Below are 72,089 nucleotides of genomic sequence, written 5' to 3'. Positions count from 1 at the left end.
GCCTAAAACTTTTTTGGAAGGGATGTAATGTTTCAATATGCCCTCATTAAAGTTAATTTGACTGGCAAACCAGTTAAAGTCCTTCTTACATTACACAATAATAAAACTCATCATTTTTAAGAAGTAAAAAGTTTTGGATACATTTTTACTTCTTCCAACCATATATTAAAGTAGGAGTCAATGTAGATTTTGTCAAAAGTCTGGGTCAAGGCCTTAAAATATCTTGAAGGCTTTGAACTATATTGTTTTATAATCAAATGAATTCTCTTTGAATTTACAGACACAATATTGACGCGGTGAAGTTAATATATGGAGGATAGGAAACACTTGCTCCGGCCAATAAGTGTGAGCCCCTACTTCAGTGTGATGGGGTTTGGCTGACGTGTGGTTAATTTTCTAATTATTTTTAAATTGCAGAAAAATTAAATACAGTATATTTAAAAGGGCGACATATTATACACTGTAATGGACAAAGACAAAAATGAATAGGAGATAGCAAGACAACAAATTACATTTATTTCATTGATTTACAAAGTGACAGGGACACACAGGTCTTTGTGTCTTCATCGTGCCCAGGACTTTTTTGGCCAAGGGACCTTTTGGGCCCTCCCCCATGGCCCGGTTCCGGCACATCGGACCAGGTGTTTCCCACTGTCAGCAGCCCTGGCGACACGTGTTTTGTGAGTTTCTTCTGCCTGGTGGTCCATATTGCTCTTTTTGGTGAAAAGGTCTGGGATGGTAAACTGGGGTGCTGGGGTTTTTGGTTCAGTGTTTCCACTTTCGTCAGAACATGACCCCTGTAACGAGAATTTATTCCACAAATGTAAATATAAAAGCATAAAAGAACAAAATTATCTTTGATATAAGAAGTAAAATAATAAAAAATTTAACCACAGTCTGTGTGTTGCCATTAAAAGACTTCCCGGCATTCCTCTGCGTGGGTTTCACATAGCATCTCCTGTTTCTTCTTCTGGTTCTATTTCTCTTTTTTGGCATGGCAATCATGGCAATCTTTCTTTGTGGACCGAGGTTGTCTGGCCTTTTGCATAAAGATAAAAAAGTTTGAATCTGAACGACTACAGTAAATCATCAATAAAGGAAAGTGATAAAACATGTACCTTCTGATACCGGCTGAGTTAAAAATCTTCCCATTTCCTTTATAGTAGGGTTTTTCTTTGTGCTTCAATCCTTCTTTTATAGTCTGATTGGTTCAAGTGGACTTTTCACACACACATAATCCAGAGACTGATAATCCCTTTATTAGCGTTAGCAGCTTTAGGTCTGTCCATCTAGTCCTTCTAAAACATGTAATTTACTACCAGCAGGGCCTTATAAAACCTCAGGAACTACTTCTACATCCTTGACTTTACATTGGTGAAAGTTCTGGCTTTTCTTACTCACTTTCTCACCTTTTCCCTTAGCTTTGGAAGAAGATCACTCCACCTGTAGGAGTTTCCAGACAGCAACACTGCTTCTATTTTCATTAATGTAATACCGACTGCAACAGGCGTGTCTCTCTCTTAAAGTAACACAATGTGTGTGGTCCTTATATAGACACATTAGTGTGTTAATAAATGTTCATAATAAGGATTTGAATTTAAATGAGCAGACTCAATCTTGGGAATCTGATAAAGCATGAAAGGTTCTAAGATGCCGGATAAGATTGCAAACCCTTATCCATTTGTTTGTTACCATGACAACGCCATTGATCTGAAGCTCAATGCTGATGCTGTCATGTAAATAGTTTTCTAATCAGCAATAAATATAACAATTTCTGATCACCCATATAAATTGCATGCTTAAAATAGCATACCGGTTAAAGCCCCGCCCATTTCAAGACAACCCGACCCACTTCCGGGTTAAATCCTGTCCACTTCCGGGTTAAATTCTGCACACCTCCGGGTTAGGCCCCGCCCAGTCCGAGTACAGATACAGATACGGATACAGATAATTCATGTGGTACACAGATACAGATACAGATAATGCTGTACTCGCTCATCCCTAGTCATAACCATTGCATTGTTGTGGGGCATTTATGACATCCATAACAGTCCAATCAGATACCTGAAAATCTTTTCCAGCAGTGTTGAACAGGCAGCGTTTGCAGTTGCAGAGCTGTGGATGGAATTGCAGATGGAAATGTCCCAATCCCTAAAATCTGCTGAACCCACTGTAAGCCTGAAACTTGCGCATCAGTGTTGAAGGGCATCAATATTGTGTCAAAATTCAGAGCCCTTTGTGCTGCACAGAACTGCAAAATTGGGCCAAATTTGCTCTCACTCCCTCTACCCCTTTTCCGCATCAAAGAAAGGCTGTATGTACGTTTTGTGGGTAAATGCAGCCCAGCAGCCATTTCCACAGCAAGGATCTGGAAACATTTCCCTGAACTTGGACAGGAACATGTTGTGCCACTGGAGGTCTTTTGAACCACATGGACAGACTCAGTTGTTGGACTTTTAACTAGGAACACCCCTGAAGATGAATTCAGACTCATCAAGCCCATCTCAACCACAGTTCTGGCTAAGTAAGTCGGTGACATCAACGGTTTTGATGCAGGTTTCTCAACACTACTTTGCTCATCTTTGACACTGGACTTGACTCGTTCCAATATACTCTCTAACGGAAAGAATGAGGGCATCTTAACATCCCATGCTTCAAATTGTTTTGTATAGAAGGAAGCCATGTTGCCTAATAGTACTTCCTTGCTGGTTGAAGTATTTGACAAATTCCTAGGACCACCCCTTTGCCAATCTGCAAAATTATGCCTAAAATTCGTCTTTTTCAGCCGAATCAATTATTTGTTCAACTTGGTCTTTGAGTACTTTTACATCATCTCTTCCTCCCCCGTGCTTTTTTACCCAGTACTCAATGTCATGCAACATATGATTCCTGCAAAAGACAAGGCTAATGTAAGGAAACGTCCTCTTCAAGGCCCCAACAATTCCCTTCTGTGATGGGCACTCTTTTGAATTTTTTCATTCCAATCCCAAGTTTGCCCAGAATGTCCTGTAAGAACAGTTCATGGTGCTGCATGAATTTGTGTTTATACAGCATGAACCCAACAGTGAACACAGGGTCATTAACAAGCGATGTGTTCCTCATTGCGAGCACAGAAACATAGAAGTCACCCATCTGAAATGTGGTGTCATAACTCAGCATTTGACGGTAGCTGAATTTGGTTGCTTTGTACAAATTGGTGCATGCTAAATCGATCATTTCTGGCATCCCTGCAAAAACATGGAAGTTGGTGTGCAAGCTCATGGAGACTAAACATTTCATCATGTGAGATTCTGTCTTTACTTCTGCCAGCATACACAGGGTTTTGGACCTGTTTGAGGTTACGTGGGTTATTCACAGGCATGTGCTTCACATTACCACTGGAGGCACTAGAAAAGGCGGATCGGTAGATGTTTTGAAGGATTTATGAAAATACCTCTTTTTTTTTAGACAGAATGAACATCCAATGTGACTTTGCATAAGCATGCTTCTTTGACACATAGATGGACACATCTCCCAAATAATGGATCAGATACAAATTTAACAAATTAATATTTTCACCTTGCTGCAGCAGACAGTAAACATTTTTTCTGAATACAGACAAACCCTTGTTAAACTGCACTGTCCTAATTTGAAAGTACCGCTTCAACATTCTACCACCGTATTTTTTGATGTTATGGTAGTTTGACCCTTTCTGCTTCCATGACATTTTGTCAAAACAAAAGTCCATGTCTGATTTACCTCCCTTCAAACTCCAATTTAAAGTACACATCAACCGCCTTGGGATCCAGGGGAGGCTCGTGCAAAATACGGTTTTTGACTTTGTGCTTCTCAGCATCGCACAGAATGGCCTCCATTTCACCCAACGTAAATTCAGACCCTTTCTGCATGATAAAGTAGGCTTTAACTGAATTATATAGGCCTTATAATATACTAGGCTATTCTATAAAATAAGCTGCTATAAAATATTGATTAAATAGCCTTTAAAAAGGCTGTTGAATGTAAAGTTAAATTTAATAGGAAGGCTACTGAATAAACTGAAGCTCCACGGTACTGTGAATTGTACAAGTGAAGGTCTGTGCTGCTGACAGTGTGTTAAGATGTTCCTAGAGTCCGTTATTCGAGTTTCAAATAACAATACACATTTGAATTGGCCCATCAGGAGTGACTAACGGCATGATAGATAGGCGGAGCCAGCACTTTCTACGACTCTGGGCGGAGCTATATTCAGTTAAGTTTTTTCTTACAATATCCCTTAATGGAGCAGACATTAATGTCAGCTAACGTCCATAGGACGTTGGGTTAGATTTTTTGACAGTTTTCACCGGTTATGACGAGCAATAGGTGAGAGAAGTATGGTGATAATTGTTGTTGTTTAGGTACATTAAACCACTTTAAACTTTTTCCTTACAATATCCCTTAATGAAGCAGACACGCTTAGGTAACGTCCATAATAATTGGACTTGGGTTAGCTTTTTTTGACAGCTTTCAGTGGTTATGTAGAGCAATGTGTAAGAGTAATATGGTGATAACTGATTGTTGGTTAGGTACATTAAAGCACGTTGAGCTTCTTCCTTACCAGGCTCTGTGGAGCAGAAACGCTTAATGTTCATAATGATAGGACTTGGGTCCATTTTTGACAGTTTTCAGTGGTTATGAAAAGCAATATTGGAGAGAAATTGGTATCATGATTGTTTAGGTACATTAAAACCATGTTAAGCCTTCTCACCATTGACACCAATGAAGAAAGAATGTTAAGGAGATAACTTCTATAACGGAAAATGTCCTTGTTGGGACACTTTCTGGCTAACGTTCTATCAACATCTGTGTCAAATACGATATAAAATAATATAGACTGTTTTCAGTAATTTAATGGTTGTAAACTAAAGTATAAGTTCTTACTAGGGATGAGCCGATGTACTCAGCTGAAACAAGTATCCGGTACGGCTAAAGCACTTTTGCAGAGTACAAGTTTTATACGAGTAATGCGAGTCAATATCTGTACATATCTGTTATCTGGATTGAGTGAAAGTCAACAATGACTGTGTCTGCGTTCTGTGATAGGCTAGGTCCCAGGCCCTCCCCTACACTATTCTGTGATAGGCTAGTCACAGTACTAGTCCTAGCGTCCCTCCCCTACACTATTCTGTGATAGGCTAGTCACAGTACTAGTCCCAGCGCCCCTCCCCTACACTATTCTGGATAGGCTAGTCCCAGCGCCCCCCTACACACACAGATTACTTCTGTGTTGTGTGTCCGACCGGCTCTGCTCACACCACACACACACACACACACACACTCAGAACACGGAGAAATGAACAGCTCTCTCTCTCCCTCTCTTCTCAGGTCCGCGGGGCTTTTCCGTTAACATTTAGGGTTTCTTCAGCTGCAGGTTTGTTTATACTTCGGTTCAAACTAGTACCTAGTAACCAGGAGACTTCTGGTAATGTGGGGTTGTTCAGACATAGTGTTGGTAGAATGCGACTCGAAATTCTTGCTGTATTTTATAAAAAACATAAAGGCAATTGCAGTATAAATAAATAATATTACAAATTAAGATTAAACACACGAACACATTCCACCCCCACCCCCCTTCTTCTCTGTATCTCTTACTCACTTGCAGACACACAGACACACACACTCACACATACCTGGTGTGAAATAAAAAAAGAACCAAAAAAAAATGATCACACTGATCATAGAAAAATTAAAAGTAAAAAAAAGAAATTTATATTATTGAGTATGAAAACTCTTGTTCATTACATTTTACTTAATAATTGCAACCACATTGTTGTATTGTGTTGCAAAACTTCTTCTGTATAGTTGCTTTAGGGGTGATCGAGTATCCGGCTGAAACGAGTATCCGGTACGGATAAAGCACTTTTGCCGAGTACAAAATTACACGAGTAATATGAGGCAATATCCGTGCTCGGATTGAATACAACTCCTCAACTGGCCGCGCAGCGTTCTGTGATAGTCACAGCGCCCCCCCCGCCTACAAACACGCTCGGCTCTATCACAACACACACACAGAACATGGAAATGCGCTCTCTTTCTCTCCTCTCTCTCTCTCTCTCTCGCTCTCTCTCTCTTTTCTCTTTTGCTGGCTCGCTCTATCTCTCTCGCTCGCTCCCGCTACTTCAGTCAATTCGGTCCGCGGATCGTTCCGTTAACGTTTAGGGTTTCTTCAGGTTTGTTTTTAACGTCGGTTTTAGTACTTACAGACATAGTAACCAGTAGATTTCTGGTGAACGTGGGTTTCAGACGTGCTGCTTGGTTTAGATGCAACTCCCGTTGCGTCTCTGCCATCGGAGATTTTTTTTTTTTTTACTGTCAGCTGCCCCCCGCCCCCTCTCTCTCTGTGTCTCTCTCTTACTCACACACACACACACACCTGGTGTGAAAAAAAAAAATGAAAAAATAAAAAAGAACCAAAAACCAAAAAATCACACTGATCATACAAAAATAAAAAGTTAAAAAATAAAGTTATATTGAGTATGAAAACTCTTGTTCATTACATTTTTTCATAATTGCGACCCATGTGTTGTATTCACTGTTGTAAAACATTCTGTATTAGTTTGTTTGTTACCATGACAACACCATTGATCTGAAGCTCAATGCTGTCATGTAATAGTTTTTCAAATCAGCAATAAATATAAAATTTTGATCAACTCATATCAATTGCATGCTTAAATAAAATACCGGTTAAAGCCCCGCACATTCAAGAGAACCTGACCCACTTCCTGGTTAAATATGACCACTTCCGGTTTAGCCCCGCCCACTCGAGTACGGATCCGGATACAGATAATTCATGTGGTATACAGATACAGATACAGATAATGCTGTACTCGCTCATCCCTAGTTTGTTTGTTACCATGACAACACCACTGGTCTGAAGCTCAATGCTGATGCTGTCATGTAAATAGTTTTCTAATCAGCAATAAATAACAATTCCTGATCAAACTTATCAATTGCATGCTTAAAATAACATACCGGTTAAAGCCCCGCCCATTTCAAGACAACCAGATTGACCGGGTTAAATCTGCCCACTTCCAGGTTAGGCCCCGCCCAGTCCGAGTACGGCTCGGATACAGATAATGTGGTAAACTGATACAGATACAGATAATGCTGTACTCGCTCCCTAGTAAGTACCTTGCTGTACTCCTGAAACGATGAAGCTTGCGGTTTCCGTCAACCGAGACGGCAAGCATTGCTAGAGTGCAGGCAGGACAGCTAAATTGCTCCTTGCAAAAGGCATCAACTTCATATTGAACAGCAGCCCATTCAAAAAAGCTTTTCTGAAAGCTGTCAGATGAGAGCTTCCAGTCTATTAAAAAACAACAACAGCGCAAAACAATTAGAAAAAGAACTTCTAATATATAAAACATAAAAAATGTAGGATGCTGCAGAATAAGAGAGAATAATGACACGGCCAAGCGAACAGTCCGCTTCTCAAGCATTCGTAGAAATGCCTGACAGGACATTCCGGGTGATGCCATCTTCATGCTCTCAAAAGTAAAAAATAAGTCTTCCTCATAAACTGTTGCAAAATTGAGGGTGGCGGGCCGGTAGCCACTTTGTATAAGGTCATCCACTTCTGCAGTCCAAGTAGCCTGGCATCCTCGCAGCTTAGCTCTGGCATGTTGAGATCATACCGCCCTAAAAAGTAACATTTACCTCCACTGTAATGTTATGACTGCCAAGGTTAGGATTCCATGTTGTATACGTCATATATAAGCTCGCTGAGTTGGCGCTGATGTTCACATTTCTTTAAGATATTACATTATTGTGGCTGTTGAATATTAATCTTTTTTTTTAACTGGACAAAAGGAAATCTTTCACATAATTACCATTCATTGTGACCAAAGCAACTGACTTTCCTTGGATGACCCTCAATGCCTCAGGTGGACAGCGACAGATTTGGACAGGCATCTCAATAGGCAAAAGCCGCACTAAAAAATATACACAAACGGGTTTGGATAATTCATCATTAACGACAGTTAGACATACAGTATACACACTCACACAAAAAAGTCCATAACTTACCACAGTGTGTAACAGCATTATCCACAACGCAACTGGTTGGAGGCAATGCTGAAAGAATCCAGCACACATGGCATCCCGGTTCTGAAGGATGTAGGTTTTGTTGTGCCGGCTGATGAAGAGGAATGGACATGGTAAGCAGTCCCTGCATCTGACACTTGCACAGTTGATCCCACATTGACTGCAGATTTTGTTGCCACGTTACCCTGGCCAGCATGCTATTTACAAGGTAAGGTCTCTATACCCTCTATCTCTCAAAAAGAGAGCGTTACAAGTGCTCCAATCCAAAGAAGCCAGAGGAGCTCCCTGGTCTACTGCAGCTTCTTGTATCTCAGTCAGAGACACTCAAGGAGTACTGTAGATCTTGCACACAAGACATCTGTTACAATTGTAAAAGAATAAAAAAAAAATACACAAAGTTTCACAATTGTTTTGCTCATTGTTTCTTTCATTTGCATAAAAAAAAGGAAAATTCTTAATTAAGGGACAATCATACATCATAAAACTTTTCTGAGACTTTTTATTTAACAGTTCATGTAATGTTATATATTGAATTACATACCAGCAGAGATGGTCTTTGAAGCAGTCTCTGCAGCAGAGTTAGGGCCATGATCAGCAGTGTTGCAGGGAGGATTAGGCGTGGATCATCACCAACAGTCCCACAAAAAACTCACATCAACATTGATAACATTAAAAATGTCATAATTGCACCATGGCTAGTGCCTAGGCTGGTTCACAACTGCATTTAGTTGCAAAATCCAATTACTGTTGGTTATCTGCCTATCCAGCAATATATAGACAATGGCAGCAAACACAAATGCTCATTGTAGAAGCAAATTCAAAAAATAAGTGAGCTATTAACAACTAATAAATAAACCATTTCAAGGTCGACATCTTGTAAGAGATTATACTGCCCATCCATAGCAAGTTCTAAACAATATTGTTCCAGCTGCACAATGAAGCTTTTGTCAGCTTATTTTATAGGTTGTACTGTATTAGTATGTAATAGTTAACCTTAATGTAGGCTATCTATTTCAATTAAGATCCAAGGCGCAAAGATTTGAACTGAATGTATCCTTGATATTCAGTTTTAAATGCCTAAACACTCTGAAAATATCATGAATGAAAAAAAAATATTGACCTTTTTCTGTCTGATTCCTGTGTGACCTTGGCCTTGCAAGGAGTACATTCCCATCACTGTCTCTCTTTCTCCATCTGACTTTTGACGCGGATGTCCTAGCTGGTAGTGCTGCCTTCTCTTTCTGCAGCTCAGCAAGCAGGTCATCAGCATTTTGGAGGTCATCAGTAAGTTTTCTTTAAGCAGGTAATCGTTCAGATCTGAAAGAAAGGTTTAGACAACAACTTATTGATCTAACTAGGTCGCTGTGGGGATAATTGTACCTATTTATTTTACTTTCCAAGTTGAAAATGTGTGCAGAGGCGTTGAGTGGAGAAGCAAGAGCATCGCAGGGATGTCATCATTAAGAAGTCAAAGTTGAAAGCGCAGCTTGAAGTTGGGGTTTGTCATTTCTGCAAATGAGAAATAAATATATAAGGATTATTTCCACTGTGATATTTAAATGAGGCATTAATTGTTAACGACAGCTCACGGTTTTACTGAACCAGAAAAGTACACAGCAGCATTAAGAAACATCAGCTCCATTCATTTACTCAGAAAAACATCTAACTTAAATCTAAAGAAAGAATAAAGTTGATTTGAAACACAAAAAATATACAGTTTGAACAATTGCAAAAAGCCTAATTTAAACAAATTGTCATTTATCTGTGGCTGGAATTGTAATTACTATCCTTTATAAAAAAGTAATTAAACAATTCCATAAGCCACCATGCCAACTTAGAGAAAATTATCTTAATTAAGCAAAGAAAAAAAACTTACTAAGAAGTAGTAACTGATTTATTACACTGTTTGATTTTAAATCTACTAACAAATATTAGACTGCATTTTGTAACTGTCTAAACAACATATTTACTGTGTTTCTCTGCCACTACTTCACCAACACATCTGGCCAATATTTTAGTAAATCTACTGTTATTGCTAATTACAACAACCACATGTTGAGATGGAATAAGATAGACAATAGCAGTGGGAAAACTTCTCAGCCTATATCAAGTTCATTCTACTGTAGACAGTTCAGGAATAGCACAACAGTAAAGTCAAAATAGTTAATCTGCTGTTAGAGTATTTTCGATCAAAGTTAGGGATGGCTTTTCAAAGTTAGTGCTTAGGTGAGAACGTGATTGTACCCGTTATGAGCATATATGTGGCAATAGGCTAGGCATAAAGAAACAATTGATTTGCTAACAGCAGCTAACGTTACCTTTCCGCTAACGTTACTGTAGGTTTCACTTGTGGGAGCTAGTCTTTTTATTAACGCTTTACATCATTCATCGTCCCATTAGACCGCTAGCCTGCACGTTGAAGGGTTTGAACAACAACTTATTGACCTAACTAGGTCGCTGTGGGGATAATTGTACCTATTTATTTTACTTACCAAGTTGAAAATGCGTGCACATCTGAGCGTCGCAGGGACGTCATCATTGCTTCTCGAATATTGTTAGGGAGTAGTAGTTAGTCACATAGTTTTCAGATTTATCTATCATATAATCAAGAATATAATAAAACTAAAGGGAGACTTGGCATACAGCCCGATCCGGTTGGGGAGAGTTCTAGCCCGACCGGGCTGGAGCTCTCTTTACCTTGTCTCTCTTGGTTTTGCTGTAATAATAGTTTTAGACAGCTGGGGACTTATTTTGATACACTGAGCTCCTCTCTCCTCTATCTTCCATCTTTTCATTTATGTGCATCCATGTCCCAGAAATGCTTGTTACTAACCTAGCTCTGGGGAGTCATTCCCCGGAGTCCGTATGTTCTTTTTTCCCCAGCATGTTCCCTTGGATCAGGGATGCTCCAAAATCAGGGTAGCAGCTGTCGCCATGGTCCCGCTACACGTTCTGTGATGCCATGTTCAACTGCTACACTGCAGTGCCCTGCTACGTCCTGCTACGTCCTGCTGTGCCTTGTAATGCCGCACAGCGTCCTGCTATGCCATGAACTACTACAAAGAACTGCTACAAACTACTATTTTTTTCTATTTTTGTTATTGCCACTCTTCATTCTAACCCCAACCGGCCCGTCAGACACCGCCTACCAAGAGTCTGGGTCTGTCCGAGGTTTCTGCCTAAAAGGAAGTTTTTCCTCGCCACTGTCGCACTGTTGCTTGCTCTGGAGGAAACTACTAGAACTGTTGGGTCCTTGTAAATTCTAGAGTGTGGTCTATCTGTATAGTGTCTTGAGATAACTCTTGTTATGAATTGATACTATAAATAAAATTGAATTGATTGAATTGAATTCTTGGCTCAGCCATTGGTCGCGCCTAGAAAGGTCAGCGGCAACTAAGTCAAAGCTGAAAGCGCCGCGCTCTGCAGCAATTCCAAGCGGTGCGCGACGCCAAGGATGCCGCTCCGTCTAGTTGGGCGGCACCACTATAATAATAAATAATGGCAAATTCGTTTCTTAAACATTTAAACATTTACACCAGATATAAATGAAACTATGCAAAGTTATACATGATTGTATTATTAATTAATCGACTGTTGTATCACAGTGTATAATGCCTATATCTCGTCAGTGTGACGCCATATCCGAAAAAAACTTCTGGCAAAAACCTTATTTATAGAGCAACGTTAAAAAAACGTCTGTTAAAAATGGAGGAGCTGTTATTTTGACTCTCTCTATGTTTAAATGTTATATACATATCATTTATTATGCCATTTTGTTATTCCTATTGTGGGCCAGTCATCACCGAGATCGTGGTGCCCTGTCGTCTATATTTTACGAGGACGGGGCTCCATTAAAGTCTATGGGACTTCCCTGCACGTTAGATTATTACTTCAAGGGGTGTCCATTTCGTTGCATGGTTACGCCAAGGGCTCCTGACCAAGCGTCCACATGTTACGACTTTGGAGTGAGAACGTGTTGCAACAGTTAAACACACATCTCCATGCAGGAAACGTGCGTTTCAGGCTCTTCTGAAGTTTTTGTGATGTTTTAACCTTGTTGCTGTCATTTCAACACTTTTACATTGGTTTCTTAACAGTAGCTGCTATACCCACATCTCCATGCATGAAAAGTGCGTTTTGGTCTCTTCTGAGCTTTTTGTGATGTGTGAACCTTGTTACTGTCATGTCAACAGTTTTACAGTAGTTTCTTTGCAGAACTTCCTTTACATACTGTATATATCTATGTAGGAAAGATGCGTTCTGGCGTCTTTTTTATGACGTGTAAAGCTTGTTTCTGTCATTTCTATACACATATCTCCTTGCAGGAAAGATGCGCTTGGGCCTCTACAAAGTTTCGTATGATGTGTAAACCTAGTCACTCTCACTTTAACAGTTTTACAGTAGTGTCTATACACATCTCTGTGCAGGAAAGTTGCGTTTGGGCCTCTACTTTCTTTCCTTGTGTTATTGGATTTCGGAAAATACAGATATTTTTTCTTAACTTTTTATGGTGTTTTTGCCCTTTGTTTTTGCGTTTGGAGAGGCATCTCAACAGACTGTAGGTTGAACGCTGATTGGTCATTGTTACATTGCCACCGTCTGTCTATTGCTTTCCAAGCAAGACAGCCGTGATTGGATTTCATGAGGGCGAATTTTTTAATTATTACAGTGTAATTTAAAATCTGCTTAAAATAAACATGTATTTAGCACGTTCGTTTTGTCCATATGTGCTTTTGTTGTGTTCCGCAAGTGGTAGGCCAGGTCTTGTTAGAAAAAACTAACTCACATGTTGACAAAGACAAATAGAGGCTTAAGGTCCAATTGAGAATCAACAAAAGGTTTAATGAAACAGTATGATGAAGATATGACAAAGACGATAAGACACAAAAAACAACAACGCTACAGCTGACAGTGATCTGACAACATGCCCCTCTTGGAATCATTGTACATTTCAGTATTATATTCCCTGCACCTGGGGGCGGTTCCTTTTCACCTAGTGTACCATTGTCATTGGTCCGTCGTTGGCATGGTAACATGTTGAGGGCATCTCAGTGGCTGTCTTTGCTGCTTGAGAAAAGTATGTGTCACGCCTCTAACATGCATGTTGGGGGTTCCTCCCAGACACAGATCAAAAGTTATGTAAATTAGAAACTCTCACAAAAATACAATTAATGAACATTCTATTGTCTTAGCATAGTCTTAGATACTTGGGGGTTGGAGGGAGGTTACTTCCTCTTGTGAAGAAAAAGGCTTCTTTCTATTTCTATGTTAAATGCCAGAATTAACGTGATAACAACTTTTAAAAGATTGGGTTTGTGTTAAGTCGTGGAATGCTAATTAAGGCTATCAGAATCGGATCAATCTGGCTGCAGAATACAAGCAGCCAGATTAAACATAAATACATTGTTTACAGAACATTGTTTTTAACTTTCTAAAATAGTAAAAATAAAATAAGTTTCAGCTGCTACAATGAGTATTTTGGCTCTGTCAAACTCCGCCTGTTTCTTTTTAATTTGGGGCACTGTCCGACATCTGAGGCCGCGGCATTAACTGGGTCTCCAACATGTTTTCACTCTATAGCTTTTTTTGGCATTAGTAATGCCCACACTGTGCTGGCCAAAAGTATTTCCTCATTTCCACCCCTCAAACAAGAATTACAAGGTGACACTGAGTAAAAGCCCTGGCATGAAGCCACGCCGCATTTAAAGTCAATTGTGATTTATAAAGGGAATCTGCTATAGAACGTGCATGCCCACCATTTCATAAACCCAAATATTTTTGTGCGTACTCACATCCAAGGTTTTGTCTGCACGCCACTTCGGACGCAATATTGCCGCACAGTTTTATAAATGAGGCCCCAGGTCCAGCTCGCAGTCTGTGTTCCAGTTTAACCCAAAGGTGTTGATGGGGTTGCGGTCAGGGCTCTGTTCCAAAATGGGAAAAGAATTTCTTTATAGACTTGGTTTTATGTGAAATGTATGCCTGTGAAAAAAGATATTTTGCAAGTTGGCAACACACTATTGTCTTAGAGATACTTTCATGCTGGAGCATAAGCTTTCCTTCACCTGGAAGAAAGGCTCAAACCAGAAAAAAACAGACCCAAAAGGACTTGTCTGGAAGATTAGGTCCACATACTTTTGGCCATATAGTGTTAAAATAACCTTGTGGTATGTCTAAGCTGGATTTCTTCACATTATACAGCCCAAATCTTTTCATTATCTTTTAGTTAACCACTGAATGTCAAACAAATACTTCACACTGCCCCATCACATTTTCCAAGTTTAATAGTTAAAGAATGAAAAAACACTGAAATATTTTTGTCGTCACATATTTGGCACAAAATCCCCCACAATCCCCTCTAATAAGCAAAGTCACAGAGGCACTTTCATGATAAGCAGGCCGCCTGTAAAGACACTGAGAAATCTGGATATCAGAAACATCCATACAAAAACAGAACTTCACCAACCATTCAGCCTCCCAGAAACCGCATGGAAGCTAGAAAAAACAGTTAACCAGAAGTGTGCACCTCTCAAGTGTCTTGAGTGCAGGGGGGCCGGTCCAGAGGTTAATCTGAGCTAAAACAGTATTGACTTTCCTCTGAGGGACTCAACATGGACAGTCCAGAATCATGTTTTAATGTTTTCTTTTATTTAGACAAACCCAAATAAAAGGCACATAAAACATTGCACATAATTATTCTCAATGGACATACATTTAAAAAAATGTAGGAATGTTTTACCTTTCTGCTAATCAGAAAGCCTAGCCTTTTTATATACAAAATTACCATGTTAATGTTCTAATACAAAAAGATTTATAAAAGTTTTTTTTTTTTCTTGCATGTGTCTGTCATAACTAACGTGTCCTCTGAACTAAATTATTTTGTACAAAGATATACATTCATTTGCCTTCACATCTGCCAAATTCATCACAAACTTCACAATCTTCCAAATCATTATTTGGCCAAATGTTTTTCACATTAGTTTGGAGTCTAATTAAAAAAATAAACCACATGGTTAAATGTCACTGATATATTTACATGACCTTGACCCAAGTAAAGATCTCAATTCATGTTTCAATGTTGTTCTTGAAGTAGAATAACTTCACAATCATTAGGTTCAAAAAATTAAAAAAAAAAAGCTTTTTACAGCATATTTTGGTTGCCAGACCTGTGGGGCCCTTGGCCGTCTGAACTGATGAAGGCTTCCCTCACAAAACCATTCCATCACACAGCACACCTAGAAGAGGAAGCATTAACATGTGGAAAAGTCTTGCAAAGTATTTCAGGCACACTTGTTCACGGCTAATGGAGAAGGACAAATGACACTACACACTTCCTTTCATCCTACTTTTTTTTAGTGTTTTGTTTTCATGAAAAAATCACTAGCCTTCTAATAATAGTTGTTGAACTCAAACCTACACTGGACAAGCTCATTCATTCACATGCAACAATGGAAAAAATCAAATCAAATAAAGATTCATGATGCCATTCCACACTAGAACATTTCCTTTGATGGACAGGGTTTGCATGCATACAATGAAATTCAGGGGCCCCTAAGTACCACTCTTCTGTAGTGTACACATCCTAGATTGCTGCAAGTGTTTCAGAGTTCCTGCACTGAAAAAGGCCTGCAACTACAAACAGGCTTCTACAAACTAATTCACTCATGTTAAAGACAAAGTCCGCCAGGGAACTGTAGGACATTCTGTGAGCCTGCCTGTTGAGGCCAAGATCACATAAGAGACTTGTCATGTTCACTCTTTTTTCAGTCACGGTCCATGAGCTTGGTCGCAACAAGCACACATCTTGAAACTATTTAGGTGGAATTCTGCACCTAGGCCGATGGCCTTTCAGATCAGGAAGAAACACCGTCTTTAGACATGGTTGATGAGATGCAACAACCTTCAACCTTTGTTAGAAGCATACTAAAAATATTGCACTCAGCAATCCAAAATATAGATGCCTGTTCAGCTGTGACACATGTAGTGTATATATAGTGACAGACCTTCAGCAATGGTAAAACTGACCATGGAAATGAAGGTAGGTGGTCCTTTCTACTGATACTGCATTCAAGATCATCTCAAACTGCTGAACAGGATCAGAATACTCTGAACGAGAAAATGATCGAGCAATGGTCGAAGTATCTGGTCCTCTGTGGGTTAAGGCATGAAAGGAAGACTATCATCTGCTACGATGTTAAGGTCTGTTCTGGCATTTAGGTGTCCCTCGTCATTTATGTCAGCTGAAAATGAACGCACAGGTACAGTGCATCAATGTATTTATTTGTGCCACATCCCTACAAGACTATTGTGGGATACAACTAGTACACCTGATTTGAGCAAGATATAAAGCCTCCTTTGTGATCACAGCCTCAATTTTTCAGTAAAGATGAACTGCCAGGAAGAAAAAAACAATAACTAAAAACACTGAGCTATGCAAGAGAGATCTAAAGCAAAAATTCAGCTTAAAAAGGATAAAGCGGGAGTTCTTTCTCTTTATAATAACTGATCATTTTCATGAAGAAATCGCAACTAACAGTGAGTTATCCTGTAAGGTTTGATCTGTGTAGCTACAGACTGATATTGTAACACTGTGCCACAGAACCATAATTGCTAAAAACTAATAAAATACAAATAAGAACCATACTGCTGCACTGCTGACGTACTCATTCAATGAAAATAACATGGTGTTTATACTCAAATAATACTGTGGCTTCACTTTGTCTCTGAGAGTAGCACCATGTGGGACCGATGACATGCACCGGCGGTTTGACAATCTGAAGGGAATAAGTGTTTGTGTCAATGAAGCACGGTAACCAATTCAACGGGATGGCCTTAATGGCCCTTAATGTGTTTGCAAGAGTATTTGGTCAACAATGGAATTTTATTGTATTGGAGGCATAGTTGTGATATCAAGTCGTAGCTACACAGATGACACTTGTTGGTAGAATAAAATGGTGTTTTTTGGCATTTTATTAGGATGTGTCCTGATTATGCAAAAAACTGACACAAGCCTTATCCTTTAATTAGTCTCTGCTCATTTTCTCTCTTTTGCGGAATGGACAGCCACATCAGCGGTAATATAGTTCTAGCATTGCTGGCCTATGGTAAGAAGAGAGATGCTCCCTCTCCCACAGGTAAAGGCAATATATATAGTGTTTCATATTTACAAATAAATGGTCAGTGTGTAAATTGTTGAACATGGTGAAAGACTATTCTCAGTAACCTTCCTGAGTTTGACTGACAGTGATGGGATTCTATACCTGCTAAAGTAAACCATCTAACCAACTGAATATACCACAAGTTAAAGGATCTGAACACCTACACAGGTGTTTATAGTTAATGTAGCTGAGTGGACCTTTTCCAGGACTGTGTGGGTGTGGATAGACTGAGTGATTGACATCTTCCTGAGTCCACTGTTAGTGCTGTTGCACCTGTTAGGGCAGGCCAAATGACCCCTTTGTCATCCTTATAGGTAGAAAGAATTTGTGTCCCAATAAGTTCCCATCAAGCGTCAGTCCACTGTAAACCTGAAGAGTCTAATCAGCCAGAATAACTGAAAACACCTGTGTGGGTGTTCAGAGGCTTTAAATTTGGTACTTTTTTTGTAGTACAGTCTCACGAGCCACTGGGTGGCTCTCTTGACCTCTATAGTTAAGTCCTCAGTAATCAAAATTTTAAATTATTTGACCTTCAATAATACTGCCATTTTAGGGCAAATTGTAAGTGACATGCTTTTAGTACAAGTCCTTGTCTGTTTGCGGTAATGTCCTGATATAAATACATACAAAATTCCCCGAAACAGATGTCACAGATAAACTTCTGAAGGGAGGGGGGTTGATGGATCTAAACAGCATCTCTGCACCATTGGTGAAATCCACAATCTCACTCACCCCGAAATGGAAGCTTTGTTTTTTTTGTAACTGAACTTTTAAATACATAAACTATCAAATACTGATAAGTCCACTAAAATAATAGAGAAAAAAAAAAAACAGAAACAAAATTTGCCTTAAGAGGAAGCATTTAAGAACAACTCCAGCAATATGCTTTCATTTAAGGAGCTGATAAACAAAGCCTAAGGTAAAGCAAGGTATCATGTATCTCCCATGTTTAAAGCCAGATGCATACTTAAAGATATCCTCTAAGTGGTCACCTTGAAAGAATCCTGGAAAAAGGTTTGCCTCTCTACAGCATATAAGTTTAATGCCAACACTGCTGCAATGACCTGGCTCAACCTCAACTATTTGCCATTATAAAAAACTACACAAGTTTAAAAAAGCCGTAGACAAGGGATAAATAAAAGGGAGACAATGTAGCAGCTGATATTGTAATAACTGCCCAATAATTTTAAACCAAAAGGAAATAAAATACTCATTTGGTTTGAAAGTGTAATGAAACCTGTTCATGTGATGAACTGCCAATAATGCAAATAATTATATAATCATTATCACATATTTAAATAATGCAAAATGAAACATTGCAATAGTGTAATGGGTATTGTTGGCTTCTAATGAAAGATCAGTCAGGGGTCACAGGGGTCAGACTGCCCCACCTGAGGCGCCGGTTTTATAACTTTGTTTAAAAAAAAAAAAAAAGGAGAATTAAGTTTTCTATGATGTTTTAAATGCTGTTTTAAGGTTTTCCCTTATCTTTTAAAATATAGCATTTGGGAGAAAACACTAAAAAATCTTTGGCATAAAATGGTCATTATTTACAGAGATTAATATCTATCTGCACAAAACATCACCATTCAAACATCTACCTCCAACCGCATCATCAAGAAATTATCTGAAGTGTTCCGTAGCATGTGACGACATTCAGGTAAATCGGGCCGTGGAGGTAACAAATATAGATTATTCAAGCGTGAAAGTTTATTCTTCACCTTGGAGATGGTCGGGTAAATAATCTGAACTTCAGGACCATCTTCTAGCTTTTTCAGAGCTTTCAACTACATATCATGGTCTTGATCAGTAGATGGAGAAACCCAACTAGTAGGAATGAAAAAGATTTATCAAAAGCTGTGACTAACGTATTAGATTAACTATACAGCTGGGAGAAACACCATATATTAGGTTTGATCAATATGATGATATATAGTTCAAGATGGTAACAAGTTAATGTCCGTGGAAATCTTGCCTCATTGTTTACACTGATCTCTCTATTTTGGTGTACTAGGCCAGTGTGGGTAATGTTGCAAATATATGTAGGTTATGGTAATATTTGATTTACAAGATTATTTGCATCAATGTGATGAAGTACTTTAATTTGTTAGACAATTAATTCACTGGGTTTGCCAAAACAGATTCTCCCATGTAGTATCAATAAAAAATGTTAATATATTTCTAGTAATGTTCTATATTACAACATCTAAAATAATAATAAAAAACATGCTATGATAGACAAGTGTATCCATGTTTCCCATCCCTAAAATAGACAATTCATCTGACAGATTCTGCTGTGGAGGACAGCAAACTTTATCTCCCATGTTATTTAGGCTAATACACTGTAACTGGTGACTTTAAGCAAACAATTGTTTTCATTATGACTAATGGTATTTGAAATATTTTTGTTCTATAAATACAAATAAACTTCAAAATTAAACAAATTATGTGGTAAATCACTCATGCAAGTAGCATTTATTGGTTACTATCCATTTGGTTGAATAAGTTACCACCTTCAGGTATAATACACTATCAACCCATCAAAAGGCCATTTCACTAAGATATGACAGACTCATCCATTATTAGGCAGTTAAAACATTATCGGCTCTTAAATAGGCTAAAAAAAAAAGCTCTACCAAGGAGGGGAGGAAGGCAGAACTTGGGATAGAAAAGGCATGCTCTCCATGGATCTCATGGCAATATTGAGTGGCCCAGTGATATTCATGGGCATGGGAGTGGTGATAGCCACTGGGTGGGCGATATTCATGTGTGCCGTTGTAGGGATGTTGACGGAGGCCAGGTTCACAGGGCCAGTGATGGTGACAGGGTGCTGCAGGTTGATCGGTGACGTTATATTGACCGTGCTGGTGGCGATGTTCATCTGAGCAGCAATGGTGACAGGATTGCTGGCAATGCCACCGCGGTTAACAGCCGAGGTGATGGCTGCAGAGTTTGTGACAGGCGTTGTAGTGGCTGAGTTGTTGTGCACATTGTTGCCATCTGTGTTAAAAAAAAAAGACAAGAGTAAATTTAGGGCTGGTCAACCTTGTATAAATATACTACCACTCCAAAACAGGGAAAGTCAACAGCCCCCTCAGCTCCTTGGCTGTTAAGCTGGGTCACTGAAAATGTCAATACATCATTAATACATTATGTCAACTGTGGTAGTATTGTTGAAGAAACCTACCTTTGTGAGAGTTGTCAATTAGGACTTGGAAGGAGTTATTTAAAATCTCTCCTACAGTCAACTCACCTGAGGGGTAAATTCAAAAAGCAGGATCAATAGACTAACCAGCTAACTGGCCATTTGTTTTAACTCAAAACTTTCATTTTAAACAGTAATACATTATGAAGGACATCTTGAGCTCTGTGTATGCCTAAGGCTGGACGCACATTACACTCCAGGACTCCCAGGGTCAGTATCAACATGTCTCACCCATGCTGTACGCTCACTGCTGGGTAACTTTGACCCAATCTCAACTGGGATATCCTAATTTTTTTGTCAATTATGTTTATTGTTATAGTTGGTAAATTTGAAGAGTGAGTGGATGAACAAGCCAATTTATCAATCTGTAATGTAGGGCTGGGCAATATATCGACATTATATCAATATATGTGGCTAGACATCGTCTTACATTTTGTATATCGTAATATCCTGATATGACATGTATTGTTTATTCCTGTTTTTAAAGGCTGCATTACAGTAGAGTGATGTAATTTTCTGAACACACCAGACTGTTCTAGCCGTTCTATTTGCATTTACCCACATAGTTATTATATCAACATAACTGATATTTATCAAAAATCTTATTGGGTGCGTATTCTGTGAAAGCACCAATTTTCAACCCTACAATATTGCCACAATATCGGGATATTTGATTTTCTCCATATCGCCCAGCTCTACTGTAAGGTGTTACAAAGTCAGGACAGAAATTACATTTGGTAATGCAAGATGACCTATGATAGATTAGATAGTGTGCATCCAGCTTTAGTGTTATGGTCCAGTTTGTGGATAATTTAAATGTTCTACTGATCCTGCTTCATGAAATTTAACCTTATATTAGCAAAGTTCTATGTCTTCGTAAAAGAAGAACCTTAATTACACCAGTCCTTACATAATACCAGAAAATACATAATTCTGTACTCAAGTGTGTAGAAAAACTGGCCACGTATATTGCAGGTTTAATTCAGTGTTTATGGGTTTCTGCTACAAGCTACTGGATTACCTTTTCGTGGCCCTGAGTGGTTCCACTGCCAGTCACTTATGCCTATTTAGAAATACAGACACATATGGGGTTACAATAGCACAGGGCAGCAGTGCCATTACCTAGGAGTCAGCTTCAACAGTTGGCATGATTGTGTGTATGTGCCATGATAATGGGGGGTTAAATGCAGTGTTTCCTCTATGTTGATGGTGGCCCGCCACTGTAAAATGTCTGCCGCAATGGTATAGGGCACACGCACAACAGGGTTTCCGCAACGCCATTCCTTCAGCTGTCTATGAAAAGATTAAAAGCATGTTTAAATGTGCCCTGCCACACGTATTTTATTACTTTGTGGTAATGTCTGAAGTTCTACCGTGGACTTAACATTTTTTTTGTGGAAAAAAGGTCTTAGTTATCTTGTTTTAACCATTCTAGTGTGGTACAGAAAGCCTGCAAGAAGACTCAGCTCGATTTATGCCAGTTCTCATTAATATTCATGAAGCTAATCTGCTTCACTCAGATTGGCTAAGAGCTAGCCAATGACAGTCTATCAGTATCCTTTACCCAGCATAACAGGGCACGCTCACGAATAGTAATGAGCACAGGCAACATGACATCAGGGCTGATTTCTCTGCTCACAGTTGGGCTCGAAAGTTTGGGCACCCCAGGTAAAAAATTATATTAATGTGCATAAAGAAGCAAAGAAAAAAATGGAAAAATCTCCAAAAGGCATCAAATGACAGGTTAGACATTCGTATAATATGTCACAAAAAGATTTTATTTTCATCATTTACACTTTCAAAATAATAGAAAACAAAAAAAATGGCGTCTGCAATAGTTTGGGCACCCTGCAGAGTTTATAGCATGCACCGTCCCATTTGGAAAGCTGAGACCTGACTGTGTCATGGATTGTTCTCAATCATCGTCTGGAAAGACCAGGTGATGTCAGTCTTAAGGTTTTAAATGCCCAGACTCATCTGACCTTGCCCCAACAATCAGCACCATGGCTTCTTCTAAGCAGTCTAGAAAACTGAAAATAGTTGACGCTCACAAAGCAGGAGAAGGCTATAAGAAGATAGCAAAGCGTTTTCAGATGCCAATATCCTCTGTTTGGAATGTAATTAAGAAATGGCAGTCATCAGGAACAATGGAAGTTAAAGCAAGATCTGGAAGACCAAAAAAAATAGACAGAACAGCTCGCAGGATTGTGAGAAAAGCAAGTCCAAACCCACGTTTGACTGCACGATCCATCCAGAAAGACCTGGCAGACACTGGAGTTGTGGTACACCATTCCACTATAAAAGAGATACTTGTACAAATATGTTCTTCATGGAAGAGTCATCACAAGAAAACCTCTTCTTTGTCCTTACCACAAAAATCAGCGTTCGAAGTTTGCAAATGAACAAATAGACAAGCCTGATAAATTGTGGAAACAAGTTTTGTGGGCCGATGAGGTTAAAGTATAAATTTTTGGCCCAAATGAGCAAAGGTATGTTTGGAGAAGAAAGAGCACAGAATTTAATGAAAAGCCAAACCTCAGCCTAACTGTCAAGCATGGGGGGGGCTATCCATCATGCTTTGGGGTTGTATTGCAGCCAGTGGCACCGGGAACATTTCACGAGTAGAAGGAAAGATGGATTCAATAAAATTTCAGCAAATTTTGGACGCTAACTTGTTACCATCTGTGAAAAAGCTGAGCTTCTACAAATGGATAATGATCCAAAACACACCTCAAAATCCACAGTGGATTACATCAAGAGGTGTAAACTGAAGGTTTTGCCATGGCCTTCACAATCTCCTGACCTCAACATAATTAAAAATCTATGGATAGACCTTAAAAGAGCAGTGTGTGACAGATCTCTAAGAACTGGAGGACTTTGTAAGGACGAATGGGCGCAGATACTTTAAAGAATTGAAAGACTCCAAGAAGCGTTTCCAAGCTGTGATATTTGCCAAAGGGGGCAGTACAAGGTATTAACTCTGCAGGGTGCCCCAACTTTTGCAGGCGTCATTTTTTGGTTTTCTGTTATTTTGAAAGTGTAAATTATGGAAATAAAATCTAACTTTTTGTGACATATTATATGAATGTCTAATCTGTCATTTGATGCCTTTTCCTGGCTTCTTTATGCACATTAATGCATTTTTTTAAACCTGGGGTACCCAAACCTTCGAGCCCCACTGCATTTCTTTTCAATGGCTAGAGTTGATGGAGGAGGTACCAGTTCATTTTTACATTCACAACATAAACACATATGGACCTAACATATTTAAAAAAATACAAGTAAAAACCTTTGGCACCTTTAAGGCTTAAGCATGGAATTACTACAAAATAAAAACTAAAACTTCAGTAGACAAAACATTTAATTAAAACTTGTGTGACAAATACATATGTCAAAATCTAACCTTTGTCTAGCTGCTTTGTCTAGGAAGTGATTAGCAAACTCTGAGTAACAAACTCAGATTTATATGTATATTTTTAAAATCAAGATGGGAAATGTACATTAAAAAATCATTGCATCGAGATGCATATTCGGTTTAGAATCAATTAGTTGGCCTTTGAATCAGAAGTGAATCGTGCCAAGAGATTCCCACCCCTAATGTCAAGACATACAAAAAAAGCTCATTGGAGGCATAGACTAAATCCAAAAAGAAGTCCGCCATTTTTAATTAAGACTTCGAAATTGGTGTGATTTTGGCCATTTTCACATGTCGTACTTTAACAAACTCCTTCTAGAGATTTCATCCGATTGACTTCAAATTTTGTCTGTACCATCTTAACACCTTAGAGATGAAAAGTTACTGAAAGAAAAAGTTTTGGTCATAGGGCATGGCCGTGGGGGGGATGCCATTTGTCTGTTTTGCCATCGAAACAGGAAGTGTGTGTAAATTCAGTGTACATTGTCCAATTGGCTTGAAACTTTTCAGGCACGTTAAAGTGTTTCTGCAGTCTAAACTGTACAAGTTACACAAGTGAAATTTTCAAGGATGGTTTGGTAACAATTTGGTAACATCTTTATAAGAATGGGTGTTTATGGAAATACTAACGTCATTATGTCAAAGGCAAAGGAATCAGAAAGAACTGAGGAACAGGGAGACCAGGGACACTCAGATGTAGCGTCTCAGGTAAGTGTGTTGAGCTTAGTTCATATTTTTGGAGATGTGTGGCTGTTAGGGTTAGCAGATGAGCTTTACCAGTGGCTCACTAATTTACATCAAGATCAGCTAATTTAAGAAGTGTACAAAGGCATTGTATTTCTTTTATATGGGGATCATTTTTCAAAACAAGTCATTTACATTTTTATGGCTTGATTGTAAACAAAATGAAAAAGAAGTTCTAAAAAATATTTTGGTCAATTTAGTCAGCTTTTTCATTGAATTAAGAGAAACATTGAAAAGAAGGATAACTGTACAGTCTCCTTGCTACACTGATTGACAGTATTAAGGCTTTACTCTGTGTACACATGTCCTCTACAAGTATAATTGTGGCTGTATTATTTGTGACCCCTTCAAAAAACCTAAAATTCTGAAAGTTTGTGTTTAACCTTCATGTTGTCCTTGGGTCAAATTTACCCGTTTTCAGTAAATTTTTTAATGCTATTTGTCACAAAAAAATGGGCCGTCAAAATAAGACATTGAAAAAATATCAAAAACCTTTGGAAAAAACACCAAAAACATAGAAAAAAGGCACCCACAACATTGAAAAAGTGACATAAATTTTGGAAAAAGTAATAATATTGTTGAATAAAAGTGACCATGGTTGACGGGAAGACAACACAAGGGTTAAGGGAAGATGGTTAAAATTAATGGGAAGATGGATAGAGCCAAATACAGGACCATTCTGGAAAAAACCCTGATGGAGTCTGCAAAAGACCTGAGACTGGGATGGAGATTTGTCTTCCAACAAGACAATGATCCAAAACATAAAGCAAAATCTACAATGGAATGGTTCACAAATAAACATATCCAGGTGTTAGTATGGCCAAGTCAAAGTCCAGACCTGAATCCAATCAACCTATGGGAACCACATTTTGATTCACCACTTTCACTAATATGAGCAACTTCAAATTTACAGGGTAGACGTATGTAGGGGGGTCATGGACCTTACATACCAACTATTACACATGTGGACCACTAGGTGGCGCTATAAAAACGTTAAAGGTCTTTTTGCCTATAACTCCCACATCAGCGTTTTCTGCAGCACTTTACCGTTAAGGCAGCCACCTAAGCAAGACACGCCTGTCGCCTTACCTACGTCAAAAAAATAAGTATATGAGCGATTTCTTCCTATCCTTTTTTTCTCCCTTTCATTCCAAACCACACAGTCAACAACCTGCAGATGGAGGTGGTGGAGACAGGATGTACACACCGCTGTGGACTTGTCAGTCTTGCAAGCGGTTTCAGGAAAGTGGCTCCACGTGTCTGACAATGCACAGAACATTAACCGGTACGAGCCTGCAGCTATCCAAGGAAATGAAATGCGGAAAGTGTGTCAGAGCCTCCCAGACTGTGAACTAAAACTCTAACACTTCGTTGTGCTTTCTTTTGGAAGGCTGGCTACCAAAAATCACCACTTACTAAGTAATTAATTAGCCTGAGGTACACTCTAGCTAACAGAAGTGAACAGTAAACAGAAGTGACCTGGCGTCTGGTGTGTGCGCCAGTGTGTGTTGGCCCGCCCCCCCGTGAAGCTCCGACATGCAGACAACAGAGGAACAGAAGAAAGTAGCTTCACCTTCATCAAAATGAAGACTGAAAAACAGAACTATTTTGGTTTACTTACATTTACTTGCCATTTATTACATGGCTTGGTTGAATTCTAATGTAGAATGATGTCTGATATTTTCTTGATAACAGCTGCTAAGTACAACGCAACATTGTCATAGACACAGTTCTGTTCAATCTGGGGGACAGCTATCAATCAATCTGCTGAAAGAAGTCTGGATAATTTATCAGCAAGTGGCGTCCAAACGTAAACCAGAGCTGCCAACTTTTCCCAAAACCTTGAAGTGTGATTTGGTGGGGCCAACCCATATATTTGCCGCGTACAAAGCAATTTCTTTGGCTCGTTCAGCATCATTATCCTTCAGGGTTTAAAATGGGATTTGTTATTTGCAGGGGGATGGGGGGCTCTCCCTAGGGGGGTCTGGGGGTATGCCCTTCCAGGAATTTGGTTTATGAAAAATAAACTGTTAAATTGCACTTTCTGGAGAGTTTTGTGCAAAAAAAAATGGAGAAATCAAGTCTTACATGATATGTGCAAAACTCTAGGGTTCAGAGCCTTTGCATTGTTGTAATATCAACAGGTTTTAGGGCATTTAGCATTTACATTAATGTTAATCAGTCATCACTTGATTACACATTTTATTACCTTCTTATGATATAAGAAGTGACCCAGACAATGTGCCAAACATAATGAACCACATGAAGAGACAGTAGCATATGTCAGTAGCAACAGCTGAGAAGATTTGGGTCTGTGGTGAACAGGTCCAGGGGTTCCTGGTGTAGGGACCAGGGACCCAAAGTTAAATTAGTGTTGGTCAACCAAAGGGATCAACTAAAACCACGGAAATTCTAAAGAATAAGAACCACTGATTTACATACATTCTAATCCTTTAACCTGTGTGCCACTTCCTGTATTTACTTTTTTGGGAAAATAAAGACTATTTGTTCATTTTATGAAACATTGAATGAATTATTTACAGTTACACTTAGAGATGCACAGAGGTTAGAGAAGCACAATAGGGGCCCAACGTTGCAGTATCTGCCCCCCCCCCCCGGTGCTGGCACAAACATCTGGACAGTTCATAGCTGGCCTGGCAACCTAGGCATAGGTTTTGTTTCCAGATTTTGTGACGAGATATATAATTTTGAGTATTACACAGTGAATGTTTTTGCTATAACTATTTCTACCCATTTCTACATCAAGTTATGCTGGAAACAATTGAAAATATCGAAAAATAAGGCCCTCAGGTGTTTTGTTGGGGAATGTGCACTTATTCATGTGAATCATACATCAATTCATTTGAATGAATTTATAAACCCCTTTCTACTCATGTTTACAACTTTGTGCACATTAAAAATATAACTGCTCCCATCTCTGTTGTCCAAGATTTGGAGAGTTGTAATATAGTCTGCTGCGCATGTTATTGCTCCGCTGATATGGTAGTATCTGACTCGTCGACGGACACAGAGGACCATTTGGGTCTCTGACAAAGTTTAGAGGTGGCTGTAAGCTGCTCTTCATCGGAGGTCTAGGCACGGATGCAACGCGTCACTGCCTACAGCAAGTCCACTAAAATAAACTGATGTTGCTACACTACCAGCTGCGCTGCTCACCTCTATTTTTACAGAGGGAAGTGGACACGAAGCGACGGACGGGTCTGTAATACTCAGAGCACATACCTGAAGTTGGGGAAATGCACCTGGGATGGCTCGTGATGAAATGTTCTCAAGTTGCGACAATTTGAAAATTCTACAGACAGGGAGCCCTCTTGAACCCCCTCATCTTCTCTGAAAGCTCAACTAATCTATTGCGAGTGGCTCAACAGGTAGATCTATAGGTAAACTCATCTTTCAGAAATTTGACCGACCGGATTGACACTTCCGCGTGAGAAATCAGGGGTTTGGCGTGTGAGCGTTTAAAACCAGTCAAGTGCGTGTGTCTCACGGCCAATGCATCAGAGTTGGCAGCCCTGCGTTAACACAGTGACGCTAATGTGTTAGCTTAGCTAGCTACATTGCAACATGTTTACCATCAACTTACAGGTGTGTCAACATGCAGCGGCTGTGCAAAAAGTGAACGAAATTAATGAGGACATAAATGTCAATGTCAAAAAGATTTCCAAGGAAGCCATTCATTGTGTCTCACTTCACCGTCAACAGAAATGTTCAGGTTAATGTGAATTAGAGCAGCCAATAGCTCACTACAACGCATCAGCTAATGTTGTGTCAATTCCTGCAGTAATTAAAACAGCAGCAGGGTAATTTATCCACCAAGGCAGCACTCTATAAAATAAACGGCTACTACCACAGCCCGTAAGGTGGTGTTGAGTAATAGACAAATGGTTGCACAGGCTGATTCAAAACCCTTCCGCTTTGTGTCGGGGTCCTGATCACCCTGTCAGGGTTGTATTCGCTATAACAACCGCCTCACTCTACATTATCCCTTACGTGGCAGATAGCCACATAGATATACAGTAGATTGATATAGATATAATTTATTTTATCCCCCCTTGGAAGGGTTTGCATCCATCATATAACAAGAATTGTAGCTTTCCAAAGATGCATGGCATTAGTAACTTAAACATAGGATTTATGTAAATAGCATGATGTGTACAAAAGCTAAGGGGTTAGAGGATGTTCTGTATTTATATAGCGCTTTTCCAGTCTTAACAACTACTCAAAGCGCTTTTACATCTACAGGAAACATTCACACACATTCATACACTGTGGCCGGGGCTGCCGTACAAGGTGCCACCTGCTCATCAGATAAACATTCATACACATTCACACTCCGATGCGCAGCACCGGGGGCAACTCGGGGTTCAGTGTCTTGCCCAAGGACACTTCGACAATGACTGCAGGGGCGGGGATCGAACAGGCAACCGCGGGGATCGAACAGGCAACCGCTCTACCACTGAGCCACGTTATTGCTCTGCAGGAGCAGTGTGTAGGATTTAGTGGCAGTAAGCTGGAAGGTTGCAGATTGCAACCAACTGAATACACCCAACCCCTCCCTTTCCAAGCATGTACCAGAACTTACAGGGGCCTCTGGTCAAATTGCAAAAGGCCCTCTCTAGAGCCAGTGTTTTGGTTTGTGGGCCGCTGTAGAAACATTGTGGTGCAACATGGACTCTTGGTGTAGAAACGGGCTCATTCCAAGCTAAAAGAAACACAATTCTCAGTTTCAGGTGATACACTAATAAAAACATTAGGAACAATTAGGAATCTTAAATTCCAATTCTGTCAATAGATTCCCTTTATCCTACAAACTGGTCCTTTAATATGGGCTATAATTTTGACTCAGGATAGGATTATATACTTTCAAAGGATAATTAACCAGAGACACCAGCTAAATATCAAAACTGAAAGCTTATAATTAGGGCAGGCTCAGGTTTGCATCCATATCCTATAAGTGCATGTTACTCTGGAATCCTTTTGCTTTCTTGCCTTGCAGATTTCCTTGGATTGTGGTGGCACCTGGATCAAGTGTGCAGCTTCTGCAGTTGTCTTGCTTAACGTCCCACTACGCCCTGCACAGCTACTTCAGTACATATCTATGGCTTACTTCTTTAATGAAACATTTAAGTATTGCCAGAAATGCTTATGTTACTTAGTGAAAAAAGACTATATGCAAGTGGTTAGTGCAAAAGAAATTATGCATAAGATTCAGGTCATCATGCCCTCAACCGTTTTTGAGAAGCGTGCTCAAGAAAAACAAAACAAAGGTGAAGATACAGTTTTACTCCACAAACGGCCAAAACCCAGTTTTTTTCAAGCAGCAAAACCACATCACAACTTTAAAGCTGATGATGTATATCAGTTTGGGTACTGACTGCGGGAACAACTGACTTCTTTGGCTGCACTTCAGGAAGGTAGCGGTGGTAGTGTGTGGCTCAGTTCCACTGTACATTAAATCCCCGCTAGATGAGTGGAGCATTGATAGAAACCATCAGTATCAACTTGCCTGATGATTATGTTTTAAACTTGAAAAGTAGACAAAGTAGTGAGAAGCTTTTAGATGGGTAAAAGGAGGCTATGGCTTACCTTTATTGTTACATGGGTTGCTGAAGCTGGCCTGACCATGCGTCTTGAGATGACTTGTGATGTAGGCAGCGCTTAGCATTTTGCCACAGATGTTGCAGGTCACTTTGCCTTCATGCCTGATCATGTGGGAGCGAAGGCGGTCTTTGGTAGCAAAGGCAGAGGTACAGGCCTAAGACAGAAAAGCAGTGAATATTGTTTTATTCTTTTAATTTATTTCTATTTTGAATAGTAACACAGAAGACAAAGTCATGACTCTTACCGTTACTTGGCACTTAAATGGCCTCTCTGAGGAATGGACATGCTTGACATGACAGCTTAGGTGATCAGGTCTACAAGGTGAAATGAAGACAAGGAAGAAAAAGGAAATACTTCAGCTTTGGCTTTAGTAGTAACATTTTATTGATGCAAAAGATTAAGGCTGTGTAATATGCCAGAAAAATTTATCAACTTTTGATTTCCGGTTTCACTTACAAGACTTGATTTTATGCAAACCGGTTGAATCAGCATGTGTCACTATGACACCTGGCAAATAAAAAGGTATATTAGCAACCTGTGCTGATGCCATCACGGCACTAAATCCATTGGTCACAAGTGTGGTTACACATATCAAAACTCCATGCAGACAGCATTTGCTACAATATAATGGTGAGGCAAAAACGGTCAGGGTGCGTTTAACGGTACACTTCCTCTGAGACAGACAGGCACAGCAGCATTCTCTATTCCCTAGTGATGGACTGACAGACTAAAGGTTGTAGGCAAGTTAAGGCAACTTTATTGCTCTAGCACATTTCAGCAACAAGGCAACTCAAAACGCTTTAGGTAAAACAAAAAAGCAATTAAAAACAGTCACAACAGAAAAAAAACAGGCAAAAATAGAAAAATATACACAATACAAGAATAAAAGTAACATTGTAGCAGTGTTTCCCATACATAGGTTCTACTTGGGTGTCCCCCAAGGTAGATTTATACCGGCCTAGGTAGATGAAATCCAAATTACCTTTCTTTTCCAATCAATGTTTTTTTGTTGTTTTTTTACAGCGCATACAGAACAGCGGCCTTCAGCCCCTCCCCTTTGCCTCAGAGGCTACGCTAGTAGTAGTAGCAGGCTGCTGGTGTTGTTGTGGCTTTCCAAATTAACTGTACTAATAAACTGGAGAAACATTTATCAGAATCTGGTTGTTCACCCTCTCCGCAGCAGTCTCCTCCACTCCATATTTTTATAACAAGATCAATGTTCTCTTTGTCTCCGTACCCTTATTCATTAACTGTACTTATGGACTGCAGGAATTGAACCAACAACCTTCCACTTGGCAGGCAACCGCTCTACCACTGAGCCACAGCCACGCGTGGTCCTATTCTGCCTTTTAGAAACACCACCTTCAACTTTTAGTGATTGTGGCAATGAGGCCACCATGAAAGACAATTCATATAGAATGAAGTGCCTACTCAGCCTCCTGAAAGATTGTGAAATAATAGCCTTCAAAAATTCACCATCGAATTTGAAGAAACATATCAAATATAATACACAAATGGCACAGCAGCTTGAGATATCAGTATGTGCTAGCTAACTAGCTACCAGCGGTTCATGACATGCTGCAGTGTTGTACATTCCTGTCCTTGTACTGCTGCTACAACCAAAATAATTGGGAGTGTCCTTAGGCTAAACATTTGAAACTATATAGACAATACGATATTTAAACTTTTGACTGCTTTCTTTAATAACTACATGACACAATATTTGTACTTTTACTTTCAGTACTTGAGTTGTACATTTTAAAATAAACTACTTGCAATACTTAAGTACAAAAAATGTTGAATACCTTAGTACTTCCAGTTAAGTGTGGTGCTTAAAGAGCACTTCAACTTCTACTCAAGTCACTTTTTTGATAGAGCACTTATACTTTTACTCAAGTCTGGGTCTGTAGTAGAGTTGGGCAGTATCCGAAATTTGATACCGTCAGACCCAAACTTAAGTAGAGTGGGCAGAAATGCAACGCTACCAAGCCATGGCCAAGAGATGTGTAGTGGAATTTTTCGAGAGGTACACGTCAGGTTAAGGCATTGGTTCCGTGTCTCCAGGTACCTATGTACGTAGTCACAGCATTGATTTAATGCAGAAGTTGTAAGGCGGAAAAAAAACTTTAGATTAATTAACTGTACTGTCCCGCAGTACTTGTCCTGGTAGGCTATTTGCAGTATATTTAACGTTTTTGACCCAATTATTTTGCAGTGAAATGACACTTGTCTGTCGGCTATGACAGCGCTGCATCAGCACTTTTACTCTTTAACACAAAAGGCACGTCCACTTTAATATATACTGTATATTTTAACATATCTGTGGTCAAGCTCAGTGTCTCGCTGTGTTGTATAGTCCATGCATGAGTGTGTGGAGTGATGGCGCTGTATATTAACAGGTTTTTATAACCTCAGCCCTCCATAATAACAATGGGCCTCATATCCTGAGCAATAAAGTCCAAAATTCCTTCTGTGATATTATTTTTGCATTTGGATGATAGAGGCACAGTAAAAAGATACAGTGGTTCCATGTGGGTGCGCCGATGGTTATAAAACGATTATTAGACTATGAAATATGCCAATTCTGAGACGTTCATATAGCCTACTCAAAACAGAGGGCAACCTAACACAGACAAATTAGCTTACCGTTTTTAAGTGATATTCCATGTATGTAGTAGAGCTGCGATATGCAAACTGTTGCTTGCAAACTTTGCATTCAACTTTTTTCCGTTTTCTATTTTTGTAAAATGCTGCCACACTGCCGATGTCTTCGACATGATAGAGGAGGACTGACTGTAAACTAATGTAAACCAAACACTCACAATTAAATAAATATCAGCAAACCACTAAACCAAGTTCTTTCTAGTTCTTTCTTCATTCTCTCCCCAGCGGGTTGGGCTAATCCAAAAAAGTGAAAACAAGGGGGGTGTTCTGAAGACAGGCTGTTACCTGTGAAACAGGGATGCTCTGACAACACCCTCATTAGCAATTAGCATTTTGGTTGAGCCAGAACGTACCAACCAATAAAACAACTAGTTGACTGGGAGATTACAGCCCTAGTCTCTCCATCTCTCTCTTACTCACTCTTTCACACACTATCACGAGATGACAACCACATATAAGCATTTTTAGGCATTTAATAAATTATATTTAATATATAATCCTTGTCTCCTACAGCGCATACAGTCCAACTTTACACTTCATAATGTTTTGTATCCATAACATTTTTGTATTATCGTACGAACTAGCAGTAAAAGCAGTAGCCTATATAAGTCAATCCTACATTTTTCACATCGGAGTAAAACATGCTCCTTGGGGGAAAAGCGTGACCATAGGCCCTGTTCATAGGCCTACTGATTAAAAAAAACTGGCTTTGGGGGTCTTTTGTAGTCTATCCAGGCCCATGTCCCAGATGTGGAGGGCCCCTTATTGGAATACTGAATACAATGATGTTCCATTATATGTTGCATTTTAAATTGTTACCTGCACACCAGAATTTTGTGATTTCCTTGTAACAAATATAGCCATTTTTACCATGAATTGATGAATAAAAAAACATTATTAGGATCTCCAAAACACAGATTAAAACACTTTAAAGAACAAATAAAGATCTATAACAAACAAAATCAAAGCTGAAAGCCGCATTGGACAGGCCCTTGCACCTTCGTCGTCGGGGTTATTGGCGGACGTGCATTTGCGCGGCACTCAGGCACTGCAAATCGTCACCAATGAAAAGGGAACTTTCTAGTGTAAAAGAAACAGGTCATTAGTTCTAAAAAGAGCCGTGGCTACAGCGTATGGGGCGAGTCAAACCATCAACAATCAAAAAGGAACTCTGCTGTGTTCAATGATATCTCACACAAGACTCTACCTTAAACGGTTCAAAAGCCATAAACGGGGCGTGGCCTGAGTAAATGGACATGGTTAAAGTATAGGGGGCGGATCACGACCACACATAAATTGCATATAAATTGGATGATGTTTGTCATATTCGGCAATTTCTTTAAAAATATTAAAAACATGGGGATACCCAAAATATCAGGCCGTTTTTCACCTGATATTTTGGGTATCTCATCCCTAACATTCAAAGGGTCTGTCCTGTCATGTGTGTTATTTTGTGTGTTTAATAGGTCACAATAAACATCCTGAAATAATTTGGAGAGGTCTGCTGTTTTCTAGCACAAGTTACATAAGGGGTACCCAAAATATCAGGCCGTTTTTCACCAGATATTTTGGGTATGCCCTATGTAACTTTTGCTAGACAACAGCAGACTTTTCCAAATTTTGTCAGGTTGTTTATTGTGATTAGTAAACACAAAATAACACCCATGATGACAGGACAGACACACAAAATATCAGGTGAAAAACGGTCTTATATTTTGAGTACCTCCTATGTAACTCATATGGTAGACAGGTGAAAAAAGTGTTTAATTGAAAAGCCTGTTAAACTAAATTAAAACAGAAATCCCGTTAGAGGACAGGGAGGATATGCCTATCAGTCCATAATATTAATCGACACTATAAACAATTCACACGTCACCTTAATGTAACAGACAAATACTACACGTATTTTTGTAGTTAACTGAGACCTATGTTACGATGGAAAACCCTGTCGAGTCTTCCACGTCGCTATTTGTTCCATTTAAGAGGTAAATTCAAAATGCAGCAGTTAAACAATTCGAAGGGCAGCAGAAACTCCGCTCTGTGTGCATGTGCGCTCCCGCGGCCAGGGGATACAAATCCTGGCGGGGATAAGTACATTGGCACGACACCTGTCTCTGTCTGATGAAGAGCACGCGAGGGAGGCCGATGCGTTGATGGTAAAACAACAATATAAATATTTAAGGATTAAGAGTTTAAATAAAACCCTAAAAAGCAATCTGCTTTTGTATAAAGTTAAGTCAGATTAAATGAATTTATTATTATTATTTATCTTACGGTATATCAAAAAGAATATTGAGCAAAATTTAATTTAAATATTGTCGATGTGGCCCTCCAGCAGTGCTCGGGTTACTCATGCGGCCCCCGGTAAAAATTAATTGCCCACCCCTGCCCTGTGACAACAAGTTTTTCATTTAATAACTTTTCATCTTTAAAGATGGTACAGACCGAATTTGAAGTTGATCGGATGAAATCTCTAGACATGGTGGACCAGGGTGGCTACAGGTATTAACAAGTTAAATTTAAGACTTTTTAAGACTTTTTAATACCAATTCTAAATGAAATTTAAGACCAAATTTACGATGGAAATACAAAGTGGAAATATACAGTAATCTTTCCAAGTAAACACAAAATTAACAGTATGGTAAAATAACAATAATCTGTTGAGTTTAAGAACATTGAGTTAATGTGTGTAATCTAAAAGCATAACACAAAAAAGTAATTGCTGTCCTAATTTATATTATTACAATATTTTCAGAACATTTGGGTCCCTTGAACAAATAGTTATAACATCAAGTGAAATAACATCAAGTGAATATTTAAAAAAAACACTGTTCCTTTTGAACAAAACAAATAATTAAATGCCAATTTCCAGCTGCTTTTAAAATGCAAAGATTCATATATGATTTGTGCCTAACAGACAGAGAGAGAGAGAGAGAGAGAGACTCAGATGGATGGGTTGCAGTTTGTGGAGGACTCATCATGGAGAGAGAGTAGACAGCAGTGTGTATGAGTATTTTGCGGTGTGGGAATGTGTGTGTGTGTGTGTATCTATCTATAGGTGTGTTTTCAGGTCTCCATGTGACCAATTTTTGTTCAAGTTTTGATGTCTACTCCTGAGCTTTTGTGAATATACTTGGAAAATAATTAATATACTATAATAAACAAAACAGTGACTTTGCACTTGAGAAAGCCTTCCCAAAAGAGTGTCCTTACCAATTTATAACGATACACGCACATACAAGTCCAGCTGTTTGCTTTTGGTTGTCTGGCTCAATGTCTCGTCGAACATAATTACAAACGCACCGCATTTTTGGACTTCTGTGATGAGGTCTTTTTTTACATATGGCGCCAATCCAAATTTAGCCACGTATCTGGTCTTGTCTTTTCCAGAGGTAAATGACTGTACAAGCCTTGAATCTGGAAGCATTGCTTGGAACACTTCTTCAGTCCCGTCATTTGACCTGTATGAATTGTGTCTTGTCACGGTCCTCAGCCCGGAGTGTTGGGGTAGAGCCACAAACTGCTCGTAGGTCAGCTGGCATTGTTGCTGTAGATTTCCCGCATAACATCTAGCGTTGTAGCGTTGACATCATTGCTAGCGGTGGAGAAGAAACTAGCGATGGCGGGGTGCTGGCGTGCCTTTACGTAGGCTAGTCTCTGTGTTTTTTGCTTTGTACATGCGATTCCACCGCTCTGATCCCCATTAGCCCAAGTTTGAAAATCTTCCGCCAAATAACGCAGTTCGCTTCATAAGCATTTTCAGGCACCGACCTTAACCAAGGATACTCGTTGTTTTCAAGCCACTTGTCACTGAACTTGCATTTCCCCGTGTTTCTAGACGGCTATCAACAATTGCTGTATCACCTGCATGCTGCGAAATTACGAATCCCGCGAAATAACAAATCTCACTGACTACGGCCACGTCAACACCCGCCCACGAAGCAGCTTGATTGGTTGGAGTGGTTGAGGTTAGGATAGCCGATTGGTCAGGGGATAGGACATGTACAAATGGGGTTATGTTACCGCGACAACGCAGCGCAAAGCCTACCGGAAAAAAATATTCAACAACAGATTGCCTGCATTTTCGCCGTGACATGACACAAACATATTTAAGACCTACCCGATCTGAATTTAAGACAATTTAATGCTTTTTAAGGCCTTAATTTTAGGAAACGTGATTTAAGACTTTTTAAGACTTTTTAAGGACCCGCGGCCACCCTGTGGACTTCCTGTTGGGTTTATGGTATGGCTCCAATGGCGTTTTTGTACCTCTTAACATGCTTCATATGTGTACCAAGTTTCGTTAGTCTACGTTAAACATATTGCAGGGGCTCAATTGTTTTTTTATTTTGTAGGGAGCAAGCCATTTTTGTGCGCCTATTCCCTAAACCCATACCAATTACAAACCATTTGCTGAGTTCAACAATACCTCACACAAGACTCCACATCAAACAGTCAATAGTTATTAAAAAAAAAAAAAAAAGGGAGCAACTAATGCATAGGGGGTACTAGCGAGCAATTTTTGTGCACCTAAGTCATAATACATAATACATACATTTTCACCAGACTTGTGTGACCGTCAATTTCGGTGAGTTTTTGAGTATGTTAAGCCCCTCAAAAAGGCAATTAATTTGCCGGGAAAATAATTTCTTCAGTTTCTATAGGTTTCTAATTGTAAATTAGGCGAGCTATGAAAAATATTTTTTTATTTTTAGGACATACCACTCAGCCCTTTTTCAACTTGTATCATTTGATATGGTAGGCATTTTAAATTTCATCAAATACAATTAAACAAATATGTCAACATACCTGGAGAAGCCCTTGCCACAGACAGAGCAAATGTAAGGCTTGTGAACTCCACCATCATGGGAGCGGACATGGTATGTCATGCGATCCTTCCTCTTGAACCTCTGCTGGCAGATGGGGCACTCAAACGGCTTCTCATCAGAGTGTGACAGCTTGTGGCGGTTGAGGTGGTACACATCTCTGAAGGCCTTACCACACATGTCGCAACCATGATTCTTTTTCACTGGTTTGGGTGGCTTCTTAGGGACGCTCTGTTGGTGTTGCATTGGGGTCATGATGCTGGTGCCTGTGGATGTTGATGTTGTGGCTGTAGTCAGGATACCAGCAACTGTAGTAATGTATGAAGGATTTCCACTATTCTCACGTGGTACAGTGGATATGAGTGGCACCATGGTGGGGGCTGTTTGTGTCTTCTTAGGCCGCGAAACCATCTTAATACCAGTATGGCAGGACTCGTGCCGTCGGAGGTGGTAGCTGTCCCGGAAAGCCTTGTTGCAGTAGCCACAGATAAAGGGGGTCTTTGATTTGGGCTCCTTTTTGACTACGGCAACTGGAGGCCCTCCACCTCCTCCTCCCCCAGTCCCACTAGCCACATTGTCTTTAAGAAGTTCTGCAGCACTGACAGGGGGTTTCTGGTCCAGGGGAATGGGCAGCACCGGTTTCTGATCAGGAGGCTCTGTTCCAGAACTGAGCAAAGGCAAGAGGCTGTTTCCGGCTACTTGGTGCTGGTGATGTAGAGCCTCATTGGCCTGCTGTAAAGAGAAAGTAGAATGATGTTAATAAACATCAGTGAACCATATATGACATAGTGATGGCCACATGAAAACCTTGTGAACCATTTTATTTAATGAGATGGCACTTTTGGCTTAGAGAAAAAAGGTTAAAAGAATGACAATTCAGTGTAATTTCAAAACACTGTCAAACAGAGAGAGCCATCTAATGGGCCCAGAGAAATAAAGAAAAGGGTTTACAAAGCTTAATGCAGCTTTATTAGGCCATTACTAATGGAAAGGACCAACATAATGGGAAAGGGGAAGAGTTTCTGCTCCACATTTATATCTTGGTTTCAACAAAATTTTCTCTCAAGATCTAAAACACAATGTCACTTTCAGTGTTTCCCATTCATTGATTTATTTGTGGTAGGCTGCCACAATATCAACATATTTATTTTCTATTTTTTTTACTTTTTAAAATGGGTCAAATTGTATTTCACTTTAGAGCTGCGCATAGCACACTGATTAGCTTGTCTCTCTTTGTTTACATTCATACCCGTCTGAATAGCCATGTGGCAGCGTTGTCTCCCTGCACACGTTGACTGCTTGGCCGCCGTATGCCTCTGGCGTTACCGTGTATCTACAAAAAAAGACTTTCACAAATTTACCAGGAACTTCCAAATGTAAATCTGTTTCTTTCTGCCATTGGTTTTCACATAGAGCCTAACATTACGCTGCCAATGGTGACATTAACACACACATTTTCTGAGGAGGCTGAAGAAGTTTGGCTTGTTGCCTAAGATCCTCAGCAATTTCTACAGCTGAGTTGTTGAGAGCATCTTGACCAGCTGCATCAGTGTGTGGTACGGCAGAACTACTGCTATGAACCACAAACGCAGAGAGTTGTGAAGACTGCAGGGATGATTACCAGGACTCCACTGACCTCTTTGCAGAGCATCTACCACCGCTGCCTACATACTTAAGGACGCCACCCATCCCCAGGACAGATTGTTCCTACCTCTAACCTCAGGCCGGAGGTACAGAAGTGTTAAGGAAGAATTCCAGTCAATTTCAACAGGTAGCTGTTGTTTGTTTTTAGGGGTCCAAGCCCGAGGATGCGTACAACTTTTTCTAACTTCTCCCAGACCGTGCAATGGATCTGCACCAAACTTGGCACATAGCATCTCCAGACCGACCTGACAAAAAGTTGTATCAAGATTTTTTATAGACTAAAAATTTTGCATATTACGCGCAAACAAATTTGTGTAGCTAACTATGAAAACACCGACTTTGCCATATCTCGGCCAAAGTAAATGCTGTCAAAGCCAAACTTTAGATTATTTCTTGGTATGACCCTCTGAGGCTCTAAAACAAATTTCACAAAGATTGGCCACTAGCTGGCGCTACAAATACAAACCGTTTATATCTCATGAACCGCTCATCCGATGGGACCATCTAGGCCCACTCCTGAGGCGCCCCTTAGAGTGGGGTATTAATTGGTTCAAGTGGGCGTGGCCTATGGGCCCACGTTTGGATTAACCACTTCCACTAAAGTGAATTACTTGGAATTAACAGGGTAGATGTACAATGGGTAGGTGACCTGAGTTACTGAATATTACACATGTGGACCACTAGGTGGCGGCGCAATTTTACATTTCTACATTGGACATTAAAAATCTTTAAATCCCTGTGTTCCCTCTATCAAGCCGAGTCTTGTGGGCCATGCCCATTTTTGTTCACAACTATTTTCGCAATAACGCTACAAGTGCAAAACCAACAACAAGTTGTATAAAGAATTTTTGCTACATTAACGTATGCGCATTTGACGCCCAAACAAATTTTCTGTAGCAAGCTACCAACCACATATATCATATTTTTTTCAGTGTATTGCATGAGCTAGAGTGGGTGATGTCCTCAACTAGAGTGTGAAGCTTCGAAATCATCTTAGTTCCTTCTCTATAACTTGCTCACACAGCAACAATTGGTACTTGTCATACATGATTTATGTTAAAACGTATGCATTCTTGTCTAGTGCTCATTTATGCAATATGAGTTATACATTTGGCTCGGTGAGCTTCCAAATAAGATTTCCAAATCTTCCTCCATTTTCTGCCCCTGTTAAACATCCTCCACATTTGAGAGCAAAACGCAGAGCAAACCACTTTTTTGAATCGGTGATATGCCCATCCAGATTTCCTCCACCTACGGTAAACCTTAACCTTTTTCCGAGTCGACTATTAAACAAACAAATTTAACAAAAACGGCACTGGGGAGATGGCTTCGAAACGCTGAAACCAAAATCAAGGTAAGAAATAAATAACTAAGGCTAACATAAACAGGATAGCTAGCTAACTGTTAGCAATCTCACAATGTGACTTTTTGTCCAAAGACAGTGTTATGGAGAGTGACACACAAGACTAGAAAAAGGCGTTCAGGTAGTGTGTCGTTAGGATGGCTACAGTAAATCATAGGCTCCTGTTATCTTAACGATGATCAACGTAATGGCTCAATATCTAAATGATTTTGACAAAGTGCATGAGGTTGTTATAATTTTGTTGGCCTGCGGCAGCACAATTCTTTTAGATGACAAGAGTTACATTTTGAAAGATGCCCCAGCAATGCCCACGTTACGCACGCACACACACACACACACACACACACACACACACACACACACACACACACACACACACACACACACACACACACACACACACACACACACACACACACACACACACACACACACACACACACGAGGTGTTACAACACGCAGCACATGCACGCACCTGACTGGGAAAGATAGCACTACACTCATTACTGTTGGCTACAATAAAACCTAAAAGTAAATATATATCAATACCATTCACCTGTCTACAGGCAAATCCATAGGAAGTGATATATTTCAATCTGATCTGTCTAGGCCGTCCGCTCTCGTCCACCGTGCTGTTTACACAAACACAGAACTACTCTAAATAGCGAATAATAACAAACAAGCTAAAACAAAAAATGTTATTTTGTAGTCTGTTTTTTAGTTTGCTACAAACCTTGAAATTTGGACAAATAATTGGAAACTTAAGTGCTGGCAGAACCATCCTCTCCGCTGGAGCGTCTATAGATGTATTATAAGACCAAAACAAACCAACGTGGCTAGGCTACTTAATATGCACGTTTGGACAGACCTGCCCCCACAGCTAAAAAAAAAATTCTAAAAGGAAATACTAAACCATACTAAAATCCATACAGAAAAGTTAAATGTTATTATTAAACTCACCACTGTGCGCACAGCATGTCTCTTCCTAACTCCCATTAATTCACATAACATAACACTAAGGCAAACTCTAGAATGTAGTTTAAAACGTGTACAGCCAACTTAACATGTTAGGTTTTATTTAGCAACCTATAATTCCAGTTAAAGAGAACGGGCATGGAGACGAAGAACGTGAACAGGCTCGGTTATCAACGATAAGTTCCAGTTAAAGGTTAGCTCCGGTTAGTTCCAGTCAACCTAGTCAGCTCAAGAGGAAGAGACTGGAAACAACCCGATTGAGTGATGACGTCTGTGGCGCTTTACAGTTTATCAGTACAGTTTATATCCCATGGGAAGCCACAACACTACAAGCAGCATGCTACTAACAGCCTCTGAGCCTGAGGTATATCATTGACACTGTCACGCATGCTGTACTTTAGGGGGGAGGGGCTGGAGGCCGCTGGTCTGTGTGCACTATAAAAATACATAATTGATTGGGGGAAAAAAAAATTTTTTTGATTTTATCTACCTGGACGCCCAAGTAGACCTTATGTATGGAAAACACCATTGTTACCTGTTAGTAACGGTGTTACGATTTTGAATTTCAAATACAAAAATGGAATCGTCAATGTTGCCACGCCCCCATGTCACGTCCAGTCGGCTTTCCAAGAGGAAAAAAAACACACGTATAGTCTGCTCGAGGTAGCCTATTTCTGGATTGATTCTACCACCATTGCAATGGAGGCGCTAATGGGCTAGATTACTACACACACACACACAGTAGTACAACAGAGCAGAGCACATACCAATCGCACTAAGCTTGAAGAAAGTGCTGCCGGCACAAATGAGGTAAAAAAACAAAACAGGAGTGAGTCGGTTTGTTCTGCTGGTTCAGTGACAAAACTTGGGTCAATTAACCGTCTCTTTGGTCAGTTTGTCAACACTAGTGTTGAGTGCTACACCGAGTCAACCTACAGCCAGTAAAAAGATAGCATGGAAACTGGAGAGACCTATTGACAGAACTTGAATCCCCTCCTCTTTCACTGAAGTCGCCAGTGTGGAAGTATTTTTGATTTCCAGTGAGTTATGTTGACAACGTTTGCCACAGTTTGCACGTGTGTATGTACCATATTCTTTCACTGGCAGCACGACTAACATGCCAGTTAGAAAATAGTTTGACACTTTTGTTCAGAGAAGACTGTGGACATGGCTGTTTTGTTTGTTATGAACTTGAATGTCATCTCCTGTGAGGAAGACTGCAATTACAAAAAAAACTAGATGGCAGATTATTGTCCTTAAGTTGCCGGTTGACTGATGATAAGTTATTGTTAAATTATTTATTAATAAAATGTTTTAAATTTGACAATGTAAAGTCATTGCAAACAAAAGGTCAGATATTATATTGCATAGAAGTCTAGTCCAAATATTGCACCGCAACCTGTGCTTTAAATAGGGCTCGGCATCGTTCAAAATCTTTCGATCTGGTGCCAATTTTAATACCTCAGTTTTGATGCCGGTTCCTAATGATACTATTATCGATACCATATGTTTTAAAATCCATTTCAACATCAACAAAAATACATTATAACACAAAACGTTTATTTTTAATTGTGAATCAAAAGTTATCAAAATTACTGTGTACAGGCTAATAATAACTAAAATGCAACAGAATGTAAAAAAAGACTTTAGTGCAAACTGCAAAATGACAAACATTTAACAATAAACTTGGTGACTGTCCTGTAGTCAACAGTCAACACTGGAGAATTTAATTGAAAGTAATCAAACCGAGACATTAGGATCAAAATTGTGATCGAATTGAGGATTTGGAGAATGTTGATATACCCCTACTAGTTAGATAATGCTAGCCTGCTTAATGGTAAGTTACAATTAAAACTATCTAACAAGACAGCAGCCGAGTTTTGCATTTACAGTGAGCGAGCTGATGATAACGTTAAGAGTAAAAACTCTGCAACAGTCAAAAATATCACTGACGACTACTTACCTTGACTTAATTCTCTTCATCTACTATGGGACATAAGGCTGCAAAAATATCTCTTCATCGCAAGTAATCCATGGCAACATTCTGTGCACATCCCCATGACATGCATATTGTCCAGCAACTCCTCCAACTTTTAGAAACACCAGCTAGCAGGGCAGCTTGTAACTTTTTGGGGGCCCTGTGTAAAACTTGTTTTGCATAGGAAAAACCACCCGTTATTGTTTTCCACTAAGCCTTTGTGTCCTTTCATCTTTTCAAATGAATTGAATAAAAATATAAAAGAATGATCATATAATATTTTTATGTTTTATGTTAAAGTTCATTTTGAATTATTCTTAGTAAGGATAATGTATAGTACAAAGAATTTGAATTTGGGTCAGTCTACCTTTATTTTTTAGGACGGCTTAGATGGTGTTTCGGGACAGTTCCAAGAGGATGGTGAAAAAAGTTAATTAAGAGCCCTGTTGGTTCTATCTGAAAAAAAAACAACAGTAGAGAGAAACAGACCTAACTTAACATACTTGCTTGTTGGGAGTTCCAGGTAAAGTCATAGAAGCCATTACCATAGCCGTGTGGTGGGGCCAGGTTTTGGAACAGCGGGTCCCGATAGCCTTTGGGGGGTGTCAACATTTTCAAAGTGGTTTGATATTAAGCCAAAGGCGGCGCAGTTTGTTTGCTTTGAGACTAACTTTGCCATACAGCATCTTCTTGTGATTACGGCTCTAAATAAATCCCAAAAAGAGTAATCGAGGAAAACAATTGTGCACATTACACAATATTTCCACTATATACATTCGGCTCGCCGCTGAAAGAGCTATTGTTGCTGCTCCTTCAGTATTTTAAAAAAAGTCATGAAGTTGTAATAACACTAGTGCATAGCTGCTGCTTCACAAGTCCGTTCTCTACCGCCATTTCTCCCACAGTATCACACCAGGTACATGAAAAACAAATTTAAGAGGAAGGTAGCAAACGTGGCTAGGGTGACATCAAGCATCTTAGAGGCAATCAGGAAGTCTCCCATGATTCTTCAGCCCTATTGATCCTCTCATGAACCAGCGCACTGAGACCTGACATTTCATGGCTCAAGGTCTTATGCTTTCCACCCATAGACCGTAACGGTCTATGCTTCCACCTGATGAAATAACACGGCAAAAAAATTGACCAATCAGAATTTGGGCCGAGCCAGAACGTATCAACCAATAAATCGACTAGTCAACTGGGAGATTACAGCCCTACACTTTACAGCATTTTCCTCGCCAATATACAGTCTTTAGCAAACACAATGGATGATCATCAGCTGCAGATCAACACTCTTATATGCATTATAGACTGTAACATCATGATTTTCACAGAAACATGATAACAGCGCTTTGCAACAGCATCTGTGAATGAGTGTGACGCTACAAAAGTGAGACGTGTAGATGGCATTACCTTCCAATGCGGTAACTAATCACTCACGGACCCTCTCACATACATTGGCCAACTCTGGCAGACTCATTCTCTCCTTTTGTAAGATGCTTTTTAGAAACCATTGCAAATGATTACATGTACGCCTAAATAACGCTCTTTCCCTCAAACCTTGGGCTGCACGATTATGGCCAAAATAATCATTACAATTATTTTTGATCAATATTGAGATCACGATTAATTTCCCAATTATTTGTTGATTTTAACAAAAACTAATTTCATTGTCACATAAGCTATTCATAACTGGTTTCACATCAATATTGTGCTACATTCCTCTAATGTTGAAGTTGTATGTTGTACATAAATACAGCTGCAACATATGTAAATTAAAATTATTTGTTAATTATCTGAAATTAGTCTAATAGCCTAGGATATATTAAAACAAACAACTAATGGAAATAGCTAGGGAGAGAGGGGGAGTGCGGTCGACGTATGCTAGGCTAGGCAAAGTGGATGCTGATTCATTATGAATTGGTACAGCCCAGGTCGAATGGTGGGTCAGAGGAGTTATACATGTGTGTATGAAATGTCTGTATCATCACTGGGTCTGGGTCATATCTCTCGCCCAGATCAAGCAGGCTCCGTCTCACACGCTATTACTCTACAAACTGAAGTTAGTTAGTCATTTAATAACTTCTTCTGTGTTTTTCGCTGTGGCCGCAATAGCAGAGTTACCAGCGGAAACACTGGTACAAATACAGATTTGCCTGTCATGCTTTACAATATACAGCTGCGTTAATAACAATTAAAACTGTGGACAAATGTCAGAAGTGTGGATCGGCGCTGTCGACGCTGTGTCTCTTTTTCCGGGGAGCCGAGTGTGAGTTAATGGGGGCGGAGCTGCCCAGAGAGTAAGAGGAGAGAACCCGGAGAAAAAAAAGAGCGTTCTATGAACAGAATGACGCATTTAAAATATCGCTTGATTACGCAAATTTGATCGTGGGAAGCTAAAATCGCAATCGTGATTACATTTTGATTAATTGTGCAGCCCTACTCAAACCCCTTATTCACCTCCTAACCCAGACAGCAAAAACTGCTGCAAACTCTAAGCCTGTGGAAATCACTGACTTTACAAAATAATGAAAGAAAACAAGTGAAAGATGTGATGCAGTCTTAATTTTCTTAACGCTGCGCTATTAAGTTGTAAGCACATTTGAATAAAGGCCATCTTTAGGATGTGCACTGAGAAGCCTTATTGCGTGGGGAAATGTTATAAATACCAGACTGCTAAGCATACCAAGCATCGGTACTAGGGTTGCACAATATATCAACATTGCGATGTGTGCATGTGCATCACAAGGCTCAGTTTGTAGGGTGGGCTCCACTTTCACTTCTTCAGCTGTTCCTGTCATTAAAAAAGCCTAAAATGCTCGGGCTGCACGATTATGGCCAAAATGATAATTACGATTTTTTTTATCAATATGGGTGAAAGTCCTGTGTTTTACCATTCAACCTCCCTATCCGGATTTTTGCCCTTTCACACTACTAGTTACGGCATACATTCAAATGCAATCGCAAGGTAATAAACACGCTACAAAGCGAGTATGCGTCTTTATAACACGGCAATAATGGCATACGAATTGGCGTGTCATACATCCGCCACTTCATGAGATCAGTCTGGCATCTGTGATAATACAACTGGATACCAATTCGTATCGGGGAACACCCCTACTACTTATGTATGCTAGAACGTAGGCTCATTGTAGAGCCTTCGAACAACGATAAACCACCCTTTAAAACGGACTGCATTTAAATTGAAAGGCATCTAAGGCCCAGTTCAGGCTAAACATTCATGACAAGATGAGTTGAAACTTGTAACTACTTGCAACGTGCCCGTCTGCAGCATTCTGAAACCTGCTAGTGTACACCAACGTGACTAGTTGAGAGGGTGTATGATCTTAATTGCAACAACTCTGTAATTCTGTACATCCTTCCAACTTTTAGGCTTTTTTATAGCTGTATATAATTTGTAGCATCTTAAAAAATGAATAGTAAAAAAAATACTTGGTACAGTTACTTGCTGCAACATGTTTCAGTAGTGATAAAACGGCAGAAATAACGTTTACTTTTAACACCTCTCCCTCTTTTCATTAACTCTCTTGCTCACTCAACCACCAAAAAGAACAGCCAAACAGCCTTCCGACAATATTTACATCATTTTGGTGATGCTTTACATTCTGACCCTTATGTTCAATTATTTTGACATTTACAAAAGTTAATAGGTAATAGTGTTAAATAATTGTGATTTCAATATTGACCAAAATAATAATTATTTTTTCATTATCGAGCAGCCCTAACTTACACCTATTTTCATGTCATGTAGGAAACTGCATTGTATACCGTTTATTGTCATTGCGATATCAACTGGCACAATAAACGCATTGTTGTACACTAGAGATTTGCAGTTTGCAGCTGCATTGTCCAACTGGTCATGGAAGGTCCCTAATGGGATAGGACAAACAGAAGGTGGGGGCTTGTATGAACATTTTGACCAGGGAGAAAGCAGAGATTCACATTGTAAACTACTTTACAACAGATCAACTCGGAGATGTGATTGAGACAGCCTTTGTTATTTTCTTTAATCACCATTGAGCACGGTTAAAGAAGTGACCTATGGTTTTTCAAATTCAGCCAAGCATCCCAACCAAGTCAGCCAGGAGGGGGGGTTGTGGTCTGCAGTCCTGTGGGCAAAAAGGCCTTGTTGATGCTAGAGGTCAGAGGAGAATAGGCCAACTAATTCAAGCTGCAAGAGCAACTTTGACTGAAATAACCACTCGTTACAACCGAGGTATGCAGTAAAGCATTTGTGAAGCCACAACACGCACAACCTTGAGGCGGATGGGCTACAACAACAGAAGACCCCACCGGGTATCACTCATCTCCACTACAAATAGGAAAAAGAGGCTACAATTTGCAAGAGCTCACCAAAATTGGACAGTTGAAGACTGGAAAAATGTTGCCTGGTCTGATGAGTCTCAATTTCTGTTGAGACACTCAGATGGTAGAGTCAGAATTTGGCGTAAACAGAATGAGAACATGGATCCATCATGCCTTGTTACCACTGTGCAGGCTGGTGGTGGTGGTGTAATGGTGTGGGGGATGTTTTCTTGGCACACTTTAGGCCCCTTAGTGCCAATTGGGCAATGTTTAAATGCCACGGCCTACCTGTACTAAAATGGCCCCCACAGTCACCAGATCTCAACCCAACAGAGCATCTTTGGGATGTGGAGGAACGGGAGCTTCGTGCCCTGGATGTCCATCCCACAAATCTCCATCAACTGCAAGATGCTATCCTATCAATATGGGCCAACATTTCTAAAGAATGCTTTCAGCACCTTGTTGAATCAATGCCACGTAGAATTAAGGCAGTTCTGAAGGCGAAAGGGGGTCAAACACAGTATTAGCATGGTGTTCCTAATAATCCTATAGGTGAGTGTATATAGGCTAGAAAATAACAAACCCACTAGTAATTACTTTAACGCAGTGCACCTACTGTAGCATGTAAATGATGCACATAAAATACAAATGTGAGCAAAAGCGTTACAACAATCACCATTATATCAAATCAAAACAATCAAAGATCAAAAACAGCCATGTGTAACCTAGGTAGCAGGTGAAGAACGCAAACAATAAAATCACCAACAATGAACTGACAACATAAGTTACACGAGTTCTCAAGGACACATGCACGCGATTTCCACTGGCTAGTTATCCCTCGGACAGCAAGTCTGATATATCGGCATATCAGATTTTTAAATAACCAAATATCCATATTGGTATCTGCCTTAAAAATCCTTTATCGACAGGGCTGTACTAGCTACATTTATACAGCGTGTCAGAGGTATACAGCGTCCACAAAATATTTCACTGGACCTGCGTGAGTGCGGCTTTCATGCTGTGGATTTCGTTGTGGTTTTGTCACTAACATTGAGTAACAAATGTACGATACTCGCCCTGTTGTTTATTTGGAGGCCACGAGTGATGACGTCCTGTCACTGTTCCTGTTGCTCACCCTAAAGGGGAGAGAGAGCGGATGACAGTTTGCTTGAGTTCAGTAGAGCAGACAGCTCTGCAGAGTTACCAACTGTGCACCGCTGTTACATGTACAAAGCAAAAACTTTGTTGTGCGTTTGCCCTTTTTCTGATACTGTGGCAGCAGCAATTCTGCCGTGGCAGAAACACTGCTCTTCCTTCATTTTGCAACCTGCGGCGTCAGTATTGTCTCCATGGAAGAGCCAGCCTGTTGTGCGCTAGGAATAATAATCTGTGTGGAAACAGTCAGCCGTATGTCAGTTCATTGACTAAACAAAGCTTTGAGGCAAACAATTTTGCACCAAGGATTTTTAGTAATCAAAGTATTAGAGTTACTCAAGGAATCATTTCAGCCTTACCCATGAGGAAGATTTGTCTTCACAGTCTGTCATGCACATTGCAATATACAAATAAGGGGTTGAAATTAATCTAATAACTGATGCACAATGTGGACATGGACAATGCTGTCTCAATGCAGTGGCCGACCAAAATCGATTATATGGCAATGTTGCTCCTCATTAATTTTCTGGCCGCGGCATAAACATTCAAATGAAAAGTAACATTCTCAGTAACCTAACCCGTTAAATCTAGACAGTCTAGTCCAAGGGTGGGCAATGCATTTTCCCAAGGGGCCACATGGAAACAGGGACTGTTGTGGAGTTAGGCTAAACTAAATTCTGCTCAATATCAATTTTATCTCAGGAAGAACATCAAAAAAGAATGTGCTACCTGAAAAGCGGCACGTTCTCAAACGCCTCTTTGTTTCTCTGACATTTTGAAGTTTGAGCCACGTCTGTAGGTGAAAGTATGAAGGCGCTGAAAATTTTGGGAGCAGAAGAAGAGTTGAAGGATATGAAGCTTGCTCCCATTGACTTTAATTTTAATATAAAATGTTTAAAAGCTTAATATTTGAAAAAGTATAAATAGTAGAAAAATAGTTGAAGAAGTCCCATCATCTGCTGAAAGAGCTGAAGATTGTGAAAGTTGAACGGTTTAAATACCTGAAAGTAGGGCTGCACGATTATGGCCAAAATGATAATCACGATTATTTTGATCAATATTGCAATCACGATTATTTGTTGATTTTAACCAAAACAAATTGTATCGTCACATAGGCTATTTATAAGTGCTTTCACATCCGTATTACTAGATATATTACATATCAACTAGACTAAAAAACCCATCTGTTCCAGCTTGCTTATCTGTAAATAAACTCTTCCTGTTTTTGTTTTGTTTTTTGTTTTTGTTTTATTTGTTTTGTTATAACTGCTTACACTTTTCTGTTCCCTATATCTGTCTTTTATTGTCTGTAAAGCAACCTTGAGTGTTCAGAAAGGCGCTGTTAAATAAAATTTATTATTATTATTATTATTATGCTACATTCTGATTATGTTAAAGTTGTATATTGTATAGACATACAGCTGCAACACATGTAAATTAAAATTAGCCATCTGAAATAAAAAGCGTAGGATTTTTTTTTTTTTTTAAATGCATCTCTGAGAAAGCTCCTTCACTTGTTTTCAACAATAACTGATTAAAAGAGCTACGGAGAGTGAGGGAGTGGGATGGACGTACTCACAGACTCATTATGAACGGGTCCAGCACGGGTCGAATGGCGGATACACACGTTGTGTGTATGAAATGTCTGTATCGTCACTGCGCTGCATTTTTATGAACTATGATATTTTGGCCATGGGTCACATCTCTTGCAGGTCCAACAGGCTTCGTCTCACATGCTATTACTCTACCAACTGAAGTTAGTTGCATTCAATAACTTCTTCTGTGTTCTTCGCCGTGGCCGCCGCGATAGCAGTTACCCACGGAAACACTGGTACAAATACAGGTTTGCCCCTCATACTTAACAATATACAGCTGTGTCACATCTGTTCCACACAGCATTCCAACTATGGGGGGTGTTGTCTGCTAAGTTCAGACTTTGTTAAAAATAAAAAGATGTTTATATCTTACTACATGTATTTTTGGATGAAAACATAACCATATGAAGTAATGCAGAAAATGTATTACACTGAATTACACAGAATCTTAATGCATTCTGTCAAGTCTGTAATATCCTATATGGCTTTAATAGAAAAAAGTTTTTGACACATTGGGATATCGAAAAAAAGACATAATAATCGCAATAAAATCAAATGATCAGTTAAGATTCACACCTCTTATAAACAGACAACTACTTTGTTAACTTGACAATGCTAACACATTAATACACCGTTTATGATGCATTCTTCCCACACAAGTTGAAGAAGCTACCTCAACCTATAAAGGCTGGAGGAACTGCAAAGGGAGTGCAATAATGCCTCTTTCCCTAAAACCCTGAATTTTTGGGGGTTCTCAGTGAAATACTTTACTTTCGGCATTCTAATATTTTTTCATGCACAAATTTATAGTGAAAATATGTTTTTATGTGAGGTAAAACAACAACAAAGAGGGGGGCAGTGAACCCAAGTAAAAAAAATGAGAAGAAGACAGCAGGCGCCTGACCATCTAGGGTGGTACGCTTGTGGTGGTATGCTTCCCCAGGAGAAAATATGTTAACGCATCAATCTGGTGCACTGGTGGCAAAGGAAGCATTAGCACAAAACACATGAAATGTAAAAATATTTTTGGGTCATTCTTGGATTGAGACATTTCTAAAAAACTACACATGTGAAAAAGCTTTCAAAAACTAGTTATTTCACCAATTGTAATGTATCCTACTAAATGCAGCCTTAAGAAAAAGCAGGACATTTTATATATATCTCCATCCAGCCTGTTAATTCAAAGTAAGTCAGTACCAATAGTCCAAGGTGTCAGGTCCAGTCAAAGCTGCAAGACTGTATGCAAAACTTGAGGAAAGAGGAAACCAACAAGTTCCACAAAGCACAGCACTAAGAAGGGTAAACTATTGTTACCATTAAGATGTTTGGCTATCAGGGAACTGTAACCTAACTGTTACATGCTGCCATCACATTATTAAATTCTTTGGCAGTAAAATTACGTTACAATATAACCAAAAATAAATACAAAAAAATTAAAATTTGGCGATGCATTTTCCGTTCAGTTGGTAAAAGACACACTTGGATTTTCCAAGTCTCTAATGTGCAATAGATTTAAAAAGTTTTACTTTGTTGTCAATCAGCAGAACCAGTTTTGTTACTGACTGCGGTCATTCGAGCAATGCAACATAATCAAAACTATTAACAAAAATGACAATTAAAGCCTTTACTGACCAAATTCAGAAATATTTGAGGTATAGTTTTGTATTAACTACTTAGCACCCCGTGTTTTAAATACATTTTCCACTTCTAGAATACTTTACACAGCATCATTTACCCACCCACTGTGATAAAGGACAGGATGTGTTTCTATGGCAGGCCATTTTAAACATTTAATAGCTGGACTGGATATTCATTGTAGAGATATATATCTTAAATTAAAATTATGACTAGTAATAATTAAATTGTAGACTATTTCTGAAATTAAAGTTCTTATTAAGAACTGTGCTACAGATATTTAGAATGTTGATTCTGGATAGGTAAAATTACATTGTAGATATCTTAAATAAAAAAAAACAATAAACATGAATGACAAAATTGATGTAAATTGTCCTAGGACAAATGTCGTTCTGGTTTTCTGAAATGACAATTGTGGATAGGAAAAATATAATATCTGAAATGTTCTTTTTCACTAGGAAGAATTGAATTACCAACACCTGCAATAAATGCGCAGTCTAGCTAATAAATATTTGTGGTAGAGTGGTAAACATCTTAAAGTGGTAAACATCTCGAAGACGATTTCTACTAGTAAGAATGTTATTGTGGATATCTTTGTTACCATTCTGACAAGTGACAATATAATTTATAATTAAATCTAAGATGAGGATATCTATTATGACATTTAACATGTAATTACAGATAGGAGTGTGTTCGATTGAATGTTAAAACGACTTGCCATGTTTGTCGAACTAAAGAGTGCCTTGCCATAATTTAGAAAACTTCTTAAAACAAGTTTCACATGCTATATGTTTTTCAAAACAAAAGACCATATTATACGTTAAAGTTTACTTAGGGCTTGCGTAAAGAACTGTCGTATCAATGGTGAATGACAGTTGACGTTATTTGCATTCTTGTTTATCAATCCATGGCTACAGATTTGTACTAAACGAAAACAGTTTGGCGTCTTTAGTGTGGTTTAGTCGTTGCTGTCCGCGTGCTTGGTACCCTCCAATTTACAGTGTTAGCCTTCTGTTAGCTTCTCGTTAACCGACGAGTGTCTGGTGTAACGTCAACGTTATTCAAACTAATTGTGTTGCCTTGCTTAAATCAACAGAATTCAGTTGGAACTCACAATACATCCCCGCCTACAAAGTATCGTTATCTGCACTGTGGCGAGGATTGATGTGGTGGAAACGAGAAAAGTACCCGGGTTAGCTAACACATCAGCCAATTAGCTTAGCATACTGAAATGCAATAGCTCGACCACTAGCTAATTTGCTAACGCGCGCGCATAAACAGCACTAAAGTGACTTCACGGTGCAAGTTTAGACAAACGTCGCAGTACGACACGACATATACTATAGCTTGCTAGTTTAGAACATTTAACCAACACCACGGAGGCGGCCTTGATGACTCTCAAATACGTTAATTTGGAATCAGACACAGCCGGAGGTCTCGGGTTCGACAGAAAACTGGTTAGCAATAGCAGCCCACACAGTGAAGCTAGATAGCAGGCTAACGCTAACACCTTTGTTTTGCTTGGCTAACTAATTCATTTCAGAAAGTGATATCAAATATTTGGCTAACAACATTTACGTCATTTCAATAACGCGTGTGCTGTTTCTCAGACTGCTGTTTTACTGTCCCACTTACTTGGAATAAAAACGTACTCCAGCTCGGTTCCATTGCAACACTTAGGTTAAGCTAAAATCTGCAGGAAACCTACAAGGAACCTACAACAAAGCAGCTAACCATGTTAGCTACAACTTCCTGTAACCCCAAGGGCTGAACCAAGTCCAGTGGACTTTTTTGGGGCATTTGGATTTTTATTAGACACCTAATTTCAAATATTTGTATTTCCATTACAGCCCCCTTCCGAAAGGCACTGCGGTAACAAAAATAGTTTCACGATAAAAAAAAAAAGAAAAAAGTATTGCTCTTTCGATAAAGATATGACAGACGTTAGGCATGTCTTCAAAATATATTAAAACATTTGTTTTTAATTAAACAAAAATACGAGATCAAAAGTGGTGAAATCAGTACTCAGATCCTTTTCTTAAATAAATGTATAAATACCAAATAAATACTCTATTACAAGTAAAAGTCATGCATTGAAAACGTTAGGCTACTTAAAGTATGCTATTAAAAGTAAAAGTAGCTTACTCATTGCAGAAAAATCCTCACATTTTAGAAACTGGAAACGATCAAATTTGTTCTGTCAATTAACTAAGTGTTTAATCAGTTAAATGTTTCAGCTGTAGGCCTGGAAATTGTTGAGTAGTTTAATATATAATACCACATATTTTATGAACATGTGTTTTGTGTGCAAAAATCTTAACTAGTAATTAAAGCTGTCAGATTAGGTAGTGGAGTAAAAAGTACAATATTTCTCTGAGATGTAGTGGAGTAGAAGCAGAAAGTGGCATGAAAAGAAAAACTTGAACAACTAGGCCTACCTCAAATTTATTGAGTACAGCACTTGAGTAAATTGCTATGTTACATTCCACCACTGGAGATCAGTATTATCTCATTATGAGCGCTATCCGTTTTAAGAAATATTTAAATAGTCTGTTCCATGGGCTACTGTCCATTTAGCGATTAATGAGTAAAAAGTTGAGAAATATAAGTTTCATCTCTAAACAGGCAAAAGAGCAAACTTCAGGCACTCCCGTTGAGGAAAGGGAGTATAGTTAATATATAGGTAGGCCTATACAGGTAACGTTAGCGGGGGTGAAATAATACACAATGAACAAAGCAGAGTAGAGCTGCTGTCAGATAGACAGCTTCATTTGAAAGTGTGTCTGCAGAGACCCTTGGGAAACAGCAACTTAACATTGTGATTCTTTCAAAAGTTAAAGGTCGAGTTCTGTTTCCTCTGTCAAGTTTCTAACTCATCTTCTTGTTGATTCCGGCAGGCTAGACGCAACTATGGTGTATTGCTGCCCTCCTCTGTTCTCTTATCACTGTTTACACTTATTTAATAATAATGGTCTATATCTTTTTATATACTCCAATATTTAACAGGTACTCCAGTTTTTTTCAATTTGTTCAATCCATCCAAATTCAATGAAGAGTGTAAATTAAAAACTGTTTCTCTCCCAGTTCCCTGAACATTTTCTTCCTTTAATGAGAGTACTTCCTGCACTGCACTAATACTAATACATGCTTCACTGTTTCCTTGTCTCCACAGTCCCACTTTCCATCAGGATGTTTACCAATCAGAGCCAGCCCACTCCTCAGCCCACAATGCCCAAACCTCAATCTGGATAAGACTACTGCTTTTTTTTTGTAAAGTTTTCATTTTTATTTAAAGATACATTTACAAACGTTCAGTCATCACAGCTCAAAACATAAAATTACAAAGAAAGAGACTGCAACTTATAAAAGAAATAAAAAAATCAGGTAACAAAAGGTATTAAATGCAATACAAACAGATCCATGAAGTGAACAAAATAAAAAAACAATGAAGATAAAAATCTAAATATAATTATATATATATGAATTTTGAGATAAAGTTTATAGGATATGTTGTATGCAAAATTTTCAAATGTTCCCTTACTTTGTTCAATATACAAAATCTAAAAAGGAACAAGCCACGCCCTATGCCAGTTAATATCATTAAAGTGAGAATTCCAGAAATATTTCCCACGAGGTGTTATTTACTTTAAACAAAGAAGGAACATTGACGTAGAGAAGCCATCACACCCTTTGTGAATGAATTGGATGGAGGGAGTTGGGGAAAGGCGGGAATGTTACCACAGATGTTCCACTTGTGAAGGCCAATATCTTCTCTAGTTCGGATGGCCCTTCTTCTGTAAAAAACAAAGTGGTAGTTGGTCTAATTAATACGTATGTGAATCATCTCTAAAGCAATTAACATCAGCTGATACTGAATAAATTGATTTTTTCACGTCTCAAAACCAAAGCGTCTAAAATATGATTACCGCTTATAGCAATGGATTTACAACAGGTCTTTGATCTTTCAACATTTGCAGGTTGCTTTGTAATAATGTTAAGACTACCAAGAAAATCTAATAAATATAATGATATTAAAAAAACAGAAGCAGCAGTTTATTTCGTTACCTTCTGCATCTTGGAGATAGTCCCTCCAGAAAGTAAAACCATCTCCTCAGCAGCTCTCTTGTTGCTCCCTTCTGGAAGCAGTCAGTGTGTTCGGCTCATAGCAGAACAGGGGTCGGAAGCTGTCTGGATGTCGTCATATTTGGTCCAGAACCCCAAGAGTTTTCAGTCCTTTACAGAATCTGTACAAACAACATGGAGTAATTGTACAATCCATAATTCAATAGTACACTGTCAAATTGTCCCTTGGTTTTATACAAACATAATCAATTTTGTGAAACTAGTCTTTCACCTTGTTGGTCAATTAATATCACTCTTATTTACATGATTTCTCTCTGAGCCATGAATCTAACACGAAAAACCACATATCTGCCCAGACTCACTGTACTGTAGCTGCTGTAACTGTAGCTACTGTACGCTGTTGACAGGGCATGGAAGGTCATAATTTGTCAACTGAGGTGTCAATCGCAAGGTCAGAGTTCAGCAGCTACCTTGAATTAGGACTGTTGTTTGTGAGTGATATAAATGTCATGTAAAAAGAGGATATGTAATAAACAGTCATTCCTTTATGCTGAGACATAGATGAGAAATAAGCAAAAACAAAAAAGGGGGCATATATTTATATTTTTTATGTATAATCAGTATTTTTTCTAAAGTACTTAAAACTGTAAATACTGATGAAGGATGTATTTAATCACAGCAGTAATATGCAGTGAATATCATCACTGTTAAATGTATTATTGCTTCAGTGTGGTGCAGAAAATAACACAACAGTAACAGTCAGTAAAATTAGTTGAAGACATGGTTCAAGTAAACAACCAATATGGCTAAATAACATTAGATTATGCTTGGAGCAACAGCAGTGGAGAAATGACATAACATGATGGAAGTGATGAAGACACAATTAGTAAACTGAAGTTAGGCTTTGCAGAGAGAGATATATATATAGTACAGCAAACGTGAATTCTTTAGTTCAATTTCAATGGGTAAACATGTTTAGCTGCAGCTGCTTTTACACAGCAGTTAGATTACGTTTTTAACTTTATCATTCTTTAACTTTAGCTTCCTAAAGTGATGCTCCTGCTGCTTCTCCAAATTTACCAACATCGACTGTAAGCTTTGTTTTCATGGTCTGCTTTGCTCTTTCTGCAGCACCTCAATATCATAAAAGCACCAAAAAAAATAACGTTCTGACTCACTAGCTTCTCAGACTTTTCTCTCTGTCTTGTCTGTGTCCAACTCACTCAAGTTGTGCTGAGACATGTCCCCTCTGCTGCAGCAGAAGAGAGAGAGGGGAGATAGAGAACACGCTGGTTTGTGTATATTTATTGATACCAAATGTTCCTACAGTCCTAAAACATCGATTCAATGTATGTTATCGATATCAAGTCGCAATCACACAACAGGTGAATAACAGCTGATTCCACTAATTGTTGACGTACCACCACGTGACTCACATTGCCGTATGTCACCTTAGTAGCCACGCTACAAACAATACTAAGTTAGCTGGCACCTAATTCAACAGTGTACCTATCTGGGCCCCCTGCAAAACATACTCCAAGTTTGCAGTAGATCTGAGACTCTTAGGACCCATGGAAACCCTGTATTAGGGTGGTATTGAGAGCTCAATCCCCCGCATGGTTGTAGTGGAGGCACAAACGCGTCACTGTGTCCATGTTCGGACACCACCCGCTGCTATTGGCCATATCCGGACACTTCCGACGTCACGCACTTTCCCGTCTTTTCGCGGTACTTTTAATTTGCAATTATCGTCCAAACTGTAAGTACAATTGATTTATACCCATTAAACAATCTATGTATGGATTTTCGTGTATGTACACGGACATTTACATGTCTAATTAGTATATGAAAGTGACTTTGATGATGGAAAGTAGTAAGAACGCTCGGGCGACGCTCGGGCGACGATCTTTCACTGTAAAATGTTTATATTTTTACTGTACAGCTGGTATGATTTAGCGTTAGCATGAGTGTGCATTTTTTTTGCTAGTTTCAACACGGCACTGTCTAGGCAGTACGTATGTTTATAAGCCCAGCAACATCAAGTTTATTCATATATTAGCTATCAACTGCATGTGTATTAGCTATCAACTGCATGTGTAATAGAGAGGGGATATTGTGTTAAAAGCCAGTAGTGGTAAATGTGGTTATCAGAATCAGAATAAGAATCAGAAATACTTTATTGATCCCCGAAGGGAAACTCTGTATCACAGTAGCACCAGTAGTATGAAGACAGAGACGGAGCACTGCAACAGGCAGCTCGCACTTTTCAGCGCATGCGCACACTTCACTTCAGATGCATCAGAAACAGAATCAATCAGCATTGTAGCAAGATAAAGTACAAGACATAACAACATAACATAATGCAAGACAACACACAGTTCATGTGGACACATGAAGGAATTTTTTGAGGTGGCATATAGAGGGTGCGAGAAACACAGAAACGAGGCAGACATATGGATGTGGGGCGGGATGGGGGAGGGAGTGTATGGTGTGTGTGTGAGATAGTGAGTTGCATGTGCAATGTGCGCGTCAAACTGTCTGTGTTGTTAAAAGCTTAGTTCATCGGCGTGACCTTGAAGAGATAACCAGAGCACAGGACGAGATAGAAGGCCAGCTGCTGGTTGTTTTCCTGCTCGGGTGAAGGGTGGCGGGGAGGGGGGGTGTGGGTAGTTAATCAGTTGCAGTCCAATTTAGGGTGACTCGGTAGAATTTATCCAAATCAATGTCCATCAATTATTTGTCACCGACCTCAGCGTCATGCGAGCATCCATATCACGTAGTGATTTTTGCAGTCCATCTACCTTCTCTGCCAGTCCGGTGGTCACACGAAGCAACTCCACCGACTGGGCCCTGTTGGTATCAATCCCCTTCTGCGCTTCCACGGTCCGGTCTGAGATGTTACGAGACAGTTCACTGGACTGGTTAGCCCTTAGATGTAAAACCTTCATCCCCTCAACCACTCCGTGTAGGCACTCTTTAAGTTCCCCAGACAGCTTGTGGGTGAATTTGCTGGCGGCTGTCTTACCAATTTTCCGATAGGTCAGTGAGACCCCAAGGCCGATGATCAGGAGCCCCACCAACAGAATTCCAATTATCCAAATGTCTTCAACGTCCTCCACAGTGAGAACGTCCAGGCAGACCACCTGCCACTCCCGGGAATAGGAATCGCGAGCGTAGCCTGCAGGGAACGTCCCGCTGGGGCAATTCGGCTCACCCGGAGAAGCATGTTTAGATGAAAAAATCTTGTCAATAGCGCTGAGTGACCAGTTAATCAATTCCATATTCGAATGTCTCAGGAAAACAGCAGGCAGGGGACAAAGAGAAAAGAAAAAGATTCCACAAGACAGGGTAGACAGACTGGGAAGGAGCCAAGCTAAGATAAGAGGGGAGAGGAGGAAAAACACGTCTGCTCTCGCCAGAAGCAGGAAGAAGAAGCTATAACTTTATAGCTAGATTAACCTCCAATATAGCTAGCTATTGCATATATAGACAAAGATTGAATGTTATTTGGAGCTCAATGTTTGTAACTCAGTTAGCTTACTCTTGTTTTTGGCTGCATAAAAAGAAAGAAAAGTGAGTCAGAAAGTCAGGAATAAAGACAGAGACAGAAGCAGAAAAAGAGGATAGAAGAGAAAAGGAAAAAAAAGAGAAACAGTTTAAAAAAGAAGTTTCCACCAAACAAGGTAGGCTGTGTGTGTGTCAAAGATTTAATGTTATTCAGAGTTCAATGTTTGTAACTCAGTTAGCTTACTCTTGTTCTTGTTCTTGGCTGCATAAGAAAGAAAAGATAATTCAGTCAGAAAAGTCAGGAATAAAGACAGAGACAGAAGCAGAAAAAGAGAGGAGAGAAGAGAAAAGGAAAAAAAAGAGGAACGTATAAAAAAAGAAGTTGCCACCAAACAAGGTAGGCTGTGTGTGTGTGTGTGTGTGTGTGTGTGTGTGTGTGTGTGTGTGTGTGTGTGTGTGTGAGTGAGAGAAAATTGTATTTCCTTTACAGGAGCAACAGGATGCCAAAAGAAAAGGTGGTTGAAGGTAAGTATTTTTTGTTCATGTAATGCGACAATTTCTACATTTTATCAACCATATTATTAAACAAGATGTGACATGCCTAACCTAATTTTTTGAATTTGAGTGTATTTCTAACAAGAACATGTACGTGCATTTGCAGATGCCCAACATCAGGCAGATGAGGAAGAGGGAGAGGAAGACCAAAAAGTGGACCCAAGCGGCCATGGACCAGGCCAAGCAGGAAGTGGAAGCAGGCAGGCTCTCTCTACGGCAGGCAGCCGTGGAGTTTGGGGTCCCTAAGTCCAGCCTGAGTGACCGAGTCAGTGGAAGAGTGGCCTCCGATTTTTCCATCTGTCGGAGGTCACTCCTTGCCCATGCAGATGAAGACTCCCTGGTGGAGTACTGTTTGTACTCTGCTCTGCATGGGTTTCCACTGACGAAGCCTCAGGTCCTGGCCCACGCTCTGGCCATCTACAACCTCCGCCACCAGGATGCGCCGAAGAACGCGCTTGGCCAGACGTGGTGGATTAACTTCAGAGAACGGCAGAAACATCGCCTAACATCCAGGATCCCAGAATTCATTGACCGTGGGAGGGCATCCTGTGCTAAGAGGGGGCCCATCCAGGACTATTTCAGGCTCCTCACCACCACCATGGAGGAGCATGTGCTGAGGGAGAAACCCCGTCAGATTTATAACTGCGACGAGACGGGGTTTCAGCTGGACTTGAACAGAATGAATGTCATCGTGCCCCGGGGGGCCAAGCATGCATACAGGCAGGCCCAGGGAACAAGGGAGCACATCACCGTCCTGGCCTGCCTGAACGCGGCTGGGGAGGATATCCCCCCATTTATTATATACAAGGGGGGATATCCAGGGGGCCCCTACAATAAAGTAGGGGTTCCCAATGCCCTCTACGGCAAGTCGCAGGCAGGGTACATAGACAGTGAGCTGTTCAGGAAGTGGTTTGTCGGGCATTTCCTCAAGTTTGCCACCCAGGAGCGCCCGCTGCTGCTGGTGATGGATGGACATGTGTCCCACCTGGATCCGGAGCTCGTACGGGCGGCACAGAGGGAGGGGGTCATTCTCCTTTGCCTGCCACCACATACGTCTCACATCCTTCAGCCACTGGATGTGAGTTTCTTCGGACCCTTGAAGGCAGATTTCTCTGGTGTTACAGGAGATCTGTCGGCAGTGAACCACTCCTTTCTGGTTTCCAAGAAGGAGTTTTCAAGGGTCCTAAGGGACTCATACCAGAGGGTGAGGGATCGGGGGCTTGTGGTGGCTGGGTTTAGGAAGTGTGGCCTTTACCCTCTGGACCCGATGGCCATTGACTGGTCACGAGTTATGCCGTCCGTGCGTGGGACCTCCCCACCACCTCCACCAACCTCATCAGCATCTTCCTGGGCTGGGCCTGATGTAACCCACCCCATAACACCCCCACACCAGAGTGCACCTACCCACCCCATAACACCCCTGTCCCAAAGTCAACCAGCCCCTATCCCTCATCCCCAGAATCAACCTGCCTCTCCCAATCCCTACCTCTCCCACCCCCTGGTTACATCAGGCCGGATAACGGTAGACCTGGCCCACCTCCTGGCTGAAATCAATTACACGAGAAGAACTGGCAAGGTCAGGAGGAATACCACCAAGGCCAGGATACTGACAGCCCAGGAGATGTCTGACACCATCGAGGAGGTGGAGGACCGTGTTGCAAGACGGGAGGCCCAAGCTCTGGCCAGAAGAGACAGAGAGCAGCAGCGGGCCAGAGACACCGGCCCGGCAGCCACTTCCTCTACCCTGCCTAGCGGCTCCCGCCCCAGCCGCAGAAGAGCTCAGCCCCTCTGGGCTGCACCAGCAGCCAGCTCCGGCATTTCCATCGCCGGTCCCTCAGCACCCTCTGCCCCCTCTTGTGCCTCCCACGGTCCCCGGCTGCCTGCCACCAGCGGCAGACCATCCCGGACAAGCCTGCCTGCAGAGGGACACCATCTTCCATCTCCTGGTCAGCTAATTCTTTCATTCGGTCAAAATACTTGTAGTACACCATGTTATACTAATAAAATATTATTATTCTTTTAGAGCCTTCCACATCGAGGGTCCAAGGGTCCAGTTCTTCCTCTCCCTCCCACTGTAAATACTTAATATTTTCTGTTAAAAACAAGCAACATTTATATTTATGTTAGTAACATTAGCCATGGTGAAAATTAAACAAAACATTTCATTTATACAGCAGGAAGAACCAGCTCATCCTCCTCTGTTGGACCCACGACATCCACCGGTAGTGTATTCAATGTTAACAGTCTTTGTCAATCTTTTATTATATTATGTATATACTCTTAAAACACTTTTTTTGTGAGTAGGTCACACCGCTGCAAAGAGGAGACTGGAGCCGACAGTGTGGCGGTGTGGCCGGTGCAGGCAACTGGATCCTCCAGCGCCTTCCGAGGAATTGGTGTCGTGGGTCCAGTGTGACAACTGACACAAGTGGTTTCACACCACTTGTGTCAGCTGGGAGGAGGATGAGCTGACAAATTATGAATTTTGGTGTTTTTGGTGCTCCGATATTTAATTTGATATTTTATTATGTAATTTGTTTCTTTATTTTTTAAATGTTTTGCCTGTTTTTTTATTGTTATTAAATAATTATTTGTATAATCTTTTCAATCATTTTTGAACACTTGTTTTTTTCTATAAATCTTACACACTTTAGTGTATATATATATATATATATATATATATATATATATATATATATATATATATATATATATCTTGTCTTCATGCAATTGTTGTAAATGAGCATTGGTAGTAATTGGTAATATTTTTTTGCATATATTTTAAATACTTTATTGATCCCTGAAGGCTATATATATATGTGTATATGTATATATATATATATATATATATATATATATATATATATATATATATATATATATGTGTGTGTGTAGCTAGCTTATTTTCATGCAATAGTTACAAATGAGAATTGGTAGTTTTTCCAGTTCATCCAGCAGGTGGCGATATAGGCTAAAAATGGAAATGAATGAGCTTTTATTGCATAATTAAGAGTTGTTGACGCATGCAATTTTATTGTGAAGGACGGAAGTAGGATCCCGAAAGGTTTGACAGCACTGATGCAACGTAATACCTCCGAAAAACCAGCAGCGCCCATTGTTTACAGTGAGGAAATAGCGGTGTCCGGTTATGGCCAAGGTTAGCGTACGGCTAAATTAGCGGTGTTAGCCTACTTTAGCCAACTGTTATGAAGTAAAAGCTTAACTAATTTGTTTAAACAATATACCGTTAGAAAGGTAATAACTTTTACTTTAGTTTAAAACCATTAAATTAACTCAAAACATTAACAGATTATTTATATTCGTATTTGAACAGATATGTTGATGGAACTTTAGCCAGAAAGTGTCCGAACGTGGACACAGTTCCGTTATGTATGTATGTATGTATGTATGTATGTATGTATGACATATACATATATATATATGTATGTATGTATGTATGTACATATATATATATACATATATATATGTATGTATGTTATATACATACATACACAGAGGTGGGTAGAGAAGCCAAAAATTGTAGGCTACTCAAGTAAAAGTACTGTTACCTCAGAATAATATGACTCAAGTAAAAGTAGTCATCCAAATAATTACTTGAGTAAGAGTAAAAAAGTACTTGATGAAAAAACTACTCAAGTAGTGAGTAGGCCTAACTGTTGAGTAACGTCTGATTTATTTCTTAACACAAGCATCAATCAGACAGACAAAAATACAAAATAATCATATTTAGGCAAATTATAGTTCATCCAATCAATAAAATAAATTAAAATTAATTTATTAATTACAAAATAGCTTAAGTGAGAGACTTGTCACATTAAATTTGGATGGATACTGCATGTGCAAACCATACTGTATGTAACCTAAAAGACAAAGATCCACCTCTCCACAGCAAAAACTAAAACTTCAGTTCAGATGTTGAGTTGTTGAACGCTCACATGTCCGTTTGTTTTGGTAGACCCTGAACACACCGCATGATGTAGCTGCTGTTTCACACTTTTCCTAAAAGGTAACCATGCTTTCACTATGAGGCCAGGGGGTTCCTCCACATCTGTGTTGCCTTGGCGACATTCTTTGTTTTGCTACGACTGTAAGCTAACACGTCCCGCCCATAGATATATACAGTCTATGGTCCCGCCGCTGAGAACGAGTATGGTCACGTGACTGCACAACGCCGTTTGATTGGTGGAACACAGTCACGTGGTAGAGCCTTAAGCGGAAGACTCTCTCTCTGTCAAAATAAAACATTAAAATGAGACGTACGCTGGGGTAAAAACAATTACGCGTAGAATACCAAAGAGGTAAAAAGAAAAGTAACGAGCTCCTTGTAGCCTAATGTAGCGGAGTAAGAGTACAGTTTCTTCTTCACTAATCTACTCAAGTAAAAGTAAAAGTATAGTGATTTAAAACTACTCCTAGAAGTACAATTTTTTCAAAAACTTACTCAAGTAAATGTAACGGAGTAAATGTAACTCGTTACTACCCACCTCTGCCGTCGTATGCTGGGAGATCAAGTCTCTGGTGAAGGCTGCTCAAACGACGGATCCTGGTCCCGGAGACGGCCCTCCCAATCGACTCTTCGTTCCTCAGCCCGTGCGGTCCCAGGTATTACAGTGGATACACACCGCACGTTTTGCCTGCCACCCTGGCGTACAACAAACTTTGACTCTGCTGAGGAGACACTTTTGGTGGCCGTTGGCTGAAGCTGATGTCCGGGCCTACGTGGCAGCCTGCACTGTCTGCGCTCGGGGAAAGGCCTCCCACCAAAGGCCTGCTGGACTGCTGCAGCCGCTCCCGGTCCCCAGTCATCCCTGGTTGCATGTGGCCTTGGATTTTGTCACGGGCTTGCCCGTTTCTGGAGGTAATGACACTATTCTTACTGTCGTGGACAGGTTCTCTAAATCTGTCCACTATATTGCATTACCGAAATTACCTACAGCCAGTGAAACGGCTGACTTCGTTGTCTAACATGTTTTCCGTCCCCATGGAATTCCTGTGGACATTGTGTCTGATCGAGGCCCACAATTCATATCCAGAGTGTTGAAGGATTTCTGTTCTGCCCTAGGTGCGACCGTCAGCCTCTCTTCTGGGTTCCAGCCGCAGTCTAACGGTCAAACTGAGAGGGCCAACCAGGACCTGGAAACCGCTCTCCGCTGCGTGGCCGCCCAGGAACCCACCGCCTGGGCGTCTTTCCTGCCGTGGGTGGAGTACGCGCATAATTCGCTTACCACCTCGGCCACCGGTCTCTCCCTCTTTGAGGTGGCTTTGGGGCACCAACCTCCGTTGTTCCCTGCCCAGGAGAGGGAACTGGCTGTGCCGTCCGTGCAGGACCACCTACGTCGCTGTCGTCAGGTTTAGGTCACGGCTCGTAAGGCCCTGCTTCGGACCACAGAGCGGTCCAAGGCGGTAGCAGACAGGCACAGAATCCCGGCACCCCAGTTCCAGCCAGGCCAGGAGGTTTGGCTGTCGTCCTGGAACGTGCCCCTGCGTACCGAGTCGCGGAAGCTCTCCCCGCGGTACTTGGGTTTGTTCGTGGTCGAGGCCATCGTCAACCCCTCGGCCGTCCGGCTGAAGCTGGCCGCTGCCATGAGGATCCACCCGACCTTCCACGTTTCACAGTTGAAGCCGGTGTCCTCCAGTCCCCTTTGTCCTCCTGCTGACCCTCCTCCTGCTGACCCTCCTCCTCAGTCCGTCAGCTCTTGGACGTTCGGCGGCATGGTAGGGGTCTTCAGTACTTCGTTGATTGGGAGGGCTACGGGCCCGAGGAACGGTCATGGATCCCACGGCGATTCATCCTGGACCCTCAATTGGTGGTCGATTACCATCGGGCCCATCCGTATAGGCATGGGTTAAAAAAAGAAAGTTATATTGAGTATGTAAACTCTTGTTCATTACATTTTACTTCATAATTGCAACCCCATGTGTTGTATTCATTGTTGCAAAACATTCTGTATATAGTTTGTTTGTTACCTTGACAACACCATTGATCTGAAGCTTGATGCTGTCATGTAAATAGTTTTCAAATCATCAATAAATATAACAAGTTTTGATCAACTCATATCAATTGCATGCTTAAATAACATACCGGTTAAAGCCCCGCACATTTCAAGAGAACCAGACACACTTCCTGGTTAAATCTGACCACTTTCGGTTTAGGCCCCGCCCAGTCCGAGTACAGATACGGATACAGATAATTCATGTGGTAAACAGATACAGATACAGATAATGCTGTACTCGCTCATCCCTAGTAAGCAACATACTTTGCAGTTTAATGATGTTGTGGTTGTAATGGGAGGGTTTGTGGTTTAACATTAAACTCTTTCCCTTGTATGGCTTTGTTATATTCCGGTTCTTATCAGGTTGACCAAAAAGAAAAGTTTTGCTGAAGTAAACAACTTTAGTTAAGTTAAGCTTTCTACCTCGTCGCCAACTTGCTAGTCAAGCAGTGAGTTGCTCCAAATCTTTTCTTTTTAGTAAACTCTTTGTGCACAAATAATGTTCTCAATGCTGAGTTCATGTGTTGAGCCCCAGGTGAGACTTGGAGTAAAGTCTCATGTTGTGTCGAGACTTCTTAGTGTTTTAAAAATGTTGATTTTGATGCTATCATAGAAGGGCCCCTGGCACTCCCATTCAAAAGCAGAGGCCATAGTTGTGCTTTAGATGGATTGCATATATCTTGCACTTTGTTTGCTGCTGTGCACGATGTGTCTGCTTTGTCGCATTGTATGTTTTGTGTCATCGTGTTAACATGCTTCCGTTTGTGTTACAAATATGATATCTTTTTTTCGGTCTTTTTTAATTAGTTGTAGTGTACAGTACATAAGTAAAGCCAGTACAATCAAAGTGCTTTTTTGGCAGGTCAATCGGTGGCCATCTTGCAACGCACTTCAGCCAGTTATTGGCAAGCTGAGTGAAGGATATGCAAGGGATGTAATGTTTGTATGCTACACAGCTGCAGTACTGGCTTTACTGATTGTCTAAACGTAACAGCATAGGCTCATCTTTCATCCACATGCAATGGCATGTGCAAGAAACCTACCAGAAATGAACTGACCATTATTCATATCTACTTTTTTTTTTAGATGAGTCAACACCACACAGGAAACCAGCCGGTTGCCCAGAGCTGGATGGGTCTTACGCAAGCTCAACCTGCCACTTCAGCTTGGGTCTGAACTGACTTATCTTACAAAATGAGATTACACAAGCTCTCCACTTTGTTGTATAATTTGTGTTTCTATGTTTTACAGCAACTTTTCCTGACAAGCCTTGGAGATTCAACTGGATGTACTGCCATCTGTCGCATGGTACGGCGAGTGGCAACCAATGATGTTCTAAAACCGCATATCCTGCGGGGCAAAAAGGCAAAGAAGGCCTTCCAGGAACTGACAATCTGCAGGGTTATAAAAGACGGGTGTTATTTTATTGTTCACATCAGTATTATGCTTTGCTAGGGTGATAAGGTTTTAATTTGACTAGTAGTCAACTAGTAACTTTGCTTCATCGCGGGCCAAAAGCAAGGCCAGTGCTGGAGGACGGGTCTATACGGGATTGAGAGGCTTTTCAACGGTATTTATATTCAACGCCCTTGTGGTAGTTCTGTGTGCTATTACGTAATTAAATAATTGTTAATGTGTTACGTTAACATAGCGGGCACCTACCGTATTCGGCTTGTTCTGTGTGCTATCGTATAGGTAGTTGAATAACTGTTAATGTGTTACCGTTAACATAACGGACACCTATCGTATGAATACAACGATGGTCCAGTGTTAAAATACGGTACTTTATCATTCCAATATGCATCTTGCACGCTGACTTTGCACTATTGTGTCTACATTGCCAATAAAACTGATAGTGGTTATTGTATGTTTATTCATTTTTTATATTGTATACTAAAGTTTTAAATCCCATCACGTTTACCTCTTCATTAATTCCTGCTAAGTTTAAAGTAATACAATTGGTATCATGGTTGTTACAGTTTTTTAAAGGTTAGAGGAATGTAAAAAAGAACGTTCGGGTAATGTTATCTAAAGGTGGCAACGTTAGGATAACGTTAGGGGAACGTTTACTAAAGGTTGCAACGTTAGGATAATGTTCTGGGAACGTTCTGAGAACGTTCGATGTAACCAAAAACTAACGTTCCCAGAACATTAAGAAAACCTTCCAATTAACCAACACACAACCACAATACAACCAAACCTAACCTTCAGGGAACGTTCCCGCAACCAAAAACAACGTAACGTTTCCAGAACGTTCTGGGAACCAAACCTTCTATGTTGGATTACTGCAATTCTTTATTATCAGGCTGCTCAAAAAAGTCCATAAAGATTCTTCAGCTGATCCAGAATGCTGCAGCACGTGTTCTGACAGGAATCAGGAAAAGAGACCACGTTTCTCCTGTTTTAGCTTCTCTGCATTGGCTTCCTGTAAAATCTAGAATAGAATTTAAAATCCTTCTTCTCACCTACAAAGCTCTTCATGGTCAGGCACCATCTTATCTTAAAGAGCTCATAGTACCTTACTACGCCCCCAGAGCACTGCGCTCCCAGAATGCAGGGTTACTTGTGGTTCCTAGAGTCTCTAAAAGTAGAACGGGAGCCAGAGCGTTCAGCTATCAGGCTCCTCTCCTGTGGAACCAGGTTCCAGTTTTGGTTCAGGAGGCAGACACCGTCTCCACATTTAAGAGTAGGCTTAAGACTTTCCTTTTTGATAAAGCTTATAGTTAGGGCCGGCTCAGAAAAGTCCTGAACCATCCCTTAGTTACGCCGCTATAGGCCTAGACTGCTGGGGGGACTTCCCATGATGCATGAGCACCTCTCTCTAACTCTTTCTTTCCATCTGAATGCAACCTCATTCCATCAATGCGTGTTACTAACTCGACTTCTTCCCTTTCTTGTTCTCTCTCGCCCCAAAAGTCTTGCCCTCTCCTCTCCTCCTATTGCTTCTTGCAGGTGTTTCTGGCTCTGGATCTGTGGTTGGAGTCACCTGCTGCCTCCATGTTCCTGCTTTACAACCTCTACTGCAATTCTTCATGTCTCTCTCTGTCTGTCTCTCTTTGTCTCTTTCTCTCACCCCCGACCGGTCGAGGCAGATGACCGCCCACCCTGAGCCATGGTTTCTGCCTCTTAAAAGGAAGTTTTTCCTTGCCTCTATCGCCTAGTGCTTGCTCTTGGTGGGGACTGTTGGGTTTCTGTAAATAACATCACAGAGTACGGTCTAGACCAGCTCTTTTCTAAAAAACGCTAAGAGATATCTGTTGTTGGGATTTAGCACTATATAAATAAAATTGAAATGAATTAGGTAAGGGAGAGAGGAGTTGCAGAGTCCGCCTAACCTGTCCCACCTCCTTCTCGTCATAGTTGTCAGATTTATCTATCATATAATCAATAATATAATAAAACTAGAGAGAGGCAGGGCATACAGCCCGACCAGGCTCCTCTCTTTACCCTGTCTCTTAGTTATACTGTAATAATTTTAGACAGCTGGGGGACTTCCTTTGACCTACTGAGCTCCTCTCTCCTTTATCTTTCCATTTGTGTGCATCCATGTCCCAGAAATGCTTGTTACTAACCTAGCTCTGGGGAGTCATTCCCCAGAGTCCTTGTGTTCTTTTTAGCCCAGCATGTTTCCTTGGATCAGGGAGGCTCCAAAATCCTGGTTGCAGCCGTTGCCATGGTCCCACTACACATTCTGCGATGCCATGTTCATCTGCTACACTCTGCAGTGCCCTGCCACGTCCTGCTGTGCCTTGTAATGCTGCAGAGTGCCCTGCTATGCCATGAACTACTATTTATGCCATGAACTACTATTTTTTTGTGACTGTTATTGCCACTCTTAACCCCAACCGGTCGTCAGACACCGCCTACCAAGAGCCTGGGTCTGTCCGAGGTTTCTGCCTAAAAGGAAGTTTTTCCTCGCCACTGTCGCACTGTTGCTTGCTCTGGAGGAGACTACTAGAACTCTTGGGTCCTTGTAAACTCTGGTGTGTGGTCTAGACCTACTCTGTCTGTAAAGTGTCTCGAGATAACTCTTGTTAAGAATTGATATTATAAATAAAACTGAATTGAAATTGAATTGTTTGCGTATCCCTGTGTATGTAAAGTGTTCTCTTTTTTATAATGGCCACCCTATTGTCCCGGTGGAAGCAGCATTAAAACAAACAACAGCGTTAGAGAGGGCAGGACGAGAGTTACAGTGAAAAAATAAGAACGAACAAAAAGAAAATAAATGAGAGCGTTTCAGTAGTGTATGAGAGCATTACAGTAGTGTATATGAGACACTTTCAGTATCAAACTTTATTTATTTATTTCTAGAGCACATTTTAAAAACAACCAGGTTGACCAAAGTGCTGTACATAGACATGGAACAATAAATAGACAGAATACAACACCAGACAAATACAACATACAGTTCTCATGCTGGATTAAAAGCCAGGGAATAAAAATGTGTTTTAAATCGCGATTTAAAAACCGGAAGGCTGGGGGACCAGTTTGACATGTAGAGGCAGCTCATTCCAAAGTCTGTATTAGTGTATATGTGAGTAGTGTGTATGTGAGCTTTTCAGTAGTGTATATGAGAGTGTTTCAGTAGTGTATATGAGAGTGTTTCAGTAGTGTGTGTGTGAGAGTGTTTCAGTAGTGTATGTAAGAACATTTCACATGTGTTTGTGAGAGGTAATTCTGAATGATGTCCCTGACGGCCCCTCATAGCCCCTCATATTGAATCATGGACATTGAGAAAGCGGGCAGGATAGACAAATCTTGAAATTCCTTCTGCTTTATGGAAAAGAATCCTTCCTAAAATAGAAATGTCTCTTTGAAGCCACAAATTCAGTGTTGTTTTAGTCTTCTTCAATTTAGAGGAAAAATTAAGATGCTGACGTCCTTGCAGATATGAATACCTAAATATTTAAACATTTTTTAACAGGTATATTAAATATTCTTTCCTCTTCAGTCCAACACAGACATAAAATTTCACATTTAGATTTGTTAAGTGTTAAACCCGAAGCAGCTTAAAATTGGTCAATTTGGGATATAACATTCAATCTGATGTTTGTCGCTCAAAAAGAAAGCTGTATTATCAGCTAGTTGAGTTACTTTAATTTCCTTACCAAAAATAGACAAACCTTTAATAATAGCATTATGTCAAATATGTAATGACAATAATTCAACCACCAGCAGGAATAAGAACGGCGGAATAGGGCAGCCTTTGCGAACTGATCTAAGTATAGGAAATATTTTTGCGGTGTTTGGATATAATATCACAGAACTGTCAATAGTTTAATAAAAAATATATGAATTCACAAATATAAACAGCAGATATAAAATTTGGTCCGAAATCAAAAATCTTAAGTGCTTTGAGTAAAAAATAGTGTTCTACCGTATTAAATGCTTTATAAAAATCCAGAAATACTATTAGTGCATCAGCACTGATGTTATAAGAATAGTTCAGCAGGTCTAGAACAAGTCTTATATTAGAGCTAATGTGACGATTAGACAGAAAACCAGTCTGTGTTTCATTTATTATCTCATGAATACCTCTTTTTAACCGTTTAGCAAAAATC

At 40.1% G+C, this 72,089-nt stretch overlaps 1 protein-coding gene and 2 long non-coding RNA genes across 5 annotated transcripts; 1 reads left to right on the top strand and 2 right to left on the bottom strand.

Moving 5' to 3' along the window:
• Positions 1-7,618: 7,618 nt before the first annotated feature.
• Positions 7,619-8,086, bottom strand: LOC116674481 (uncharacterized). Its single transcript, XR_004328113.1, has 3 exons — positions 8,044-8,086; positions 7,848-7,949; positions 7,619-7,656 (listed from the first exon to the last, which is right to left on the bottom strand). It is a non-coding gene; the product is annotated as an uncharacterized LOC116674481 (long non-coding RNA).
• Positions 8,087-14,327: 6,241 nt separating this feature from the next.
• LOC116674216 (vascular endothelial zinc finger 1) lies at positions 14,328-54,225 on the bottom strand. 3 transcript variants are annotated; one of them, XM_032506795.1, is made up of 7 exons: positions 54,002-54,225; positions 37,679-38,427; positions 30,450-30,519; positions 30,191-30,359; positions 21,446-21,487; positions 20,407-20,472; positions 14,328-20,219 (listed from the first exon to the last, which is right to left on the bottom strand). In XM_032506795.1, the coding sequence occupies exons 1-7, from the start codon at positions 54,032-54,034 to the stop codon at positions 19,852-19,854; spliced, it is 1,497 nt and encodes a 498-aa protein (XP_032362686.1). In that variant the 5' UTR covers positions 54,035-54,225; the 3' UTR covers positions 14,328-19,851. The 3 variants fall into 3 exon arrangements, with proteins under 3 accessions (XP_032362686.1, XP_032362693.1, XP_032362702.1); XM_032506802.1 differs by lacking the exon at positions 20,407-20,472; XM_032506811.1 differs by lacking the exons at positions 20,407-20,472; positions 21,446-21,487.
• An 8,334-nt stretch (positions 54,226-62,559) lies between these two features.
• Positions 62,560-62,993, top strand: LOC116674427 (uncharacterized). Its single transcript, XR_004328098.1, has 3 exons — positions 62,560-62,585; positions 62,686-62,733; positions 62,816-62,993. It is a non-coding gene; the product is annotated as an uncharacterized LOC116674427 (long non-coding RNA).
• The last annotated feature ends 9,096 nt before the right edge of the window (positions 62,994-72,089 follow it).

This window comes from Etheostoma spectabile, chromosome 3 (genome assembly GCF_008692095.1).
Source record: "Etheostoma spectabile isolate EspeVRDwgs_2016 chromosome 3, UIUC_Espe_1.0, whole genome shotgun sequence".
NCBI lineage: Eukaryota > Metazoa > Chordata > Actinopteri > Perciformes > Percidae > Etheostoma > Etheostoma spectabile.
The sequence above is the reverse complement of the archived record's forward strand: the minus strand, read 5'-3'. Positions and strand labels throughout refer to the sequence as shown.

Excerpts from the sequence above, each read along its gene's own strand:
- LOC116674216 (XM_032506795.1), bottom strand. The coding sequence starts at position 54,034 with ATGGAACCGAGCTGGAGTACGTTTTTATTCCAA. Across the intron at positions 38,428-54,001 it reads GGAGTACGTTTTTATTCCAA|CAGGCCAATGAGGCTCTACA; the intron begins GTAAGTGGGACA and ends TTCTCTTTACAG. Across the intron at positions 30,360-30,449 it reads CATTTAAGTGCCAAGTAACG|GCCTGTACCTCTGCCTTTGC; the intron begins GTAAGAGTCATG and ends TTTCTGTCTTAG.